The sequence below is a fragment of the Phragmites australis genome, chromosome 23 (assembly GCF_958298935.1).
Source record: "Phragmites australis chromosome 23, lpPhrAust1.1, whole genome shotgun sequence".
Classification (NCBI taxonomy): Eukaryota; Viridiplantae; Streptophyta; class Magnoliopsida; order Poales; family Poaceae; genus Phragmites; species Phragmites australis.
In genome coordinates, this window is record NC_084943.1 from 6668334 (window position 1) to 6740422 (window position 72089).

The 72089-nt window shown below is 43.3% G+C and overlaps 1 protein-coding gene across 1 annotated transcript; it reads left to right on the forward strand.

Moving 5' to 3' along the window:
* Window positions 1-23192: 23192 nt before the first annotated feature.
* Window positions 23193-26273, forward strand: LOC133905726 (laccase-25-like). Its single transcript, XM_062347489.1, has 5 exons — window positions 23193-23401; window positions 23750-23904; window positions 24153-24535; window positions 24630-25586; window positions 25932-26273. Exons 1-5 carry the CDS (start codon window positions 23309-23311, stop codon window positions 26060-26062), a joined length of 1719 nt encoding a protein of 572 aa, XP_062203473.1. The 5' UTR covers window positions 23193-23308; the 3' UTR covers window positions 26063-26273.
* Window positions 26274-72089: the final 45816 nt, after the last annotated feature.

Here is a 72089-nt window from a genome sequence, read left to right on the forward strand (position 1 = left end):
GAGTAGCTTCTCTCAGTGATGAGCTTTCTTGGTTCAAGAAGGAAGCTATCTCGGTTTTCTCTCTTTACATCTGTATATATCTGAGGCAACAGTCTTTGGACTAATTTCTCAAAGAGGCAGTAATTAAGAACTATGCTTGTTGTGTTCTTACTACTATATTACCTTGATTTGTTTTTAGTAAAATGTGTTTCTCTAATAGTATATGTATTACTTACTATTTATACTTAATTCTATCTGTTGCATTCTTTATCCTCAAGGTTATATTGTCAAATTTGCTATTTACACTGAATATTTTGATAAAGATCAGATCAATGGAAATATTATCTGCATTTTTTTTATCTCAAACCATGCAATTTTCCAATAATTGGACTAGCTTTGTATATATAGTTTTGTCATTGATTCGAATATGTGCCTTTCATTTGTATATATAGCTTTGAATATAGCTTTGTATATATAGCATTGTCATAAATTGGTATGTCATATGTGTTTTCCTATCCGTTTTGGATGGTTGTAGAACAATGACTAATGGTTGGGCGTGGACCATCGAAAAGATCGATGATATAGTTGTAGACCTAAGGAAGATGGCTAACAATCCCTGTTCGTGCAAGTGCTCTATGGTTGCGAACCGGCTTGTACTCCAACTTGAGGAGGTAGTGAGCAGGCTTCAGAAGTTGTCCATTCAATCGACCGAGGTGCTGGACCGTCAAGATGTTGGCCACCTTGAGGGCAATGATGTGGATTCTAGCGTGCACCCGAACGACGTGGTTCCTTATGACTACGTTGAGGGCGATGATGTTGGCCACATTGAGGGCGATGAGTACTGGTGGTTGCCGAGTGATGATAGCGACGAGTAGTTTGAATGTATAATGCTTGTGTAGACCTGATTATTATGTGTTCTATACTCTGGCTATGAACACTTGCATAACTAAAACTGATGTATGTTGTACTTATGGATCTGATCAATATGTTGTACTTTTGCATTTCTGTGTGCCTTATGCTCTTGCATTTTACGTCCCTTTCTCCTCATTTCTTCTATGTTCCAGTATAGCATTCGGTTTTAGATTATCTCTAAATCAAGTGCTTCTTGTGTCTAAAATGTTAATGTAGGAATGACACGTACGAAATCCAACCGCCGTGCACGGCCCTGTCCCGTCCCCCCTCCTATACAAGTCCCTCAAGTCCAGCTCCAGCCTCAGTACATGATGAGCCTGCAAACATGGAGCCGGGCCAGACATGGGGCGGTAGCCCGAGGTTGTACTTCAACATGGAACAGTTTGAGTTGGAGATAGCCGCTGAGGCTGCGCAGGGCACGGCCGAAGGTGATGCACCGGGGGGGTCAGATCGACCCTGATGCTGATGCTCCGGGTGGTGACGAGATGACTGGAGAAGAGAGGAGTGGACGAGGTCCCAGCAGGATGCCTGAGGGACGTTTCATCATCGCGGAGGTCAATGCAGTCGGGGAGCCCACGAGACCAAAAGTTATTCTGGGCCCGTACAAGACAACAATCGGGTGTCTGGTGAGGGACCATGTCGTAGTCACATACAGAACTTGGAGAGGTAGACGGGATGACGTGTGGGTGGTTCTCAAAAAAATCAAGGATCTAATGTGGGGCAAGTTGTTGGCAAAGTTTGAGTTCCCTGAAGGATGCAGCATGGCCAAAGCGAAGAGTCGTGCCCTATCAACAATGTCCATCGTGTTCAAGAATTTCAAGGGTAAGCTGTGGAGAAATTATGGCTTGGTGGGCTGGACACCAAAATGAGACCATTATTCGACGGTTCAACTATTCTGGAATGATTTCATAGAGCACAAGCGTTCAGAGGAAGCACAACTACTAAGTGAGATCAACAAAGCCAACTCCCAGAAGAACATGTACCCCCACAGAACTGGCTCGCATGGGTACGTGAGGAAATACGATGAGTGGGATGAAATGGAAGAACAGGTAACCCGCAGTGGTGCCACACCTCAGACGGCCCCCCTGGATTGAACGAGCGAAGCACTATCTGTATGCGAGAGGGGTGACCTTGGCGGCAGATGGCAGTATGAACTTCAAAAGCGACAGAGAACAGGAAGTGATGCAGAGAATTGCAGATGCCCACACCCAGTCTTCGCAAGGCTCTTTCAGGCCGGATAGGGAGAATGACCAGCTAACCTTGGCACTGGGAACCAAGAAGCACCCAGGTCGCACCAGAGGCAAGGGTGTGGTGCCCTGGAAAGAGGGATTCCCAGAATCCGCCGAAAGTTATAGGAGTCTGAAGAGAAGGAGAGAAGAGCTGGAAGACCTGCTGGATGTAGTGCGACAAGAACTTGTGCAAGAGCGTCAGATGACAGATACCAAAATCAGAGAAATTGAAGAATCATTTAAGCAAGGAATTAGGCAACACCAAGGCAAAGAAAATGTTGTGAGCCCTGGTGGTCATCGGAGCAGCTGCGCGTCCGTGGGGTTTGGAGAAGAAGAATTAGCCCGTTTCCCCATGGACGACATCACAGAAAGCAAGGTGTGCAAGCTTGTCGTGCCCACTATGAACATTACCATCACGGTGGCTATGGGGCAGGTCGACCAATGCGTCGAAGGGGCTCTCTTGAATGATCTCCCGATACCACGGGGATACGCTAAGGTCCACGTGGACTCCATGCAAAAGCCGTATCGTAAGGTTGACATGGATTACCCCGGAGAGACGAGTTCCAAGAGGCTCGGATCAAACGTGGGTGGCTTCGTTTTGTGGCACAAGCGCTACATATTGTTTGAAGATGAGACAGATGAGTCGTCTAATGCGGAGTCGGACCCAGCACACAGAAGAGATCCAACTCCTCCACGATCGGCGCCAGTGCCACCATCACCAGGAAGAGATCCAACTCTTACACTGTCGCCGCCACTGCCACCGTCACCGAGAACAGAGCCGACTCCTCCCCCACGCAAGTCGCCAACAAGAGAGTCAACTCTTCCCCCTCCAAAGTCAGTAACAGTGCCACCAAGGGAGCCAACACCTCCCCCTTCGAAGTCAGCACCAGTGCCTCCAAGAGAGACGACTCCTCCGAAGTCAGCAACAGTGCCACCAAAATTGCCAACTCCTCCAAAGTTGACAACACGCTCTCAGTCTAAGAAGGTGGCAGCACCTGAGAAGTTGCCTTATGAAAGAATTACAGAGGAAAACAGAGAGATAGTGAATGCCGAAGTCGAGAAATTTTTTAAAAAGCGAGAGCCTAAAAAGAAAAAACCACTCACTGCAGAAATGAAAAAGTTTCTCTTGACGCTGAGCAAACCTGCTGTGGCTAAGCGTCAATCAGACTATGAGCGTATCAAAGGAAAGAAATCCTTGAGGCAGGCTTCTATCGACCAGGTACGGGAAGAACAACAACTAGAAAGATTCCTTAAGGATGCCAATATGGCAAGAGAGCAATTTTTTAACGAGTCCGTGGCACCCAAAGCAGCCGAGAGATGGCAATTTAAGCTGGGCGAACTATTGGTCGCGCTGGACGAGTGGGCCAAACTGACATATCAACTTCGGAAATTTCATGCGTGGTACATGAATCAGACGAAGGAGGGTAGGGAAAGTTTCGAGGCCAGAGTCAAGGAACAAGATCTCCTCCACGAGGATGGCAGTATTTTTATATTCTTTGAGGAAATATATCGATTGTACCAGCATAATACCCTCGACGTGTCTATCTTGAGTTGTTGGACTCTGTAAGTGTCGTATACGTATAATTCACAATATACATTTCTGTACCATTATATTGAATCTCTTAACTTATTCCTTCTGTAGAATAGAGGTACAAAGATGCAGGAAGGAGTGCATCATGCATGTGGGATTCATCGACCCATATCTTGTCAACCTGACAATGATGATATCTACCGACCTAAAGAAAACCGAGGACTATGTATTGAAGTGTCTTCTGGAGCTACAATTGAAGAAATACATACTTTTACCCTACCACTGGGGGTACGTGTTTCTACTCTTTTTGAGCAATACATCATTAGAAATTAGGACCAACTAACCTATAGTGACCTATGTACAGTTTTCACTGGATCCTTCTTGTCATCCAGTCAGATATTAGCAAGATCTTTATTTTCGACTCACAAAATAATCCGAAAGAAACCTACCAACTCGTCATTGACTTGCTACAAAGGTAAAAACCGACCATTTCGTTACTGCTCTTGTAATATTTGATTTGATTGAATCTAAGTCTACTTACGGTAATAATCACACACATACCAAGTGTACCCGCGATACACCAAGAAGAGCGTTAGATACAGGCCATACACGAAAGAATGGACAGTTCGACATGGCTTTCCTTGTAGGAAGCAGGGTCCGGGCAATAATTTATGTGGTTTTTATGTAATGGAATTCATGCACAGCTTCAACATAGAGGATTCGATCCTGCCGGAAGATCCTGAGCTAGGCGGTATACACATTGATTACTAATTTTCAGGCTCGATACGCCAAAATCATATGTATTGATTTATTCAATTCTTGAAATTGCAGATCCTCGAGCTGTCCAAAGAATGTCTCATGCCTCATGAAATCAACGCACTTCAAGAACAACTTGTCGAGTTTATCAATGACGAAATCATCAATCCACCTGCGAGTTCCATGAAATTGGATCGTCTTTCTTGTTACCTTCAACCCATAAAAAAGGGCAGAGTTCAGACCCATCGGCTCACAAGAAATCTTAAACTCTATAAGATTATTGTAATGAAACTTGATAAGTATGCGGTGTATATATATTGTGACGAGACTTGATGTTTTATAAATAAAATTTATATGTGCTTGTGTATATATGCTGTGATGAAACTTGATATGTATGCGTGTCTATTTCCGGCAACGTCCAAAATTTGAAAATGGCACTATACTGGTGGCAACCGCCACGTTTTAAAAAAAAAGGCGGGAAACACCTATCAGTGCCGGTTGGTAACAAACAACCGGCACTGATAGCACTCATAGGTGACTATCAGTGCCGGTTCTCATCTAGAACCGGCACTGATAGTGATTTTCAGTGCCGGTTCCATACCCGGCACTGATAGTCACTGAATATCAGTGCTGATTAATCAGTGCCGGTTCATAAACCGACACTGATCACGTTTTTGAATTGGCACTGATCACCTGTTCTGCAGTAGTGTTAGTTTATTCTTCCTCTTCTCCAGCGCTCAAGATTAACACCATTGAGGAAGGCATCAGTCTTATCTTTCTCTCTCTCTCTTGATCTCTCGATTTTGATCACGGGGAGGGTCAAATTCATCGAGGAAGGCATCAGTTTTATTGGTCGTCCGCTTGAGCAGACATTCGAGTAGATCTTGGTGGCGATGGACAGCGTCGGGGACTATGAGCAGATTTGTCTGGCACGCAGGCTATTTGGTCTATTGCGTGCTAAGTAGTGTGTTATTACATTTATGTAAATTGGAACAATGCCGATGTGGTTATGACAAAATAGATTGAACTGGAACGATGTGGTTCTATTGTGTGCTAAGGTACTGATTGAACTACTATAAACAGATTGACTTGGAACGAGCGATGCGGTTATATCGATGCGAACTTTTTTTTTGCTATGTAATATGTATCAGTGCCGGTCGGGAATAAGAACTAATACTGATAGTGCTGGGATTAGTGCTGGTTTACTGTTAGGAACCGGCACTAATAGTGCTAGTATCAATGCCGGTTCTATCTTAGGTTATTATTTTGTGCATTGCATGCTAAGTTTTGTTAGAAGCCAGGTAAATGCATTAGAGTTCTTTTTCCTTTTCTTTCTCTTTGGTGTTTTGAGTAAAAAAGATTTTGAAAAGGTCTTACAAAACTCAGTAGTGAATAAGTTAAGGATCTTAATGGTTGGAATTCAAAGTCTTTGAATTCATCATCTATTCAATCCTTGTTCATACTTGATCCTTCTCTAGTTCAATTCAAATCTTATCCAAATCCTTGTTTAAAGATAATCTCTCCTCTTTCTCAAAATTCTACCCAAATCCAAATTCAAATTCCTTATCTATTCCTATTCTTCTTCAACCTCATTTTTTGTTTCTTTTAAATTCACTTCGAACTCAATTCAAATTCAAACCCTATTCAAATTTCTCTGCAAAAGTTTCTTTTCTAAACCCTAGATATACCTAAAGTATCTTTAGGCTTAATCTTGCTCAAATCCAAATCCTTAGCCAAGTCATCTAGAAGGGCCAACAAAAAGGATCCATGAAATCTGCAAATTTTTGCGGAGTCCGGGACAGCCTCATCTTTCCATGAAGTTTCGGAGTTCAAAACCGCCTCAAATGCAAATCTTAAAAATACCAAAGTTGTAGTTCTCATTGAAAGCTTCGATTTGAACCTATGGAAGTCCTTTTTTGGATAATGGAGCTTGGAGTTATAGCCCCCGAAAACAGTACTACACAGATAAGTCCGAGTTCAAAGAGTTTATCTTGTGGTGCAATTTTGGACATTACGATGGAGTTTTCAGAAGTTCCAATGACTATCAAAGTTGTAGATATTTTCGAGTACTACAATTTAGAATCAAGAAACGTCTAATTTGGAGTCCGGACAATAGAGATATCATCCTCGGAATAGAGAGCTGCGAAAAAGTAAAACGTAACCGACTCAAACTCGAACCCAATTCGTGTTCGGCTTGGACTCCACCTCAACCAGCCGCCGCTAGCCTTATAAATATGATTTGAACTCCCTCTCCTACCCCTATTCCATGCTACCAAACCCTAGAAGTCACTGCTGCCCTGTCCGTGCGCCTCCGTTCGCCGGAGCTGTCGTCGCCACCGCCTGTGATGCGCTACCTCATCATCTTCTACGCGAATCCTCCTTCCTCGACCATCAAAGCAAGGTGAGGACCCCTTCTTCTCCTCACTTACTATTGTTTTAGCACCATAGTAAGTCCCTAGCCAAGTTCTAGCATCGGCCAAAGCCTGATCTACGCCGCCACGGTCATTGCAGTCGCGGACAGCCACGCTGTAGCCGATTGGCATCGACGTTCCCGCCAACTAGTGCACTGTTTTCCATGCCCTCACCAGCACATGTTCCATGATGTTTCCCACGCCCTCACCAACCAGGTTGGCCAGTAGAGCAGCCAAACCACCATAATCAAGGTCGACATACCTGTTGTCCGGTTTCTGGACGTGTTCTACGCGCGCACCGGATTTGTATTCGCGTTCCCCGTCAATCCGAAAGCCATATCGATGCACCAACTATGTCATGATGTGTCCCATGGAGTCTTCTACGTTACCCTAGGAGCCCATCCACGTTTGTGCAGTGACACGACCAGGACGCCATTGCTAATCATAGCACGTCGCAGCCATCACCCGTCTCATCTCTCTTGATCGTTCTTCCTCTCAATGGATGATCTACCCAAAACTATGCCATAGCATTGTGTTCTAGGGATATATGAACATCTTTGTTCAAACGTTTTCTCAAATTTCATAGCCAATCTCTGGGAACGGGAGCGTCTTCGTTTCTGCATCTGTTCGCGATCACCACCAAACCTAGCAGCAGTCATCGTTGTTTTGCCGCTATCTTGGATGACCCCTTAGAAAACCAACCATACCACTGAGTTAGTATTTCCATGTTCTACGCCATGCTTCCCTCGTTTCACTGAAACACCACCGAAGCCTGACATCGATGTCAGTGACCACGTGCCCGATCGCCATCTCCGACGAAACTTGAACCAGCACCGCTACATAGAGTCACCAGTAGTATCCTTAACCTAGAAGCACAACCTTCAGCCTTTTTGATCCATCCTAGGTGGTCGATACTGGATCTCCGCGTATCCCTTCTTTAATCCAAGATGGTACTTGCATAGCATGCCAAGTCAGTTCCACATCATTCTTCTTAGCATTATGATGTTGTCAAGCCTGACACAGTGATTGTGCAATAAAACCTTTCCCATAGGAAGATAGTTCCAAAAAATCGGCATTTCCTTTTCAGTCTAATCCATCTCTCAAAAGCTTTCTCTTTTCATCTTAACTCCAATTTAAGCGATTCTTGCATCTAAATATTTCTAAAATCATCCCTATCCAACCATATTGTTTTTAAAGTATTTTAATGATGTTTGGTATGTTGTTCTTAGTGTTTTCCTTTGTGTTGTTTGTTGGTAGTTCTCGCGATTAGTCGATAACGTTCCGGAACAGTTCGAGGGACTTCAAGACCAAGATTTCGACAACACTGAGCAGAATTGGGAAAAGGCAAGTGTCCTTAATCTTCTTGAACCTATGTTTTTAAATGTTTTATTTTACAAAATTGCATGCAGTGTCTGTCAATATGATGGGTAGTCACCTATGTTAGGGTTTTTACCTAGATATCCCCTTATCATTCTTTGAAACCTAAGTGGTTTATGGTTATGTGTCTTTCATGGGTAGAATTGCTTAGCCATGCTGACATAATGTTGGGAAGTGTCATATACATGATTAATGGAGTTATGTAATGGTGATGATGAACTTGGTATAGTAACATGGAACCCTAAGACTTGGGCAAAGAATGGGTTTGGTGATGATGATTCAGGTGGTGGGCTTGTGGATACATTCCAGGCAAAGATGTTATGTTGGTTATTTCCCAGTTGGATGTTGGTTCTTGTGGTGGGCTTGTGGATACGTTGGATAGTTGGAAAGTCTTTGCCCAAGTATCACATATAAGGACCGGTTCGTGGAGCGACAATCTAAGAATTACCGTACCAACCATGAGGCAGATATGGGTAAGGCTTAGCATATTGATTAGACACTTGGCTGGCATTTGTTGGAGTACCAAGACCTAATCAATGGACAATGCTTCATAGTGATCTCCTGGTGGCACACCATTGACGTGTGTTAAGTGTCTTGCAAATACGGCAACACGGAAATCACAACTCGTGGGAAAAGCTGGATAACCTCTGCAGAGTGTAAAATCTGATATATCAGTGGTGCTCGAGATCATGAGAGACTTGAATCCTCACATGATTAGTTAGTTTTGGTTATGGCTCTGGTTATGGTTATGGTGTACAAGGTGGGTAGCCTTGTGTGTGGGATAAAGGTTGGATTAATTGGGTTAAATTCACTTAATAATTGTTCAATGCTTTTAAAATTCAATTATTTTCTTTACTCGCATTTATGCAAATAAACCCTTGTGTTAGCCTATTCTTGATATAAGCCTGCATATCATTATCTTTCCCACACTTGCTGAGTGCATCATGTGCTCACACTTGCTATTTTTCCTATACCATGCGACATGTGTGCTGCTACTCAGGGAGTAAAGATGTTGAAGACTATTAAGATGAGGTTGTAACGTTCTAGGCGCATGTCTCCCGGTCGGTTGCCTACGGTGTTGTTGGGCACTAGTGCTTCTGTTCCACTGCAGATATCTTCATAGAAGATAATATATGTCAATTTCTATAAGATTTTAACATTTATTTAATAAAAGTATTGTTTTTGTTACTTCACTTGTGACGTCCTTATGTGTGTTGAACATCCTGGACACACATAAGCCGCATCTAGTTTTGGCCATTAAAACCGAGTGTGACAAGTTGTTATCTCAAATGGTGTACCTACAGGATCCTTAGACCCGAGATCATCATTGATTCCAAGAATGTGTAGTTGCATACTTTGAGACTATCAAATGCTATTTCGTAACTGGGTATTCATAAAGATAGTTTTCGGGTTTGTCTTGAAACATGTCATGGGGTATGAGCGATCAAGATGGAATTTGCTCCTCCTTGATAATGGGAGAGATATCTCTAGGTCCCTCAAAGTAGTTGGATTGAGAAAGTGCATGCCCATGCCAATATGATTAAAAAGTTAATCATGATGAACTTGATCGAGTGTATCATCGAGCTATCACAAGGGTGGCACATATCATGCGTTGAGCTTGACTGGTATCGTGAGGCGAAGGAATCGGTGCATGTGTATATCAAGATTCAGCCGATATTATATTTTATGTATACTCGGGAGTCAACATGTCCTACTAGGGACCGCTATTGATTTTGGTTTGGAAAGGGTTTCTGAGTTGTAGCCATCTGTAGATGAACCTAACAGGTCACACACTTAATGGGTTGGAACAAAATATACGAATTGGATTCGTATATGGGTTTTGATTGGATTGTGATCCATGAGAAGTTAGAGTCCTAAAAGGCTTCCAACGTGGGAGCCCATTGGCGAGCTCTATATAAGGAGAGGCATAGGTAGGGCATGCACAGGTTGAGCCACTCTGAAACCCTAGCCGCAGCCTTCCACACGATCTCCCAAAAACTCGAGCCGCGCATGCGATGCTAGCACATCGGTGCTCGACGTTTCTACCGAGTACATGTGGATACCGTAGAGGCGGTGCTTCTATTGCGGCGCCAATCTTCTCGGTGAGTTGAACATGACATGTTCAGGTTGGTCGAGTAGTATGACCACCTGCTCGAAGTTGGTCAAGGAGCATGACCACCTGCTCGGAGTTGGTCGAGGAGCACGACCACCTATTCGGAGTTGGTCAAGGAGCACGACCACCTGCTCAGAGTTGGTCGAGGAGCGTGATCACCTGCGTGGGGCTGGTTGCGGATCTGATCGAGAAGCTGCTCAAGGAGTTTGACACGCACGATGTTGGATCATCTACTCCAACTCTTCTTCCACTACACTGTGCATCGAGCAGTAACAATCTATGATCTACTACTAGCATAATTTCCTGGGTGAATGAGGTAGAAAAGTTTTGTTTTAGGCTAGCGTAGCCTTCCCGTTCCCCAACAATAATGGTATGTGGATGCCTCCTCCTCCTGCATAATTAAATTATTTTCATCTAAAATGGACAACACCACGTAAGCTGGTATTTGGTAGAACATCACGTCCTGTCCATGACCAATCATGGCAATCTAGTGATGTTTGACATGATGGAAATGTGAATTAATGAAAGTGGTTGTTGAAGAGCTTGGTAAAGGACCGATTGTTATTAGCAATAAATCGATCAAATCTGAAAGTATACCTACTGTTGTTCATGCTGTTACAAAGGATGATAATCATGAGGCAAGAAACAGTGAGCCATCTTCTAATTATCTACAGCCGAGGTGGTGTCCCTCCAGTTTATCTCACACAAGAAAGAGAAGATTGCAGCGGCAACACAAGCAGGAATTAATGGAGCAGCAAGCTGAAAAATTATGGAGTGACACTTTCAATAAAGTTAGGCCTATGCAACCCGTGAAGCAAGTGTGGAGACCAAAATTAGATGCAACAATAGCTCCTGCGGCAGCTCCTTCAACAATAGCAACACCAGTGCATATTCAGGGCGATAAGGAAGATGAGGAATTAATTGATTATGGTGGTTCACCGGTGAATACTAATGATGCTTCGCCAACCGAAGGTATGGATGTCAATATGGTTTTCATGTTACCTTCGTAGTTTCATGATATGGATGAAGGTGAAGTGGCTCAATTGAATTTGGGGCCAAAAGAAGCTATTTTTGAGAAGCCAAGAGAGACAGATCGGCATTTGAAGCCCTTGTATGTGAAGGGTCATACTAATGGGAAGTCAATTTTTAGGATGCTCGTTGATGGTGGAGCTGCTGTAAATTTGATGCCATACTCAATTTTCTGGTAGAGATGACAGCGAGTTAATGAAAACTAATTTGGTACTCAATGGATTTGCGGGTGATTTTAATGAGGCCAAAGGGGTTATCTCTATGGAGCTCATTATTGGAAGCGAGACATTATCCACCGCCTTCTTCGTCGTCGAGGTGCAAGGTAACTATAGTGTTATTCTTGGGCGTGATTGGATTCATGCAAATAGTTGTGTGCCTTCCACCTTGCATCATTTTTTTAATTCAATGGGTAGATGATGAGGTAGAGATAATTCATGCCGATACTTCAGCCTATGTTGCTTTGGCCGATGCTTTAGCTAATTGGAGATATGGCAATGCTGAGTACTTGTCGGGTCATGATTTTTCAGATTATGATTTTCTTAGTGTCTTCAAGGATGGATTTGTACTCGTGGTTGTAAAGCTGACTTGTGATAATCGGCTCAATGGCATGATGTATCAATGAGTAGAGATAGAAATTTAGAATGATTGCACAAGCGTATGGAGCAATATCGGTAAGATAAGAACGATATTTGTGAGGCCATTGATGATTTGGATGAGTTAGATAAGTTAGGTCAAGGTTTTTCATTGGCCAATCCATTAGAAGAAGGTGATATAGGTGATGGTAGTATTCCAAGGCTAACGTTTGTAAACAAGAATATGAAAGCCAATTACAAGGCTAATATAATCGAGTTGCTTAAAGACTATATCGACTGTTTTTCTTGGAAATATCATGAGATGCCAGGACTTGACCGAGAGTTACTAGAACATCGGTTGCCTATCAAAGCAGAATTTAGGCCTTATAAACAGCCCCTTAGAAGGTTTAATCCTAATATGTATGATCGGATCAAGAAAGAAATAAACCGGTTATTGAAAGCGGGATTTATTAGGCCATGCAGATATGCTGATTGGATTTTAAACATCGTCCCGGTGGAGAAGAAGAGTAGCGGTAAGTTATGAGTTTACGTTGATTTTAGAGATTTGAATAAAACTACTCTAAAAATAAATATCATATGATTATAGCCAACATGTTAATCAATGATGCTTCAGGACATAGAATAATTAGTTTTCTTAATAGTAATGCTAGTTATAATCAAATTTTATGGCCGAGGAAGGTATGTCTAAAACGGTTTTTCGTTGTCTTGGTTTTGTTGGTTTATTTTAGTGGGTGGTTATGATATTTGGGTTGAAAAACTCCGGTGGTACTTATCAAAGGGCTATGAAATTAATTGTTCATGATTTGCTTGCTATCATATTAGAAGTATATATTGATGACATAGTTGTTAAATCGGATGGTAATAATTCTCATTTAGCCGATTTACATTTGGCATTTGAAAGGATGTGTCGGTATGGTCTGAAAATGAATCCACTCAAATGTGTTTTTTGTGTGTCGGCTGGGAAGTTTTTAGGCGTTATTATACATGAGAAGTGTATAGAGATATATCCTAATAAAATAGAAGCTATGCAAAAGGTTCAGGCGCCTACATGTAAAAGGGATATGCCAAAATTTCTAGGCAAGGTGAATTACCTGAGAAGATTTATATCAAACTTGTCCGAGAAAATCAGTGCTTTTTCACCTATACTTCAGTTGAAAAATGAGACCGAATTTACTTGGAGGTGTAGAGCAGCAGCGTGCATTTGATGAGATTAAGAAATATTTGTCTACTCCTCCAGTGCTTCGAGCGCCTAAAGCTGGATTACCTTTTCGGCTATATATTGCTGCGGGAGATAATGAAACGGTACTGTTTTGGTATAAGAAGTTGATGGCAAAGAGCAAGCAATGGCTTATTTGATCCGACATCTTTTAGAAGCGGAGACAAGGTATGTCTTTATTGAAAAATTATGCATATTGCTATATTATGCTTGCACAAAGTTAATGCATTATTTATTATCCAATACTTGTGTAGTAGCATGCCAAGCCGACGTGATTAAGTTTATGTTGCAAAAGCCAATTTTGAGTGGTAGAATTGGTAAATGGGCTTATGCGCTTATAGAATATGATTTGGCTTATGAATATTTGAAATCTATGAAAGGTCAAATTGTAGCTAATTTTATTGTTGACTATCGGAATAATGATAAGCATGATTTAGGTGTCGGTTTTATTTTTGTCAAACCATGGAAGCTTTATTTTGATGGTTCAGCTTGTGGGGTTGGACAAGGTGTTGGTATTGTTTTTGTGTCATCTAGAGGTGCTGTTTTTGAAAAATCTTATCGTCTATAATATCAAGCCGAATATGAAGCTCTTTTGTTAGGATTAGAAATTTTGAGCTCCATGGGTGTGAAGAACATAGAGGCTTTTGGTGGTTCGTTGCTAGTTGTGCAGCAAGTTTCCGGTAATTATCAATGTTTTGACAGATCACTAAATAGTTTTCTTGATAAGAATCTAGACATTATTGCTGTCTTGGATGATTTTACTATCAATCATGTGTCTAGACATAATAATTTTAAAGCTAATGATTTAGCATAATAAGCATCCAGTTATCAAGTTGGTAGAGGTAAATTCTTTGTGATTGAAAAACCGATGCTTAAAAGTGTTGATCTTTGTATAGCTAAACATGAATTTTCTTCATGTATTAAAAACAATATGGCTGTATCTTAATTGGGAGAGAATGTTGAAGTTGCTGAAATTGAAGATTGGAGAAAGTATCTCATTGATTACTTGAAAGATCCAAGCAAGAGTGTTGATAGAAAGACTCGTCGGTAAGTTTTCAAATATACATTGTTGACTGATGATTCATATCGCCGAACTATGGATGGTGTTCTTCTCAAATGCTTGAATTTTGATGAAGCTAGAATTGCTATGGGAAAAGTGCATGAAGGCATATGTGGTACGCATCAATCAGCGCGCAAGATGAAGTGGTTATTGAAGAGAGCTGATTTTTATTGGTCTACTATGCTTAATGATTTCTTCATGTATTATAAAGGATGCGAGGTATGTCAAAAGTTTGATGATATCCAATTAGTTCCTGCTACTATGATGCATCCTATTATCAAACCATGGCCGTTCCAAGGTTGGGGTTTAGATTTCATCGGCCAAATACATCCTCCGTCATCTAAAGGTCATCGCTTTATTTTGGTGGCTACTGATTATTTTACTAAGTGAACCGAAGCTATTCCTCTCAAGAATATGACACATAAGGGGGTAATTGACTTTATTTTGGAGCATATTGTTCATAGATTCGGCATTCCGCAGACTTTAACTATGGATCAAGGTACTTCATTCATGTCGCACCAGGTACGTGAATTTGCCAAATCATTGAAAATTAAGCTTTTTAATTCATCTCCTTATTATGTTGAGGCCAATGGTCCGGTCAAGTCTAGTAATAAAATTTTGATTAAGCTTATCAAGAAGAAAATAGAGGAACATCTCAGGAGATGGCATGAAGTTCTATCGGAGGTTTGTGGGCACATCGTATATCTAGACGTGGTGCCACTAAACTAACAACGTATGAACTTGTTTATGGACAAGAAGCCATTTTAACTGTTGAAGTGAATCTTAATGCTTTGAGATTAGCTGAGAAGAATAACATGTCGGTTGTATATTATTATGATCTAATGATGGACAGGATTGATGAAGTGACAGATGAAAGGTTGAAGGCTTTGAGAGAGATCGAGAAAGATAAGTTGAGGGTAGCCAAAGCCTGCAACAGGAAGGTAAAAGCAAAGTCATTTTAGATTAGTGATCTTGTGTGGAAGACTACTTTACCTGGAGGATCGAAGGATAACAAATTTGGCAAATGGTCTCCAAGTTGGGAAGATCCATATAGAATTGTAAGTATCATCCCTAGAAATTCTTATCTGCTAAAAAGTTTGCAAGAAGGGAAACTGCCTAAAATTATTAATAGATCATACTTGATGAAAATTTATCCTTGTGTATGGCAAGATGGTTAGGAGAAATATAGTCGATGTATTGGTTACCATCGTCCTAAGAGGTATTCATGGCCGATGTCTTGATCATCATCCTAAGAAAGTTAGAAGGGAGATGATATGTTTTTCAGTGAGCAAGCTTCACACAAAAACACGGGGGCATATATTAATAACAAGATTTGACATTTATAATGGTCATTTCAGCGATGATTGGCTCAATGGGCGATCAGATAAATAGTACCACGACCAGATAAATAGTACTGCAATCAATGAACAGTAACATAACCAGATAAACAGTAAGCAACCAGACAAATAGTGCTCGACCAGATAAACAGTAACTTCTGCCCAGTAACTTAGCTTGGCATTAGCTATTGTTAGCACAAAGTGGAGCAAAATTTGAGCATTCCGATTCCTGAAATCATATCGATGCATCAATTGTTTTCGACAAAAGTTTATAGAAAAAATAGCTTCATTTTTTTTAGATACAGAACTATAGAAAGTGTACGGAAGCATTTTAGAATGGCATGGCGACGCAAAGAAAAATCTATGGACGGCCATAGGATTTCGGCCTACTGTGAAACAGCTGCATGTTTTTTCTCTAATATAATCATGAAAAGTCCAACAGCTGCAAGATGTTTTCTCCTATATCTCCAGTATTCCATTGACTAGTCAGCAGCGGTAAAAGCTTTACTGTCAAATTTTCTTGATGTCACTTCTTAATTAAATTGTCACTACTGTATGGATACAATTAAGAATCATTACTTTGTAGGAAATGATATGTTTGGACCGGTCATAGTTTGCAATAATAAACACATTGTATTATAGGAACACAATTATTAAAGTATAAAGAGTCAAGAAAATCCATTAACGTGTATTGACAGATTTAAACATCAAGGATGAAATTGCGACGAAACAAAGCATTGGTGATGTAGCATCTCTTTGATATCTTTGATATAATCACCAAGAAAATCCATTAACGTTGGTTTTCGGACCTAGCAGTGGAAACCAGTCTGGAGTTGCTGTTTTCTATGCTAACACTTTATCTGGTGGTTTTGCTTTGTCTTTCTTGGTCTTTATCACATAGGAGCAGGTGGATATGCTTGATGATAAGCATCTTGCACTGATCGTGAAGAACTTCACTCGTTTCTACAACAACCATCGACACTGGAGGAGGGGCAATTCCTATGCCTACTTTGAGTGTGGTGACACAACCCACTTTAAGGCATACTACCCCAAGGTCAAGAAAAAGGAAGACTGTGACCACAACTACAACAAGAATAAGAAGCCATTCTTTAAGAAGAACCGCGACAAGATGGCCAAGAAGGCGACAACTTTTAGGGCATTCGTTGCGGCTCTCAGCGACATCAACACCTCTTCAAGCGAGGAGGAGAGCTCAGAGGAGGATGAACCGCAAGTGAAGAGCAAAAAGAAGGTCAAGAACCTTACCGACCTCTACTTCATGGTGGACGACAATAATGCAGCGACCCCGAGGTTGATTCCTTTGAGATATTACCTTCCTACGACCAGTTTTCCATCCAAGTCGATACCTTGAATGATGCTCTCGTTAGTCAGGATAGGTTACTTAAGAAAGTTGTACATGAGTTGAAGGAGGTTAGGCCTAAGTATGAGTCTGTTTCTACTAAGCTTGCAATGCTTAGGTCTAGGCGTGATGATGAGGAGTGTGAGAGTTGTTTGGTGGTTATGACAAAACTTACCGAGCTTCATGCTTTGTATGCTCAAGTTGTCAGTCAACTTAAGACTGCTGAGAAGAAACTCTTTGAGGAGGAGTCTAGATCCACTCTCTTTAGCGCATGCATGAATTGCCATTTGCTTGCAAAGGATGTTGAACTGAAAGCAGTGTGCATCAAGGAGTTGAAATCTAGATTGGAGAGTGCTGGGAGTTCAAGGATGTATAGCCGAATTGTCCCACCTGCATCATCTTTCAGGACAAACTCAGCTAGGTTAGAGGGCAAGTTGAGAAGCTTGTATCTGAGAATGAGTATCTCTTTTCTCTAGTGGACAAATACTCAGAAGGCAAGGAAAAAATGAATTTGATCTTGGACAAGACCAAGATGTGTGCCGATAAGACGGGTTTGGCTCTTGGGTTGGTTTTTGAGAGGGTGGCTTACAATAGCGAGAGTAAGACTATTTTTACCACACCTACTACCCTAGAAGTTGAAGAAGAAGAAAGCCACACCACAGCCTACCAAGAAGAAGCCCGCACCACAACCCAAGAGAGCTTCACAGTCCCATATGAGAGCCCCTGTGAGAGAGCCTAGAGTGACTGGCAGTCAAGTTCTCGAGAGATGCTACTAGTGCACCTACTTCTAGAGACAGGGTCACTTGGTTAGGTTTTACTTTCATCGTAGGAGGGATGAGCGGCGTGAGTGGGAGTGGAGTACCCGAGATATATACCACCCCGCTGTTGGTGTACATGAGCCTTTTCCTCACTCCTACCCACGAGGCTCTAGCACTTTTCAGTCTCTTCCTAGAGGTGGTGCCCAGCATGGATTTTACCATGACTCATATGGTTTTGATCCACGTGTAAGAGGCTTTGAGTTACAGTGCTTTGGTGGAACACATTTTTCTCTTCGTGGTTCTCGCCCCCAGCGTACTAGTGTTGATTTGCATGTAGCTGCTTTTACTGCTTCAGGGCGGATGACCCAGTACTCGATATTTCAAAGAAAGTTATGACTAACCCCAGTATTGAGCCATCCACCTACTACTCTTCTCGCATGTAGGTGGAAGGTTGAGGTCTAGAGAATAAATGGCTCATCAACTTTGATTGATCGTGCCATATAACTAGAGATGCATCATGGTTCTCCAGCCTCACCCCGATGAAGCGAAACTAGTACATCACTTTCGGAGATGATCGGAAAGGAAGGGTAAAGGCCAAAGGTATGGTAAGGGTGAATGAGAGTGATACAATCTTCTCTCTGTATCTTAGTTGCTAGATGAGGACTTAGAAGTGCATTTCAAACACGATACTTCTCGAGTTCATGATTCTTCTAGCGTTTTGATTTACCAGATTTCCAGAGTTGGGAGAGTTTTTGGAGCTAATTTTTCTGAGTCCCTTGGTTATTCTCATTGTTTAATTGATCAACCTTCTTTTGAGCTTTGGATGTGGCATAGGAGACTAAGGCATATGAGCTTTGACTTGTTTACTCAGTTGAGTTCCTTAGGCTTAATCTAAGGATTTCCCAAGCTCAAGTTTAAGAATAACCTTGTTTGTGCTCCTTGTCAGCATGGCAAGATGGTTGTTGCATCTCACCCACCAATCAATCTGGTGATGACTGAATGACCAGGAGAACTTCTCCATATAGATACTATTGGTCCTTTCCGAGTTTGTTCGGAAGGTGGGAAGTGGTATGTACTTGTCATTATTGATGTTTTATCTCGCTACTCTTGGGTTTTCTTTCTTGTGATCAAGGATGAAGTGTTTTCACACTTTTGGAGCTTGGCTGTGAGATTGTTAAAAGAACTCTCTGGTGCATTAAAAGTAATTCACAATTATAATAGCACCGAGTTCAAAAACTATCTTTTTGATGCTTTCTATCTTGAGCATAGCATTGAGTATCAATTTTCTGCCCCCACAAGTTCCTTAGTAGAATGGCGTGGTTGAGAGGAAGAATCGCACTTTGGTGGAGGTGACTAGGATGATGCTCGATGAGCATAGGACTCCTAGGAAGTTTTGGGCTGAGGCCATTAGCACGGTGTACTACATCTCCAATCGAATTTTCTTACACTCGATCTTGAATTTGACTTTTTATGAGTTGTGTTTTGGGAGGAAGCCGAAGATTTCGCATTTTTTGGGTTCGGTGCTTCATACTAAAGCATGGCAATCTTGACAAGTTCGAGCTGCGTTCTTCCGATGGTCTTTTCTTGGGGTGTTCTCTTCATGGTCATTCTTACAGGGTCTTAATCTTGACACTAACACTATCATGGAGTCCTATGATGTGACCTTTGATGAATCAATCCCTTGTGCTAGCCCTATCTTTGAGTGTGTAGGTGATCAGGAGAAAAGCGAAAGCATTTTTGTAGATGGCGACCTTCCAGCTTTTAGGGATGACAAGGATGATCCACTACTACCTGCTACTACACTCACTCCCAAGCTTAGAAAGTCTTGGTATGGGTTTAAGTAGATACCTAGAGCTTGATATGATAGGCTTAGGTCTTTCTTGATAGAGCATAGGTATGTGATGGGGTTAGCTGATAAAACTTTGTTCACTTCCAGGCATGACAATGATTTCTTATTTGTTCAGATTTACGTGGATGATATCATTTTTGGTGGATCTTCTCATTCACTTGTGGTCAAGTTTGCAGAAACTATGAGCAGGGAGTTCGAGATGTGATGATGGACGAGCTAAACTTCTTTCTTAGACTGCAAATCAAGGAATGCAAGCAAGGTACATTCGTCCATCAGTGAAGTACACTAAGGATTTGCTGAAGCAGTTCGACATGAGTGATGCGAAACCCTTAGCGACACCGATGGCTACCTCAATTGTGCTTGATCCTGATGAAGATGGTGAGGAGGTGGACCAACGGGAGTTTAGGAGCATAATCGACTCCCTCTTGTACCAAACGGCGATAAGTCCCGACATCCACTTCGTCGTCTACTTCTATGCTCGCTTCCAGGCTTCACCGAGGACGTCTCACCGCCAAGTGGTGAAACACATTATGAGGTATCTCAAGCACACTCTCGAGTATGGGCTTTGGTTTTTTGTTCCCTTGTCACTTTCTTTTCGAGATTTTCGTATGCAAATTTTACTTGTTGTAGAATTGACAGAAAGAGTACATTCGGTACTTGTCATTTCTTGGTTACTTCTTTTGTATGTTGCTCTTCTCGCAAACAGTCTAGTATTACGTAGTCTACTGCTAAACCTAAATATGTAGCTGTTGCTCATAGTATTTATAGATGGTTGCTACCTTGAGGGATTTTGGGTTGGATTTCAGGAGTGTGCCACTTTTGTTTGACAACACTAGTGTTATCAACATAGCCAACAACCCACTTCAACATTCTAGAACCAAACATCTAGATATGAGATTTCACTTTCTAAGAGACCACACTGAGAAAGGAGACATTGAGTTGAGCTATATTGATATCTAACATCAGCTAGTCGACATATTCATCAAGCCTCTAGATGCTACCAAATTTTCCTATTTGAGGGGAGTGCTTGGTGTGTGCCACCCCTATGGCCTTGTGTGAGAGGGAGCCATTCTTGTACATACTTTATCTTATTTTTTTATTTGCATTTCATAGTATTTTTATGAGATAATCATGTTAGAAAGCTTCACTTTTAGATTCTTTGCATTTTTTTACTAGTTGTGAATTTGTGCTAAGTGTAGTTGATGTATAACAATTTGTACAAGCTTATGCTCTTATTGAAACATTGCATAAAATCTGTTGAGCAAGTTTGTCTTTTCTAAGAATGAATTTGGAATGTGAACATAATCTCTAGTCACCCTTGAGTATTGCTTCAGTTCAGCGAATTGGGGGTCTTTGACATTTGTCTATGAAAATGTTTAGCCCATGATTAACCCTTGGGAGAGCATATGCTCTTTTGTGTCGTAAAGGCACAACTTATTTTGGCTTTATGAAAAATACGTATCTTGAATCCTATGTTGAGTTAATAAAATGAATGATCAAGTTTTAATCTAAAATTGAATCTAATATGGTGGCTTAAGGCTTATGTGGTTCGACAAAGAAGTGAACCCATGATTGCTTAAAGCTCACTTGAGATAGTTAAATGATCAAATGAGAAAGTTAACTTGTGATTTTTAATGTGCTAAGAATGTTCTTTTTCATATTGTTAAACTAAGGCTTGGATTGATATGAAGGTGTTTGCATAGCCCGTCGGGTTGAACTTGGTTGCCTAGTTTGAGCTTGATATAGCACTAATTTCTCTAATCTTTGCACTGACCATGAAACCATGGATGATTTTGTGGTTGAATCTTTTAGATAATTGAACAACATGATCAAAACTTGCTTCACTCCTGGTGCTTGTGACATGAACTCACTTCGAGACTTTGTATGCCTTTAAGTTATATTGTTTACTCCTCATAGTGTTTTGACATCTTTAGTCCTTGTAAGTGCTTTGTGATCTATATGTGAAGTTTTGTAGGCTTGCACATCTTTTGCATAGTCTTGTATCCTTGATGTTTGCATTGCCAAAGGGAAAAAAATATACCTAAAGATATTATGCACAAATATTCAACAAAGGAGGAGAAAATTGCATTTATCTAGAAATGAAAGGGGAAAAATGGAAAATGTGCAATCATCAAGATGGAGCCTGTGTTTTGGGGTTTTTGAGTTTTTCTTGCTCTTTTGAGTTTTTTTGCTCGTCTTTGCCTCTCTTAGGGTTTTTGCAATCTTTCTTATAACAAGTGACATATTTTGCTCTTTCTAGAGTTTTTGGTTAGTTGGATGAGCTTATCTAGTTTTAATTTTTTCAAACTAAAATCTTTGTGCTTTGAGAGTTGTTAGTGCACTCATCAATGGGGAGATTGAGAAACTAAGTTGAAATGTACATTGGTTTACTTGTGATGAGTTTCCTACAAGAGAAGGATATTTTGTGAAAAAACAAGAAAACTTAGAGGACAAGTTTCCTAAGCCTATAAATAGAGAAGTAAGGTTATGGGAGGAGATGAACAAACCACTTGAGCCCTCTTGTGCCACCCATTTAAGAGCTTAGGGCTAGGGTTTTAGAGTAGAGAAATATGAGTGCTTAGTTTATATAATATGTGAGAGTTTCGCGAGATAAATTTTTATAATCCACCTAAAATAGGGCTGATCTCTTTAAGTAGTGAAGTTTATATTTTTTTTCATATACTTGAATTCCCCTCCTTCTAGCTTCCCTCTATTGGTACTGTTGCAAGTTTGCAAGTTTTTTGTTTTCGGTTTTGATTTTCATTTTAGTTTTTGGGCTGAAATTTCAGAACCTTATGAGATCATTCTTTTTATTATTAGAGGCTTAAAATTCGTATACACACGCTTATGTGATAGGGCCTTGAATTCCCTTGCCTCTAGATAATTAACTTGGAGAGTTTCGTTGCTCGGTGTTTATCTTTTCTTGTTTCTTTGTAAGTTGTGATCTTTCGAATGTTAAGACACATGAATTGATTTTAAATGTAATCTATGATTCATATATTATCTGTGGAGTCATATTACCTCAATTTTCTCTTGTTAAAATTTTTATTTATTTTCACTTCTACTTGAGTGTTGAGGTGTATTGGGTCATCCAAATAGAAAAAGGCTATCGATGTCACTAGAAATTTGTTGAGACGTATATTCAACTCCATGTGGTCGCTAATCTTGTTCGTACATATACAATTAAAATAACAATCATATGTCTGTAATTTCTAGGAAATGATATGTTTGGACCGGTCGAAGTTTGTGAAAATAAACACACTGTATTGTGGAAACACAATGTTTAAAGTACAAAGAGTCGAGAAAATACATTAACGTGTATTGACAGATTAAAACATCAAGGAAGAAATTGCGACGAAACAAAGCATTGGTGATATAGTATCTCTTTGATATAATCACCAATAATATGATATTGCAGTGTTCATTATTTATCAACATTATCCCACGAAAAATAGTCCATGCAAGGCAAATCTGTTTCTGCTTTCGGATAACTTGATGTTCCTAGTCTTAGTATGAACGCGACCATTAAAATTAGACTAAAACGCACGTGTCTACTCGAAGGCTGCGTACCTTACGTGTTCCAACTGAATGCATGACGAATGTATTTCTTGTCAGCTTGAACATCTCTCGATCCTTAGCTATATATAGAACTCCTTGCTACTTAACTCTCTCATCCTGTCATGCATATGCCTTCCAATCACTTGTAAAACAGTTTTCCTCTGACATATCAATCTGGTCGTCTTTGTTGCTATATATCACTGGCTATAGTCTCTGTGTTCTTGGTAACACATCCACAAGCCCATGGCTACGACTTGGTTACTGCTTCTGCGTTTCGGTCTCATCGCCTTGTTTGCCTCTGTTGCTCAAGCTGCTGTCGTGGAGCACACTTTCAATGTAATTGAGTCATAAGCGTATGCATGGATGCATGCAGTTCTTTCATCTACTTGGCATTAGTTGGTTCAACATCACATATTCTATCTGCTTGACAGCGTGTTTTCAATGACCATGCATGTATCTAAGTTGATCATATGTAGGCGCATGCATCATATATAATAGATATCACTCTGACGATCTTTTCATGCACTTTTCAATTCTTACCGGGCAAATGATATATACCTCATATATATTAGAGTATATAAGTCATAAGAGCGGCTGCATGCATGGTCAAAATGACACTCAGTCCGCTATGCTCAGGTCATCCAACTTGCTAATTGCACTTTTGCACGTTGTGTTTATCGTTAGCTCGGGAACCTGTCGATAAGCCAGCTGTGCAAGCCGGCGACGATCATCACGGCGGTGAATGGCCGGCTCCCCGGCCCGACGATCGAGGCCCGGGAGGGCGACACGGTGGTTGTTCACCTCGTCAACGGCTCACCATACAACATGACCATCCACTGGTAACTTATCGCTATCTACTTTTCTTGCGACAACTTTTTACACGGTCGATCTCTTTCTGCTGGATACTACCAGGAAGAAAAACCATTTATAAGATCGCAATACAATGCCAAACAGAGCCAACCTTTGCTTACGAGCCATCCGTGCAGAAAATGGCTACTGAATACCAAAAGATCGAGCTTTAATTCGTGAGCTAGGAATCATGTATTATATATCAAGCTCAACAATTTGTTCTTGTGGACTCATACAGGCACGGCATATTCCAGCGTGGCACGCCGTGGGCTGACGGGCCGGCGATGGTCACGCAGTGCCCCGTCAAGCCGGGCGCCAACTACACGTACCGCTTCAACGTGACCGGCCAGGAGGGCACGCTGTGGTGGCACGCCCACTTCTCCTTCCTCCGCGCCACCGTCTACGGCGCGCTCGTCATCCACCCCCGCGGCGGCGCCAAGGCCTACCCCTTCCCCACGCCCCACAGGGAGGAGACCGTTATCCTCGGCGAGTGGTGGAAGGACAACGTCTACGACCTCGAGCGGACGTTTTTCTTGAACCCTGCCATACCGGTGCGCCCCGCGGACGCCTACACCATCAACGGCAAGCCGGGAGACTTCTACAACTGCTCCGGCGCTAACCGTACGCTAATCCTTCTTCCTTCCAGGGAAATTACTAAGCTTTGATTGGCCATGTCTAAGGCTAATGCTACCGATGGATTTATGTTTGCGTGCAGAGACGCACAAGTTTCAGGTGCAGAGCAACGAGACGTACTTGCTCCGGATCATCAACGCGGCGCTGAACACGCCCTTGTTCTTCAAGGTGGCGAACCACAGCTTCACCGTCGTCGGCGCAGACGCGGCCTACACCACTCCGTACGAGACCGACGTGGTGATGATCGCGCCCGGGCAGACCGTGGACGCGCTCATGGTCGCGGGCGCCGCCGTCGGGAGATACTACATGGCGGCGTCACCTTACAACAGCATCATCGGACCGGGCCCGGGCTTCAGCAACACCACTGGAACGGCCCTGGTGGAGTACATGGGCTCCACTGGGGAGGAGACGCCGCAGGTGCCGTCGCGGCCGGAGTCCAACGACACTGAGACTGCGTTCCGGTTCCTCTCCAACCTGACGGCGCTGGTGCTCCCTGGCAAGCCGACCGTGCCGCTCTCCGTGGACACTCGCATGTTCGTCACCGTCGGACTCGGCGTCTCCGACTGCCAGCCGGCGCAGCTGTTATGCAACCGGAGCCGCACCGTCTTCTCGTCCAGCATGAACAACGCCTCCTTCGATTTCCCCACTGCCGTCTCCATGCTCCAGGCTCACTACAATAACTCTTCGGCCGGCGTCTACACCCGCGACTTCCCCGACCGACCGCCGGTCATCTTCGACTACACCGCCGACGCGAGCGACAACGCCACGATGCAGTACACGAACAAGTCGACCAAGGTCAAGACGCTGAGGTACAACGAAACGGTGGAGATGGTGCTGCAGAACACACGGCTGATCGCCAAGGAGAGCCACCCCATGCACCTCCACGGCTTCAACTTCTTCGTACTCGCACAAGGCTTCGGCAATTATGATGCGAAGACGGCAGCGCCACAGTTCAATCTCATCAACCCGCAGGAGCGCAACACCGTCGCCGTCCCCACCGGCGGCTGGGCCGTCATCCGCTTCGTGGCAAACAACCCTGGTACGCAAAATACTGTCATCTGTACTTATTTATGATTACAACTACTTAAATCTATTTACACCCTCTCTTCTTTTTTACAAGTCGTCCTAGAAAACGTGTAGCTAATACTTCTCAAACTTTTAACCATGAATCTGCACAAAAGTATCCGAATTTCACACACAAAACTTATATTCGTCAATATCATTATGTTATTCATAAGTTCTGTTTACATATAAAAAACAACGTCACTAGTGGTAAGAAATGTCTTCGAGGGGTGTCAAGTTGATATTCTAAACGAAAAATTAAAAACAAAGCTTTTATTAATTATTATGTGATTTTATTACCTTATATCGTTCTAATTTTCAGGGATGTGGTTAATGCACTGCCACTTCGACGCCCATCTTGTGTTGGGGCTGGCAATGGTGTTCGAGGTTCAGGACGGGCCGACGGCAGAAACATCGGTGCCCCCACCTCCCGCAGACCTTCCACTGTGCTAGACATCATTGTGCTCTATGGAATTCTCAACATATGAAGTCGTAGAATCTTGGCTAGCTTTTTTAAAGGCGTCGTATTTGGCTTATTTGTCCGTTCAAAGATTGTGATAGTTGCATAGAGCAGATGGATATCATTTTTATTTGTATGTCAAGTCATAGCTATGTTTGTTTGGATTTGGTGCATAAATAAATGGATATATCAACAGGTTAATAAGCTTGGAAAGCTATGTTTAAGGTTGTGACATTTTGACTATTTTTTGTCCGCTCGTATGTTTGATATAGTTGCACGGAGCACATGTATGAATGTTTCTATCTCTGTAAATCATGAAGTCATCTCCTGCTTTTGCTGAATGGCCCGGCCCGGCCCGACCCACTACGAGTACTTACAATAAACTTGATGATTCAAATTGTTGACATGGATGGACGGTCCCTTAAAGGGTTGAAAACTTTATTGGCTTGGCTTGCACAAATAAAGGAAATTGCTCGCGCAACATCAGGGTCGAAGACCTCACTAGCTCAGCTAAGGTCCGGTTTGTTTCCACTTAAGATCATGTTTATTTCAATTTAAGATTATAATAAGTAGCTTATAGATGATGGATTATAATAAGCTGGATTATGATAAACTGTACGTAAATAAATTGTTAGCTGTTTGGCAAGTTGGATTATTAGAGCCTGGATTATTGTTTTTTAATAGCTAAAGTCTGCAATGACCTTAACTATTTTGGGTGACTTGTTTATTCTTTTGTGACACGTTTACCATTCAATCGAACTTGCAGAACATTTGTAAAATATGAAATTAATTTCCCTCTAGCCACGATGTGCAAGCTGGTGGTGTGCACGACATTCGTGGCCGCCACCACGGTGGTGTTGCTTGTACTGCCCTTCTTCAACGATGTGCTCGGGCTGCTCAGCGCCGTCGCGTTCTAGCAGCTCACAGTGTACTTCCCGGTGACCATGTACATCACGCAGGCCAAGGTGGCGCCCGGCATCATGCTTCTGTGCTACTTGATGTACCACTTGGGTATCTTCTACCCAGGAGGAGTCTCCTGGGTAGTTCGGGAGAGGAGCCTGGATGCCATAAACCGCTTACATCGTTTAAGGCTGTCCGTCGGTACAGTTGGCTCTAGCACTTACCGTACTCACCACATGCTGATCTAATGGTAAGGTAAGCCGATTATCTTATGCCGTGCCGACACTTGCGTTGCGGCTCTATGACGCGTAAGAGAAAAAGAAAAGGAGAAGCAAGGTGGCGGGGAGCCGGAGGTGTCCGGGACACGCTCGCGGTAACCCCGGTGCCATAGGGGCATTGCAAGTGGATGGTTCCGGGTATGAGAAAGGTTGACTCGAGTACCCCCTTGTGTGCACTTTCGTGAGTAGCACAAGCCGAATGGTCCTCGAGTCGTGTGGGTAAAGTTGTACCCCCTGCAGGGTGTAAGAACAATCCGAATTGCCACGCTCTCGGTCATGAGTATGCTATCGTTTCATTTGTATCGGTCGTAGAGTTTACGAATGATGGATAAAGTTACGGTGTGATGGTTTGGTTGGTGGTTTGTCGATGAGGTACTATGGTTACTATACATACATGTTCAAGTTGTGGTTTACAGGGTAGAAGTGTAGTTGTTTTTGACTTAAGTATAGATGCTCACACATATGTGTCTAGGTTGCTTACCGCATATGTTTTACTTACCGCATATGTTTCTAGGCTTGGATTCGGTCAAAGAGGTAGAAGAACATGTTCTAACTATTCACAAGTGTCTCCTCATGGCTCAATCATGGCAGAAGAGCTAGCGGGTCGCCACCGATGAGAGCTGGTGTTCGCCATTGGGGATTTCATATATCTCAACGTATCCCCTCTCAAAGGGATGCAATGCTTTCAAGTCAAAGGGGAGTTGGCGCCTTTCAATTTAGGGCCTTTCCAAATCATTGCTCGGTGAGCAGAGGTGGCCTATTAGTTGGACTTGTCTCGATCCCTCTCTATTGTGCATAATGTGTTTTATGTCTCGCAACTGAAGAAATGCCTTCGAGTCCGAATTGCAGTCATTGAAGTTGCAAACCAAGATTTGCAGCTGGATCTCTCTTATTGCAAGCGACCCATACGGATTTTGGATGAAGCGGAATGCAAGACTCGACATCACTCTATCAAGTTTGTTAAGCTGCAATGGAGCAATCACTCGGAGGATGAGGTGACTTGGGAGTGAGTGCGAGGATCAAATCCGCTCCGAGTTTCCTGATCTTTTTGAGAATTTGTGAGTATCATTTCAATTTTGCATATGTTGAGCATCTGACATGTCTATAGTTCATCATCATGTTGGGTGGGAAATTTTGTACGACCGAAGCTATGCAATACCTTCCAGGAAACCTAGGCTTGATGCCATAGTGGTGACCTAGGCATGCTGAGCTCGCGATATATAAGCATGTCGTGCAACGAGGATTCCTTGCGACAACATTCCTCAGAGCACCGCATCCTCACATCAGGGCCATCCCCTGACATGCTTCGTCCACACACTATTGAGGCTACACAATACCTTCCAGGAAACCTAGGCAGTCTTGCCTTCCAGGTGACCTAGGCATGCTACGCTCGCGGTGTGTGGGCTCCACTGCCTACCAGTGCAAAGCCTACCCTCCGGGAAACCTTTTCTGGCGACCTTGGGTTTAGGCAAGCAATGCTTACTGGTGCATGGGCCTATCACACCTCCGAAGAAATCCCTCGGGGGCACCGCAACTACATTACCAAGGAAGTCCCTTGAAAACCGGCATCTACACACTATCGAGGCTACACAATACCTTCCAAGAAACCTAGGCAGTCTTACCTTCCAGGTGACCTAGGAATACTACGCCCGCGGTGTGTACGCATATCGTGCAACGAGGATTCCTTGCGACAGAATTCCTCGGAGCACCACATCTCTGCCACCGAGGACATCCCCCGGGGCGTGGCTTCGACACCCGAGGCTGTGCAATGCCTTCCAGGGCACCCTGGGCATAATTTGCCTTCTAGGTGACCTAGGCATAAGCGGCGCCCGCGGTGTGTGTGCCTCACTGTCTATCGAGACTATGCAATGCCTTCTAGGAAATCTAGACAGTCTTGCCTTCCAGGTGACCTAGGCATGCTACGTCCGCGGTACGTGGGCTTATCGCGCCACCCAAAGATGTCCCACGGGTGGCGCTGCAACACGGTCTATCAAGGAAATCCCTTGATACGTGGCAACTACACTTCTGAGGCCGCACAATGCCTTCCAGGAAACATGGGCAGACCCGCCCCCCAGGCGACCTAGGCATGATGCGTCTGCGGGAGTGTAGGGATTTTTTATGGTTATAATAGCTAAGTTTTGCAGTCTACTGTTGGCAATAAGAAGCTGATTGTAGTATAAAACATAGCTAGGTTATATAAATATTCATGCTAAATGAGGATGTAATTTAAGTTCTACTGCTTCTACCTAGTGGCTATCTGTTGCAAAAGACTTCTAGCAGTAAGGTTGGAGGCCTCCAGCATACTCTAACTTTGCTGTATGAAAGATAGATCACTAGGTAAACTACTGATAGTTAACAATGGGCGTATCTTTGTATAAATAAGGCCTCTATTGTGAGGCTTGGAGGCCTCAAAGATTGTGGCTAGGCCGGAAGAGGTGGTCCTTGACCCCCTCTGCACTTAGCCGTTGCCCGGCTCTGGAGGTAATCTGTCCGGAGCTTGGCGACGGCATGTCCCCAACTCAGTTCTTGTTGCTGGATATAGTACCATTGGTAGTAGGGTTGGTAGTGACGGTGCAGGGTTGAGGGGCTGGGGATTTGCTCGGGAGTTTGCCCCAGGCCTCCGAACCCTACATCGTCCTTCGCTGGCTCCTTCTGTGGCTAGGTATCCTGCTTGCCTTCCAAAGTATTCCTCCCAGAAGGTCATGAGGGTGCGACAGTCGTTGGTGTGGTGGCCACGCCCTGGTCCGTGCAGGATGCACATGTGTGCCTCCAAGGGCACCGGAGCTTGGAGTTGTCGTTGGGGTCGCTGCCGAGGGCGGTGTGTCCCGAAGCCTGTGGTTTCCCCAGGGTCTCCTTCCGCTTTGGGAGACCATCGAGGCTGTCCGGTGAACTGTCTTTTGGAGCTGAAGTGGTTCTGATTATGCCTCCCCGGACGAGGTAGGCTTGGGGTTCCCTGCGCATGGTTGGCGTTGCGAGGGCAGCATCAGAGGCGCTGGAGGGGTTCGCGCACCCCGGAGCCCTGCGTCTCCTTGGAACCTTCTTTCGCATGAGGGGCCCAAGGAGGACACTGGGTGGACAGACTTTCCGAAGATGTTGGTTCGCCCGGGGTATCCCAGGTGTTGTCGAAGGGGATACTTTGGGACCAAGCCTAGGCAAGAACACTCCTGGGTTTAACCGCCCAGAACCACTAGATGGTGGCCTGCTTGGCTATGGCTTCGGCCACATCCTCTCCTGAGGCAGCGAGGTCTTCGTCATGCAGAGGCTGGAAGGCCTCCGCGCCATCTGGAGTTCCTATACCGACCCAAGGTTCTGGGTTGGCCAAGGTCGGAGGAACGCCATCCCATACGGCAGCGGGGCTGGAGCATGCATTCGGTGTGCATGGCTGAGACAGCCATGCATATGGTTGCATGCTTGCAATGGTGGGTATGACAATTTTGGCTAGCTCTTTGGTGGTTTTCCTGGTGGATTCCTAACTCTCTTAGCACTTCTGTGTTTGAATCCCCACGGACGACGCGCTGTTTAAGCAAGAGTTCGTCTTGCCCTAGCAAGTACTGATGAGTACTGTTGGCCTGATCTTTCGATAGGTAGCGATAAGTCGGTGGGTGGAGAACTCGACATTGATGATCCAAAGGCTTCGACCCGAACAGATCATCTCCCTTGCAATCACTACACCACAGCTCCGTTGGTTATCAACCGTGTCGCGCGGTTGACCTCGCCAAAAAGACTCAATCCCTGCAAGCGTATCAAGAACACAAGCAAGAACGTAGAAAATGCAATCTGAAATATTGCGAATTGAATTCAAGCACTCAAAGTCGTGGTTCCACAAACACTTGCGGCGGCCTAGTCGGTCCGGAACAAGAGCGAAAATCTCACAACTGTGTGTAGATCAATATCTAAGCAAAACCATGTGTAGATTCTGGATATCCATTTATTTCGACGATTCCTGTTGACTCAGAAAGGATTTGGACATGGGAATAGATCCGTTGGAAAGCTTATCTCCTTAGCTTTCCAACCATGTGTAGAACATCGAAAACGGAGTCCGTATGCATCCTGGGCGACGATTTTAGTGCATGCTGATCCTGGACTCCGAAACGGACTCGAACTTGATTGGACCTCCACCTTGGCTTGGGCGCCCTTGCTGTTCTTCTCTCGTGTTCCTAAGTAATAATACATCACAATTATTCAGTAGCATCCCATCCTTTTCAAAATATAAAGGAACACTAAGGAACGAGGTCACCTCATGATTTAGTTGACGTGCACGAGCTGGTGTCAATGGACCTATTGTTGGAGGAATACTCGGTGTGTGTGTATCCGAAAGAGTGATGTCCTCATCATCCTCCCCCTCTTGAATTGGAGTCATCCTCGACGCATTGTCATCTTCTTCTCCCAAGTAAGGTTTTAAATCTGAAATGTTAAATGTGGGACTAACCCCATAATCTGCAGGTAACTCAAGCTTATATGCATTATCATTGATCTTTTCCACAATTTTAAAAGGACCATCAGCTCGAGGCAGCAATTTAGACTTTCTCAAATCAGGAAACCTATCTTTGCGCAAATGTAACCACACAAGGTCACCAATTTCAAAAGTAATATGTTTCCGACCTTGGCTACCATAAGTTCTATACTTCTCATTCATCTTTTCAATATTTTTCTTAGTCAACTCATGCATTTTCAAAATCAAATCAGCACGTGTCTTAGCATCAAAATTCCATTTCTCGGATGTTGGTAAAGGAAGTAAATCAATAGGGGCACGGGGGTTACAACCATACACTACCTGAAACGGACTTACCTTGATGGTGGAGTGAACTGATCTGTTGTAAGCGAACTCAATATGGGGTAGACTCTCTTCCCACATTCTCAAATTTTTCTTCAAAATAGCCCGCAACATGGTGGATAATGTGCGGTTTACAACCTCCGTTTGTCTGTCGGATTGAGGGTGACATGTCGTCGAAAACAGCAGCTTTGTCCCAAGTTTATTCCAAAGTGTCCTCCAAAAGTGGCTCAAAAATTTTGCATCACGATCCAAAACAATGGTGTTAGGCACTCCATGTAAGCGAATGATTTCCCTGAAAAACAAATCAGCTATGTTTGTAGCATCATCGCTCTTGTGACAAGGTATAAAATATGCTATTTTTGAAAAATGATCCACAACGACAAATATACTATCCCTCCCCCTCTTGATCCTAGGCAATCCTAAAACAAAATCCATAGAAATATCCTCCCAAAGCACACTAGGAATAGGAAGAGGCATATAAAGTCCATGTCGCTTCAAGCGAGACTTAGCTTTATTGCAAGTAGTGCAGCGTGCCACGTAGCGCTCGACGTCGCGCCTCATCTTAGGCCAAAAGAAGTGAGTAGCCAGTACATCCTCGGTCTTCTTCACTCCAAAATGTCCCATCAAACCACCTCCATGCGCTTCCTGCAAGAACAATAGGCGAATAGAGCTAGCTGGGATGCATAGCCTGTTAGCACGGTATAGCAATCCATCATTCAGCACATATTTATTCCAAGTTCTTCCTTCTTTACAATGTTCAAAAACATATTTAAAGTCCAAATCAGTAGCATATAATCCTTTAATTGTTTCTAAACCAAAAATCTTATGATCGAGTTGGGACAGCATGGTATAACGTCTAGATAATGCATCTGCAATGACATTGTCTTTACCTTTCTTGTGTTTAATGATATAAGGAAATGACTCTATAAATTCAACCCATTTAGCATGACGTTTGTTCAGTTTACCTTGGCTTCTAATATGTTTCAAAGCTTCATGATCAGAATGAATAATAAACTCCTTGGGCCAAAGATAATGTTGCCATGTTTCTAAAACTCGCACTAAAGCATATAACTCCTTATCATAAGTCGAATAATTAAGAGATGGCCCATTCAATTTCTCACTAAAATAAGCAACGGATTTACCTCCTTATAGTAGCACTCCTCCAATTCCAATGCCGCTAGCATCACATTCTAACTCAAAAGTCTTACCAAAGTCCGGAAGTTGGAGTAGAGGTGCATGCGTAAGCTTATCTTTCAGCGTATTAAAAGCTCGTTCTTGTGCTGGCCCCCATTGGAACGGAACGCTCTTCTTTGTCAACTCATTGAGTGGGGCAGCAATGGTGCTGAAATCTCTCACAAAACGTCGATAGAACCCTGCAAGGCCATGAAAGCTTCTCACCTGTGTGATAGTCCCAGGGGTCGGCCAGCTCTTGATGGCTTCAATTTTAGCTTCATCCACTTCAATTCCCTGTGGAGTAACAACATAGCCAAGAAAAGCAACTCTATTCGTGCAAAAGGTGCACTTGTCAAGGTTAGCAAACAAACGTGCCTCTCTCAAAGCAGTAAAAACAGCACGTAGATGATCAATGTGTTCTTCATGTGACTTGCTATAGATCAAAATATCATCAAAGTACACCACCACAAATCTTCCTATGAAAGCACGTAAAACCTCATTCATCAATCTCATGAAAGTGCTAGGTGCATTAGTTAAACCAAAAGGCATCACTAACCACTCATATAGATCGAACTTAGTTTTGAAAGCAGTTTTCCATTCATCTCCCAATTTCATTCTTATTTGGTGATAACCACTACGCAAGTCAATCTTCGTGAAAATAATAGAACCACTCAACTCATCAAGCATGTCGTCTAGCCTAAGAATAGGGTGACGATACCTTATTGTGATATTATTAATGGCTCTACAATCAACACACATGCGCCATGTACCATCTTTCTTAGGAACCAAAAGAACAGGAACAGCACAAGGACTAAGGCTCTCTCGTACGTACCCACGGTTCAAAAGGTCTTGGACTTGTCACTGAATTTCCTTAGTCTCCTCCGTTTTGGTCCTATATGCAGCGCGGTTTGGCAAAGTCGCTCCCGGGATCAAATCTATTTGGTGCTCTATCCCTCTCAATGGTGGCAGTCCCGGGGGTATCTCAGCTGGAAAGACATCCTTATACTCCTGCAAAAGGTTAGTGACAGCAGCAGGCAAAGAGCTAGGTATATCATCAATTGAAAATAAAACCTCTTTGCATACCAAAGCATAGCACAAAGTATCATTATCTTGAATTTCAGCAAGGTCAGATTTAGTAGCAAGCATAACACCACCCTTTAACTTAATGCCTTCGGACCTAGGTGTGTTCTTCTCTTTCTTAGGTGGAAAAACAGATTGAGCTACTTGCTGATTTTCAGATTCCAAAACACGTTCTTTCTTTTCTTTTTCAGCTAGCGCTTTATCACATTGCACAATTTCAGCAGGTGTCAAATGAAGCAAAGAGATTTTCTTTCCCTTGTGCATGAGAGAGTATTTATTACTTCTACCATGGTGTGTAGCATCGGTATCAAATTCCCAAGGACAGCCTAACAAAAGTGAACATGCTTGCATAGGCACTACATCAAAATCAACATAATCATGGTAGGAACCAATAGAAAAATGTACTCTCGTAGATTGTATTACCTTAACCTTACCGCTGTTATTGAACCACTGAATGTAGTATGGATGAGGATGTGCACGTGTTGGCAAGGAAAGATTCTTCACAAGATCGGAGCTCAAGAGGTTGTTGCAACTCCCGCCATCAATTATGGTACGAACACGTGCATCTTTGACAATGAGGAATGTCTGGAACAGATTATGGTGTTGTAGCTGCTCCGCTTGCCCCATTTGAGAACTTAAAACTCGCTTCGCAATGAAGGTGCATGCTGCATAACTCTCCGTGGCAGCGGTACCATTAATCTCCTCCCCCTCACTATCCATGTCATGATCGGCTGCAAGATTAGCTTCAAATGCATATTCTTCCTCGACATCACTATGACTAACATATCCACCATCTTCTGTTGTGGAGTATGCTCGCTGGCTTGGGCAATCCTTCATGACGTGGCCAATACCTTGCAGCGACGGCACACAATACCCGTTGTACGACCCGTGGTAGCTGCACCTAAAGAAGAGCTTGGCATTGGATCCTGCGAAACAGTAGATTTGCTCACCTCACGTGATGGTTGTGGTGCTCCTGCTGTATGCGCCCGAGTGTTGGAGGAGGGGGCAGCAGATCGTGTAGATGTAGAAGGGAATGTTGTTGCTTGTCCCGGTGGTACTCGTGAAGTAGATGTACTCCCAAAATTGTTCCGCAATTTCTGCACCTGTTGTCAACCCTGCAGTTCTTTTTCTGCCAAGATAGCAAAATGGAACAACCTATTGGTAGTATTGTAATCTTTATAATCAACAAGGTCCTGAATTTCACGTCTCAACCCGGAGTAAAAACGAATCATGGTATCCTCATCATCCTCTTGTATACTACAACGAAGCATAGCAATTTGAAGCTCTTGATAGTAATCATGCACAGATTTAGAACCTTGATTTAAGCGATGCAGTTTCTTTTTCAATTCACGTGTATAATCAGGAGGAATAAATCTATTGCGCATGGCACGCTTTAGTCTAGGCCATGATTCAGGTTCTAAGCAACTAGAAACTAAACCATTCCACCAAATAATAGCATAATTTGTGAACTCACAAGTGGCTAGTCTAACTCTATGCATTTCAAGAACCATATGAGAACTATACTTTTGATCAACCGTCATTTCCTAATTCAAATAAGCATCAGCATCATAAGCACCATCAAAAGGAGGCATTGAAAACTTAATCTTAGAATAAGGATCATCGGGACCGGTTCGATTACCATTATTACCTCCATTACCTTGATGACGTTGTTGTTGGTCACAACATAATTGTTCAGCACAAGGACGTTGCTCAGCACGCGCATCTTGCCCAACAAAAACCTCACCATCTTCTTGGTCACCATTATTAGTATCATCATCATGTGAATGTTCATCATCTTGTGGTGGCTGTCGCAACTCAAGGTCGTTGACTCGTGTGACAAGGTTAGCAATGCTTGTTCTAATGTCTGTCAATAGTCTAGTATGATCCTGCAAGGCTTTGTTGAGTTCTTCCTTGGACACACAATCCTTAAAATCCGACGGAGAGCCATCACCTGACATGGTTAGTAGAAAACAAAGGACAACACAATATTATCCCTATCAACTATTAGGAGGTGGAAGGTGGAATCACACACACTCAAGCGTCTTACCACGCTCCTACAAATGTTCTTACCAACGCAGCAAGGAGGAACAACCGGTGACAAGTCTGAAAGCGTGGGATGATTGCAAGAGTGAACCTGTTCGGATCAAAGGAGGTGGAGCTTGGAAAGGCACAATATGTTAGCAAGGATTAGCAATAACTGTAATCAGATGAGCAAAGCTAAATAAGTGTCCAAAGTATGAATCATAGTTGCTGGTCTATCACGTGTCCCTAGTCCTAGCACAACAGCTGAAACAAAGCTAAAAAGGATGATCAGAGAAGGACACAGCAAATAGCACAATGATCTGGGTGTTCTCTATGTGCTCCTCTTTTTTGTCTTTTAGCACTAGTAGGAATCACAAAAAAAATTTCGTATTTTTCTAATATTTGTTTCTGAACTAGGAGCACACAAGAAACAACCACAGAAATTTTCAGCTCAAACGGATGAAACTTTTTCTGTAGATGTCCGTGAAAAAAAAAATTTGCCTGATTCCGAGTCCGTATGAGAAAGTTATGGCCGTTTTACTGAACCTCTGTCGAGTTAGGGTTTTTTCAAAGCACCTCTTGCAGAAATTGATCTCTTTAAGGTATTGCAAGCAATAGGATCGCGAGATGAACAAGGAGGGCAGCGGTGGCAGGGCAATTGATACAAGGTGGCTTGCGACCTATCTAGGGTTGGCGTGGCAGAAAGTAACACAAGGCGGCTCGCGGTGGCAAATCGAGTAATGTGGTGGCTCGACTTGTTGGTGGGGATGGTGGCGATGGGATAGCGGCGTGATCAAAACAGCACGGAGCATTGACTAAAGACCAATAACACGACTCTAAAACTAGCAACAAGACTCGACCATGGACACAAACTCAACAACGCGCAACTGAAAACAAAAATTGCAAAGGCACAAAGGGTTCTAGGGCAGCGGAAATTGACGGAATTTTTTTGGCTTTTTCTGGACTCTAGGTAATGAAAAACAGACTAATCTAAAGGGGAAAACGAAATTACCTAACGGGCAACCTAAAAATCTGATACCAGTTGATGAGTACTGTTGGCCTGATCTTCCGATAGGTAGCGATAAATCGGTGGGTGGAGAACTTGACGTTGATGATCCAAAGGCTTCGACCCGAACAGATCGTCTCCCTTGCAATCACTACACCACAACTCCGTTGGTTATCAACCGTGTCACGCGGTTGACCTCGCCAAGAAGGCTCAATGCCTGCAAGCGTACTGAGAACACAAGTAAGAACGTAGAAGATGCAATCTGAAATATTGCGATCGAATTCAAGCACTCGAAGTCAGGGTTCCACAAACACTTGCGGCGGCCTAGTCGGTTCGGAACAAGAGCAAAAATTTCACAACTGTGTGTAGATCAATATCTAAGCAAAACCCAACCCTAATTAGGGCGGTGGCTACTGTATATAAAAGACTAGGGTCGGCCAAGGACCCCTGGACACGTCTCTAATGGACTCCAACACGTTACACGGCCCAACGGCCCAAAAGATGGTGGCGCAGCACCCTAACAGATTCTAGATGTCCATTTATTTCGACGAGTCCTGTTGACTCAGAAAGAATTTGGACATTGGACCAGTCCCGTTGGAAAGCTTATCTCCTTAGCTTTCCAACCATGTATAGAACGTCAAAAACAGAGTCCGTATGCGTCCTGGGCGACGATTTTAGTGCAGGCTGGTCCTAGACTCCCAAACGGACTCGAACTTGATTGGACCTCCACCTTGGCTTGGGCGCCCTTGCTGTTCTTCTCCCGTGTTCCTAAGTAATAATACATCACAATTATTCAGTAGCATCCCATCCTTTTCAAAATATAAAGGAACACTAAGGAACGAGCTCACCTCATGATTTAGTTGACGTGCATGAGCTCGTGTCAATGGACCTATTGTTGGAGGAATACTCGGTGTGTGTGTATCCGAAAGAGTGATGTCCTCATCAAGTACAGCGAGAGTTTCTTCTAAGGAGGAGACTCAAACTTGGAGACGAAGTTTAAGAGGAAGGAACACCACGAATGTATTGATGGTAGAAAAAATGGATTGATCTGGGGGGAGTATCACAGCGTGACTGGGTGATTTTTCACCTCTGTGTCTTTCTGCTGTCCCGCACCTCCAGCCCAGGCGACCATGGCCCCTATTTATAAGGCCGTGCGTAGCTTGGAATACAAATTATCACAATATACAAATATCTAGGATATGACCAAATTACTAGGCCTTATCCCGGATAACTACTTTCTACCCTACCTGGGAGATAAATATCCACCGTAGTAACTATCGTGGTGCCTGCCCCCTGAAGGCGGCGAGCTGATCACCAATTACGGCCCGGCGCTGTACTATTAGGGGTGTCAGGATAGCCACCATTACGCTGGGGTTTCACAGCGATGTCCACCAGCCTAGGCATTTAATGCCAGTCACTTCCTTGCAGGGAAAGTATGACCGGTGCTCCCCTTCTGGCAGATCCTTCCTGAGGCCTGATAACTCACCCTATAGCCTCCGGGAAGCCAGCCTGAGCAGCTGGAGACGGGGGTCTCGGGAGGCATGGCTCCAGGGGGTGAAGTCTTTGGGAGGTAGGACTCCGGAAGGCCAGGGCTTTGGGAGGCTAAGGCTTCGGGAGACCGAGGTTTCGGGGGGGGGGGGCTTTGGGAGGTTGGGATTCGTGAGGCCAAGCCTTCGGGAGACCGATGTTTTGGGAGGCCAGGCTGGTTAAGCGAAGGGGCCATCGGGGGTCCTTAACAACGACCCCCAACAGTAATCTTCAACCATTATCCTCAGGTTGGTTTATTTTCCCGCAACACCATATTTCCTGTATGTCCTGGTCAAGCATAAATCAAGATGAGTCTGCTTGCTATATCACTTTTTGATATTTTCTTTTTTAATCAAATGCATCTATATGTATTTCTATTACAAATTTGCATAATGAATTGAATGAGTTATTTTCGTACATATTGAAAAAAATGTCTACGATTAGTGGCAGTGAGAGTAGCAGCCAGCGGCAATCTCCATTGTTTCAAGTGTTATATTCAGAATCAGAGTCATTTCCACTGTCAGGATTACAACATGAATTTATGAATGACTTAGAACAAATTGAAATAGAAGATGATGTAGAGGAGATTGAAGTAGAAGAAGAGGAAGAAGATGGTGTGAATTCTTTGCTTGTGAGGAAGATTGGCAAAAGTAAGCTTATGAATGATGGATAAGTGTTACACCTGTGCTGTTGTTCTCTCATATCCTTAATTTGATTGTTAAGGATAGCTTAGAAGAGCTAAAAGATGCAATTGATAATATTTGTGAAAGTGTAGCTTATTGGACAACCACACCAAAAAGAATAGAGAAGTTTGTGGAGATAGCTAAGTATGTCAAAGTTAGTGTCGACATTAAGATAGGCCTTGATTGCAGGACTAATGGAATTCAACTTTCAATATGCTTAGTATTGCATTGCCCTACAAGGTTATTTTTAAGAGAGCAAGTCGTGTAAATAGGCAATATACTTGTTTTCCATGTGAGAAAGAATGGCAATATGTTGTAGAAAGGCTTAGACTGTTTAATGACATAACTGAATTATTTTATGAAAACTGAGTATGTCACTGCTAATATTTACTTCACCAAAATTTCTGATATTAGAACAAAAGTCATGCAAAGGTCAACTTGTGACAATCCATTAGTAAAATTCATGTTAGCTAATATGATAGCCGAATTTGATAAGTATTGGTCTGACATTCAATGACTAATGGGAATCGCACTGTTCTTGATCCTCGATTCAAAACTTTAATGTTGCTTATGTGTTTTGAGTGGTTACTTGTACGACTGGTAAAGTTTATGAGGATAATGTTGCTGCAGTCAAAGACTTGTTAAGTGAATTGATGCTTGAGTACCATGTGGAAGAGAATGAAGATAACACCGAATCATTGACACCTTCACTTGGCAATATGGACTTCTTATCTTCCTTCAGTTCTTGTGTTGTAAGTAAAAGGTCAGTAGACATGTGGTTTAAATCTGAGCTAGACCGCTAGTTTGAGGATGAATTGGTTCCATTAGTAGCAAATAACTTCAAGGCTTTAGATTGGTGGAAGTTGGATAGAACACATTATCCTACTTTAAGGAGGATAGCAAGGGACATTTTTGCAATTCCTTTTACCACAGTAGCTTCAGAATATGCTTTCAGCACTAGTGGGAGAGCTGTTAGTGAGTATCGCAGTAGGCTCACTTCTCAGTTGTTGGAGGCTCTAATGTGCTCACAAAATTGGATTCAAAACAAGTAAAAAGGTATATCTTTTGTGCAATTTATAGTTTATTATGGCTGCAAACTAATTCTTTATTTTTATTTTGTAGTTGATGAGAAAGAAAAGCAACCTGCTAGCTTCTTGTCTTATCTCCAAGATATTCAAGAGGGTCTTCATGTGAGTCATGTGATTGCTCATATGTAGTAACATTCATTTTTTTTGTGCCACATAGTTAACTTGTTTGTCTTGCCACCTAGTTAACTTGTTTGTGGATTCATGTTGTCATGCAGGAACTTCACTTTCAGCCTGCTTGGGATGTAGAATTTTGGTTTTGTGGATTTCAAGTGGCTTTTATGTATACAACAATACAAGTGCAATATCTTTTGTGCAACTGCAAGGAATTATTTGTGCATCTCTTTGGTTGTAATAACTAGTATATGTTGAACTTGTAATACATAGTATCCTTTAAACTTGATAGAATGATGGTCGATGTAATGTGGTATTAAGCTATGTGGTGGTCTACTTGTATGCACTATTATATTACAAGTCTTTAAGTCGTTACAGGTTCAACCATTTAAACACTACTTGCTGAAATTACAAGATGAGAGACATTTAAACAAGTATGGCTCTCAACATAGCATCAACTAACGCTAGAAGAACAAAAGCAATAGGTTCAACTCCTAGCATGTTAGAATTACTACGCAGTGGAATTAACATCTATAAACAGTAAAAGAGGTGGCGCCATTTACCCTAAGGCACCACCCAGTCACCATGAGTAGCCCACCACTACTCTTACCCGTCATTGACATCGGCGGGTATGAAGTAATTGTATACTATTTCATCCTCACCTGCAAAAACTCAACAAAAGCAAGGTGAGTACGAAGGTACTCGCAAGGCTTACTCAATAGTGGGTTCATATAATAACCTGACTCCAAGGATAATGCATTTGGATTGAGTAGCAAGGAATAGGCTACAAGGTTAAATAAGTTTATATGGAAAAACAATTTATTGACTCAAGATTGTGAGCACCTAACATATCTCAATTTAAGCTATCCCATCATGAGAACATAAGTGTAGACATAACCAATATAAGAACATACTCATCTCATCATAGACTTACACAAGTCAACTCTCAATATACCACATACAACCACATTCGCAACTCTATGACTGATGCAGATGGGTATTAGTGTGCTCATCACCGAGTGTGCAGCAATTCGGATTGATTTTACACCCTGCATGGGGTACTTCTTTACCCACACGACATGAGACCATGCAGCTCAAGCAATCGATCAAATTGCAAGAGGAGGTACCAGTGACAACCTTTTCCAATTAAACCCCGAATGTTTGAAACATGCATCTCTCAGTGCGGAGGCCACTTAGGTATATTCCCAGAGCAACCTCAAGTGTCTCTACAAGCCCTCCCACTCACACCGTAGATGTTCAAGCCCAAATGATCACAGCTACAAGAGTTATTCGACATATCTTTACCATATTCGGATATATGAAAAGTACGAACAAGTGCTTAAGCCAACGGCACCAACGATCAGTGCTTAAATGATCTAGGTGGGCCTATAACCTTTAGGACTCCTAAGAAACCAAGTTGAAATGTGCCTTAGTTTATATGTGATGAGTGATGGATAATGTTGTCGATTTGGTTTGATGATTTTCGGGATTGTTTGAGCATGGTTATACTTGTATAGGTTTGAGACTAACCGAATATGTTGGAGTTGGAGCGTTTGTTTCTTTGTCCAGGGAAAATGCATACACCAGATGATCCGGTGTGTGGGTTTTTGACCACACCAGATGGTCCGGTGTCCATATGAAGTGCACACCGGAGGATTTTCTAGGAGAGTTGTTCAGGTGGAGTTCTCCTCACCAGATGGTCCACTGTTGGGGTATTGTGAGCACCGGAGCATTCACCGGATGCTTTTCCAGAGAGGTGTTTCTGATGCCAGGTTGAAAGCTTAACACCGGATGGTTCGGTGAATATCAGCTGTGCACACCGGATGCTTGCCCAGAGAGTTGTTTTTGATGCCAGGCTGAAAGCATAACACCGGATGGTCCAGTGAATATTAGTTGTGTACACCAGATGCTTCACTAGAGAGTTTAACAGAGTAGTGCAGTTTTGGGAAAAATGAGTTTGTACTCACCGGGTAGTCCAGTGTACACACGAAGGCTTCACATGAGCTTTTTCAGAAGGATTTCAGAGGAGACAAGACATGTACACATCGGATGGTCCGGTGTTCAGAGGACTGTACACACTAGAACATCCGGTGTTCACATTTTCTGGGTGATTAGTGTTTAAATAGAGAGTTTTTAGTTGGACTAATCGGAGATGGTTTGGAGATATGTGTTTTCTTGTCTCATGTTGTGCAGGTAATGGATGCAACTTGGCGGTCGACGGCGGGATGATCGAGGCTAAGCGGCGTGCTTGGTGCCGGACGATCGAGGAGACGAGGCGGAGTCAAGGGTGATCCTAGCTGTACACATGGAGGTCAAGCAAGGCAGGAGATGGTGGATGAAGATGGCGTGTTGACGAAGTCAAGCGAAAGGGATGCCGGTGCAAGTGACAAGGCAACCTGAGGGATCGGGAGCGGGAGAGACTTACCACCGGTCGAGATCGCAAAACGGAGTATACTCATCGACATTGGAACACTTGCTTTAGGATCAAGGAAGTGGCGGTGAGTCACGCTTTGAGAAGCGTGCGAGGTGGTTTCGCAGTTTGGCAACAAAACTGTGAGTGGTTGGAGTGCACGTGGTATCATCGCGAACCTTGCGTCAAGGAGAGGCTAAGTCATGAAGGCACCACAACCATTCGATGGACGGAGGAGAAATTAGACCAAAATACCATATTGGTAGGTAGGAGTGCATTGTAAGTGAGGGGTATTTTGTGAACAAGGTTGCTTAAGGATTAAGCAAGCTCCTAAAGACTATAAATAGAGGAGTAGGGCTGTGGGAAAGGGTTGAGCCAGCCACTTGTGTTGTGTGTGGTTGAGTTTGAGAGGAGAGAAAGAGGATAGCTTAGACTTTGTAATAGGTGAGAGCTTATTGCGAGGAAATATTTTATAATCTGCCGAAAATAGGGCTGACATCCACAAGTAATGAAGATCATGTTGTCTCTTATACTTGTGTTCATCTCCTTCTAGTCTCTCTCTCTTGGTACCCTTGCTTTGTTTGCGAGTTTTTCAATTTTTTGGTGCGATTTTTGTTTTGGTTTGTGAGCTGAATTTTTCACCTTGTTGAAGTCATTCTTCTTGTTCCTAGAGGCATAAAATTTGCATTCGAATGTATACAATTGGGTCTTGAATTCGCTTTCCTCTAAGTCATCAACTTGGGGAATTTCTTCACTCAGTGACTATCTCTTTTGGATCGAAGTAATTCAAGTTGTGAGCTTTCTGTGGCGATTACTCTTGGAATGAACTTCAATGGAACCTAGGGTTCACATTTATCCATGAGAGCCATGCTTTTCAGGAGATTATCTTGTTTCTCTCTATTCCTTGCTTCCGTTCATTTGCTTCGAGGTGCGTTGGGTGAAAATAGGAGAAGGCCATCAAAGAAATTTGTTAAGGTGCCTATTCACGCCCCTCTAGTCACTGTCTTGGTCGTACAATTGGTATCAGAGCTGATTTGATCACTTGTGGACCTTAACCGGCTTTGTGATCCATAGACGATATGGAGAGACATGTGAAGATTTTGCTCTTTGAAGGTCATGACTTCTCGTACTGGAAGTTTCTTATGGAGGCTATCTCTTAAGCCTAGAAAGTGCAGTATGGGAGATAGTTGACTCCAACTATGAGATCCCCGCGACTCATACTTCTCAGGCCCAGGTTGAACAATATGAAGCCAACAACAAGGCTAGAAATATACTGTTCACTAGTCTGTGTCTTAATGTGTTCAATAGGGTTCAGCACCTCCGTACTACTCGGGAGATCTGGTCTACTCTGAGTGTCTTTCATGAGAGCACTAATCAGATTATGGCTAGATGCCAAAGCACATACTGTCAAGAATATCCGATGTTTGTGCAATGACCTAGAGAATCTTTGGATGCTATATTTGCTAGATTTGATAGAACTATTAGCAACCTTAGATCCACTGGTGTTTGGCCCTACTCTAGTCATGAGAGGGCGATCAAGGTTCTCTATGCTCTTGACTGTAGTATATAGGAAGTAAAGATCTCGAGCATTGAAGTGTCATCCAGTTATGACAGATTGACTTGTGATGAACTCTTTAGGAAGCTCAAGTCCACCGAGATTGTCAAGGTGGCAAGGATAGGTCTTGGAAACCCCCTGCCTCAGAACATGGCATTGGTTTCAAGACCTAGTGGTGGCAATTACTCAGGAGTTGGCTTTTCTTGTGCTAACACTTCATTTAGTGGTTTTGCTTTGTCTTCCTTGGTTTCTATCACAGAGGAACAAGTGGACGCACTTGATGATGAGGACCTTGCGCTGATTGTGAAGAATTTCACCCGCTTCTACAACAACAGACGAGACCGGACAAGAGGGGGCACCCGTGCTTGTTTGGAGTGTGGTAATACCACTCACTTCAAGGTGGACTGCCCCAAGCTCAAGAAGAAGGAGGACCGCAACTGCAACAAAGACATGCACAAGAAGAACAAGAAGCCCTCCTTCAAGAACCGTGACAAGATGGCCAAGAAGGCATCCAAGACGGCTTCAAGGGTGTTCGTGGCGGTCAGCGACATCGACACTTCCTCAAGTGAGGAGGAGAGGTCGGAGGTGGAGGAGCTGCTCATGAAGAACAATGACTTCAGCGGCATTTACTTCATGGTGGATGACAACGATAGCGACCCCGAGCTTGGTCCCTCTGAGGTATCACCTTCCTACGACCAGCTTTCTGTTCAGGTCGATACCTTGAATGATGCTTTCATTAGTCAGGATAGGTTACTTAAGAAAGGGGTTCGTAAGGTTAAGGAGCTCAAGTCTAGGCTAGAATGTTCATCATCTGAGCTTGAGTTACTTAGGTCTAGGACCAATGTTGAGGATGAGGATTGTGAGAGTTGCTTAGTTATCATGAATGAACTTGCCAAGCTTTAGACTCTGCCTGCTCAAGTTGCCGATCAGCTTGAGACTGCTGACAAGAAGCTCTTTGAAGAGGAGTCTGGGTCCACTCTCTTAGACACTTGGTAGAATTGCCCTTTGCTCGAAAAGGATGTTGAGATGAAAGTTTAGCATATAAAGGAGTTGGAGTCTAGATTGGAGAGTGCTAGGTGTTCCAAGGATGTGCAGCCAAATTATTCTACCTTCATTATCTTTAAGGACAAACAAAATCTAGTTTAGAGGGCAGGTTCAGAAGCTAATGGCTGAAAATGAGTACCTCCATTTACTTGTGGAGAAGTGCTCAGAAGGCAAGGGCAAAATGGATTTAATCTAGGCCAAGACCAAGATGTGTGCCGATAAGATGGGTTTGGCTCTCATGTTAGGTTTTGAGAGGGTGGCTTACAATAGGGTTGGCAAAACTGTTTTCACCTCACCTACTATCCTAGGAGCTGAAAACTCCAAAATCAATGCCACACCACAACCCATCAAGAAGAAACCCACGCCACAACCCACACCACAACCCAAGAGAGCTCCAAAGCCTAAGATGAGAGCCCTTGTGAGGGACTCTAGAGTGACCGCAGTCGAGTTCCCGAGAGATGCTACAACTGCAGCTACTGCCAGAGAGAGGGTCACCTTGTTGGGTTTTGCTTTCGCCGTAGGAGAGATGAGTAGCGTGAGTGGGAGTGGAGTACTCGCGATATGTATCACCCGTCATTTGGTTTACATGAGCCTTTTCCTCACTCTTACTCATGAGTTTCTAGCGCTCTTCAGTTTTCCTCCTAGAGGTGGTACCTGACGTGGATCTTACCATGATTCATATGGTTCTAGTTCACGTGTAAGAGGCTTTGAGTCACAAAGCTTTGGCGGACGACGCTTTCCTCATCGTGGTACTCACCCCAGCATGCTAGTGTTGATTTGCATGCACCTGCTTTCACTGCTTCAGGGCGAATGACCCAGTACTAGATTCCCAAGAGGTTTTTGTCTAATCCCAGTATTGAGCCATCCACCTACTATTATTCTCATATGTAGGTTGCAGGTGGAGGCTTGGAGAAAAGGTGGCTTATCAAATCCGGTTGTTCGCGCCATATGACCGGAGATGCATCATGGTTCTCCAGCCTCACCCCGATGAAGCGACACGAGTACATCACATTCAGGGATGATAGGAAAGGTAAAGTGAAGGCTAAAGGTATGGTAAAAGTAAATGAGAGTTTCACTCTCAAAGATGTCACTTTGGTGGAGCATCTGGGATACAACTTGCTTTCTGTATCTCAGTAGCTTGATGAGGACTTGGAACTGTGCTTCAAGCGCGATACTTCTTGAGTTCTTGATTCTTTAGGTGCTTTGATTTGCCAGATTTCTTGGATTAGGAGAATCTTTGGAGCTAATTTTTTTGAGTCTTTTGGTTCTTCTCGATGCTTGATTGCTCAACTTTCTTCTGAGCTTTGGATATGACATAGGAGGCTAGGGTACATGAGTTTTGATTTGCTCTCTTGTTTGAGTGCTCTAGGCTTGATCCCAGGATTGCCCAAGCTCAAGTTTGAGAAGAACCTTGTTTGCACTCCTTGTCGGCATGGAAAGATGGTTGCCAGTGCTCACCCACCAGTTAATCTGGTGATGACTGAATTACCGGGAGAAGTTCTCCATATAGACACGGCTGGTCCTTCCCGTGTTCGTTCGGCGGGTGGGAAGTGATATGTACTTGTCATTGTTGATGAATTCTCACGATATTCTTGGGTGTTCTTTCTTGAGAGCAAGGATGAAGTGTTCTTGCACTTTTGGAGCATGGCTTTGAGATTGTTCAAGGAACTCTCTAGTGCATTGAAAGCAATTCGCAGTGATAATGGCACCAAGTTTAAGAACTATCTCTTTGATGCTTTCTGTCTTGAGCATGGCATTGAGCATCAATTTTCTACCCCATGTGTTCCTCAGTAGAATGGCGTGGTTGTGAGGAGGAATTGAATTTTGGTTGAAATGGCTAGGATGATGCTCGATGAGCATAGGAATCCTAGGAAGTTTTGGGCAGAGTCCATTAACACAACATTCTATATCTCCAATGGGATTTTCTTGCGCTCAATCTTGAATTTGTCTTCTTATGAGCTGTGTTTTAGGAGGAAGCCGAAGGTTTCTCATTATAGAGTTTTTGGCTATCGGTGCTTCATCCTAAAGTATGGTAATCTTGACAAGTTCGAGTCGTGCTCTTCCGATGGGATTTTTCTTGGGGTATTCTCTTCATGGTCATTCTTACAGGGTTTTCAATCTTGACAATAACACCATCATGGAATCCTGTGATGTGACTTTTGAAGCATCAACCCCGTGTACTAGTGCTTCTTTCGAGTGTGTAGGTGACCAAGAGATTGGTGAAAGCATCTTCTTGGATGGTGACCTTTCAGGTCTCGGTGATAATGAGGATGATCCAGTACTTCCCTCTACCACACCGGCTTCTGAACTAGCTTCTGCCTCTTCGACATAGGCAGAGGGTCTTGTAGCCTGTACTTCCACTTCGGTTGCCTTCGAGTCTGCACCAACAGTGTTTGAGGGGGAGGTATATTCACAACGTGAGGTCCCTCAACACATTATGCGGATACACCCTCCATAGATGATGATTGGTAATCTCAATGAGAGGGTAACGAGGCCTAAATCCGCTTCTCATGCTCATTTCACTGATTCTGTATTTGTTGCTTCATTTGAGCCCCATGATGTTGGACATGCACTTTCTGATTTGAGTTGGGTCAATGCCATGCATGAAGAGCTTGAAAATTTTGAGAGAAACCAAGTTTGGGTCCTAGTAGAGCTACCCCGAAATGTTCACACCATCAGAACTAAATGGGTTTCCAAAAACAAACAGGGGGAGGATGGGTCTGTTGTTAGAAACAAAGCTACACTTGTGGCCCAGGGTTTTACTCAAATAGAGGGGATAGACTTTGGAGAGACCTTTGCACCGGTAGCTAGACTGGAAGCCATTATGATGTTCCTTGCATTTTTGGCATCCCAAGGTTTCAAGTTATATCAAATGGATGCCAAGAGTGCTTTCCTAAATGGTTTCATAAAAGAAGAGGTCTATCAAACAACCCCCAGATTTTGAGCACCTCAAATACCCACATAGAGTATACAAGCTTCAGCAAGCTTTGTATGGGCTTAAACAGGTGTCTAGGGCTTGGTATGATAGCTTAAGTCCTTCTTGCTAGATCATGGGTATGTGATGGGGTTGGTAGATAAAACTTTGTTCACTTTCAAGCATGACAATGATTTTCTACTTGTTTAGATTTGTGTGGATGATATCATTTTTTTGGCTCTTCTCATGCTCTTGTGGCTAAGTTTGTAGAAACTATGAGCCAGGAATTTGAGATATCGATGATGGGCGAGCTCAACTTCTTCCTTAGACTGCAAATCAAGCAATGCAAGCAAGGTACATTCGTTCACCAGACGAAGTACATCAAGGATTTGCTGAAGAAGTTTGACATGTGCGACGTGAAGCCCTTGACGACACTAATGGTACCTCGACCGTGCTTGATCCAGATGAATATGGCGAGGAGGTAGACTAGTGGGAGTACAGGAGCATGATCGGCTCCTTGTACCTGACGGCGACAAGACCTGACATCCACTTCGTTGTTTGCTTTTGCGCCCGCTTCCAAGCATCACCAAGGACATCTCATTGCCAAGTGGTGAAGCGGATTTCGAGGTATCTCAAACACACCCTTGAGTATGGTCTTTGGTTCACTGCTTCCTCATCGCTTTCTCTTCAAGGTTTCTCGGATGCGGATTTTATTGGTTGTAGAATTGATAGAAAGAGTACTTCGGATACTTATCATTTTTTGGTACTTCTCTTGTGTGTTGGTCTTCTCGCAAGCAGTCTAGTGTTGTCCAGTCTACTGCTGAAGCTGAATATGTGACTGCCGCTAGCTGTTGCTCTCAGATCTTGTGGATGTTCGCTACCTTGAGGGATTACGGGTTAGATTTTAAGAGTGTGCCACTTTCGTGTGTCAACACCAGTGACATAAGCTTAGCCAATAACCCAGTTTAGCACTCTAGAACTAAACACATAGATGTGAGATTCCACTTTTTACGAGACCACAATGAGAAGTGAGACATTGATTTGAAATACATAGATACTCAACGCCATCTTGCCGACATCTTCACAAAACCCCTAGATGCCACCAGGTTTGCATTTTTGCGGGGATAACTTGGTGTGTGCCATCCCTATGGCATTATATAAGGGGGAGTTGCAAGTGTACATACTCTATCTTACTTTTGTTGCATTTCCATTTGCATAGCATTATGTAAGATAATGATAGTAGTTCAGCTTTGACATGTATGTCTTTAGCATTTTCTGTTGCTAGTCTTGAATGTGGACTAAGTTGAGTAGGTGTGCGGAGCAAGCTTTTAATCTTAGGCTCCTCTTGATACTTTGACATGTATCACTTCAAGCAAGCTAGCTTTCCTTAAGATGAAATTTGGCAATTTTATGAATTATGTAGACTATGAAATACTATATTCATGATCACCATGTTCGTAATTACTTTGGCTTAGTCAATGCTTGTGTTAAGGCTAGTTTGATAGATATCTTGCTCTAGGTTTCTTGATTCAAGACTATGGATTGGGGAATATTGCACTATGTTTTCTATCTTTGTCAAATGTTTAGCTCATGATAGAACCTTGGGGGAATATGTGTTCTTTATGTCGCAAAGACACTACTTGACTTGATCTTGTGAAAACTTGATACTTTGTGCAATCTGAATAACCTTGAAAAATCAAGTTTCTTGTGCTAAAATGTGATCCAATATAGATGTCTTGAAGCCTCGAGGTGTTTACCGTATCCAGTCACGTGACACTTCGCTTTGATAAGAGGCAACTTGAGGATGAAATGAATTACAAAGAAATGTACCTCAATGATCAATTTTGCGTTAATTGCTTGATCTAACTAAGTCTTGGTTTCATATGTGAGCGTTTGCAAAGCCTACTTTCATGAATGCTTGTTTGCCTAGTTCAATATTGAAGTTTGCTAGTTCTTAATACTTGTATTGCCTCAGCATGAGTGGATGCTTATGTGGTAAGCGCTTTTATAATGATTTCGCTATGTGAACTTAAATGCGCCAACAATTCTTCAGGATTAGCTTGTATAGCTTCATGCACTTGTGTCACTGTCTCTTTTTGAGCCTTTGTGCGATTGTGAGCTCCATCCTGTACGCTCATAGCCCTTTGACGTTTCTAGCACATGCAAATGCTTTGTGGTATACTTGTGAAAGCTCATAAGAATTGCATATTAATGCATTGCATTGTGCTTTGTCCTTGATGTTTGCATTGCCAAAGGGGGAGAAAACATGAAAATATGGACTAAGCCACAAAAATAAATCTTGCATCAAAGGGGAGAAAAATATGAAAATGTGCATTCATCAAGGGGGTGTTTTTGGTGTTTGTCTTCTTGAGAAAAATATGAAAATGTGGATTCATCAAGTGGGAGTTTTTGGTGTTTGGCTTGTCCCTTAGCTTCTCTTCGGGCTTTTGCAATCTCTCTTGTACCAAGTGACATTTTTTACTACTTCTTGAGTTTTTGGTCACTTGGAGGAGCTTATCGTGTTGTGATTTCTTCAAATCAAAATCTTTGTGCTTTGAGGGTTGTCAATGCACTCATCAAGGGGGAGATTGAGAAACCAAGTTGAAATATGCCTTGGTTTATATGTGATGAGTGATTGACAATGTTATCAATTTGGTTTGATGATTTTCGGGATTGTTTGAGCATGGTTATACTTGTATAGGTTTGAGACTAACCGAATATGTTGGAGTTGGAGCGTTTGTTTCTTTGTCCAGGGAAAATGCATACACCAGATGATCCGGTGTGTGGGTTTTTGACCACACCAGATGGTCCGGTGTCCATATGAAGTGCACACCGGAGGATTTTCTAGGAGAGTTGTTCAGGTGGAGTTCTCCTCACCAGATGGTCCACTGTTGGGGTATTGTGAGCACCGGAGCATTCACCAAATGATTGTACAGAGAGGTGTTTCTGATGCCAGGATGAAAGCTTAACACCGAATGGTCCCGTGAATATCAGTTGTGCACACCGGATGCTTGTCTAGAGAGCTATTTCTGATGCCAGGCTGAAAGCTTAACACCGGATGGTCCGGTGAATATTAGTTGTGCACACCGGATGCTTCACCGGAGAGTTTAACAGAGTAGTGCAATTTTGGGAAAAATATGTTTGTACTCACCGGATAGTCCGGTGTACACACCAGAGGCTTGACCGAAGCTTTTTTAGAAGGATTTTAGAGGAGACAAGATATGTACACACCGGATGGTCCGGTGTTCAGAGGATTGTACACACCGAAACATCCAGTGTTCTTGTTTTCTGGGTGATGAGTGTTTCAACAGAGATTTTGAGTTGGACTAATCGGAGATGGTTTGGAGATATGTGTTTTCTTGTCTCATGTAGTGTAGGTGATGGATGCAACTTGGCGGTCGATGGCGGGATGACCAGGGCTAAGCGGGATGCTTGGTGCCAGACGATCGAGAAGGTCGGGCGGAGTTAAGGGTGATCCTAGCTATACATGTGGAGGTCAAGCAAGGCAGGAGATGGTGGATAAAGACGGCATGTTGACGAAGTCAAGCGAAAGGGATGTCGGTGAAAGTGACAAGGTGGCCCGAGGGATCGGGAGTAGGAGAGACTTGCCGGCAGTCGAGATCGCAAGACGGAGTATACGCGTTGACATCGGAACGCTTGCTTAAGGAGTAAGCAAGTGGTAGTGAGTCACGCTTCGAGAAGCGTGTGAGGTAGTTTCACGATTTGGCCACAAAACTATGAGCGGTTGGAGTGCACGTGGCATCATCGTGAAACTTGCGTCGAAGCGAGGCTAAGTCATGAAGGCGTCACGGTCATTCGATGGACGGAGGACAAATTGGACCAAAATGCCTCGATGGCAGGTAGGAGTGCATTGTATGTGAGCGGTATTTTGGGAACAAGGTTGCTTAAGGGTTAAGCAAGCTCCCAAAGCTTATAAATAGAGGGGTAGGGCTGTGGGGGAGGGTTGAGCCAGCCACTTGTTTTGTGTGTGGTTGAGTTTGAGAGGAGAGGAAGAGGAGAGGTTAGCTTTTGTAATAGGTGAGAGCTTTTTGTGAGGAAATATTTTGTAATCTGCCAAAAATAGGGTTGACATCTGCAAGTAATGAAGATCATGTTGTCTCTTATGCTTGTGTTCATCTCCTTCTAGTCTCTCTCTATTGGCTCCATTGCTTTATTTGCGAGTTTTTCAGTTTTTCAATGCGATTTTTGTTTTGGTTTGTGAGCTGAAATTTTCACCTTGTTGAAGTCATTCTCCTTGTTGCTAGAGGCATAAAATTCACATCCGAATGGATACAATTGGGTCTTGAATTCCATTGCTTCTAAGTCATCAACTTGGGGAGTTTCTTCACTCGGTGACTATCTCTTTTGGATCGAAGTAATTCAAGTTGCGAGCTTTCTATGGCGATGACTCTTGTAATGAACTTCAATGGAACCTAGGGTTCACATTCATCCATGAGAGCCATGCTTTTTAGGATATTGTCTTGTTTCTCTCTATTTCTTGCTTTCGTTCGTTTGCTTTGAGGTGCGTTGGGTGAAAATACGAGAAGGCCATCAAAAAAGTTTGTTAAGGCGCATATTCACCTCCTCTAGTCACCTGGTTTGGTCCTACAACTCCATTCCCGAACCATCCCTAAAGCCCATCCAAATCTCGTCTCATCCTAACATATCATCATCCCAGCATATCCATTTTGGTGAAACATTGTTAATCCCTAAAGCTCACAAACGATGGACGAACAACCACTTAACTTCTACCGGTGACCTAAGCTTGCTAAGCTCATCGCGTTCAGTTTAAGGTTGATAATTACGTAATTATACCCAGGTTACAATGATGGGGATCATCAATATTCAAGGTAGGAACAAATACATCAGCATAGGTTCTAGCCACAACCGACATTGACTCGCTAAACATGCACAACATACAAATTAGATGGGTCCGGTCTGACCGATAGGTCTACTTAGTACCATTTCTTCTCTGTCCGACCCTCACGGTCTGACTGCCACCTGAGTCGGTGCTTATGATGCTTATCAAATTAGACACAATAAGATTCAAAGTAAACGTGAAATATGCTTAGATGCTTGCTAGGTGCTTTGGTGCTTCGCTCACGTACACCTCCAGTTCGATATCGGTCTTGACCGCTTGAACCGTTGACATGTCACTCTCTAATCCATGGAAGAATGCATCGAATGAACAAAAGAGCGAACGAAGATGTATGCTCATGATGCATGATTGTGAACGAGATGCAATGTGACAGGTCAGGAAAACATTGTAAAAAGATTGTCTAAGCGATTGGGTTAGAAGAGATTTAAACCTTACATGAGACAACCTAAGGTCACAGGGTACTGAGTGGCTGGTGATCACATCGACTAAGGTGGCAGTCAGACTGTGAGGGTCGGACAGAGAAGAAACGATACTGAGTAGACCTAGCGGTCAGACCGGACCCATGATGGCCAGTCCGCTGGGTCTAGCTATTAGACCGCTAGGTCTAGTTGTCAGACCGGATAAGTGGCAGTCTGACTCCTGACTATGGAGTCTTACTTGAAGTCTAACCGGCCAAGTCCCATCCCGATGGTCAGATGGGCCCTAGTAGCGGTCAGACTGCTGGGTCTGGTCGGTGGAACCTCGGTGAGGTCGCCGACGAAGGCTCCGGTGATGCCTTCGACCAAGAGTGGTAACAAAACACTCTACAAGACTAAGGGAGTGTATTTTGGGTGGTTTGGGCAAAATCCACGGGGCCAAACTCAAGGACCACGTGGATGACGTCCATGGATAGGGTGGAACTCGGGTTTAAACTAATGGGGGATCGGTTGGAGTTCAGGAATGATGGGGAAATGATTAGGGAAGTCTCACCTCGATGTGGGGAAACTTTCTAGAGGGTTGGCCAACTCCAGGGAAGCTTTGATTCGAACATCGGGCTTTGGAGTGGTGGTTGGCCTTGAGGTGGAAGAAGACATGGGGAAGCATCTCCGGCGAGGAAGATGGCTGGGAGAAGCTCGGGGAAGCCTTCTCCGTCGATCTCCAACCGTCGTGGTGGTCGCCCTCTCTCTCTCTCTCAGTTTTGCGTGTAGGAGGAACTGAGTGAGGAAGTGAGAGTGAGAGTTGGTCAATGGGCTTTAAGTGGCACCTCTGAGTCCTAGCGGTCAGACAGCGAGGGATGCTAGTCAAACCGCGAGCTAGGCCCACATGCTGAAAGTCCTCTTTCTTTTTTCCGTTTCTTCCAATTCTTTTCCCTATCTTTCCTAAATGATTTTGAGGCTTCTTAACTATTTCTAACAATTCCGACTCATAATTATTATGGTAGGAACACGTGTTGATCAACAACGTAACGTTTCCAAAATATTTTTAAAAACTTAAAACAAAAGCCAAATACATGAAATAACATGATGTTACGTATGCATTGTCCATGATTAGATTAGGGTTTTTGGGGTGTGAGAGGTATAGGTAAAAATTGTACCTATGTGCGGGTATGGATATTTGAGTGAGCATGTTTGTTTGAGACGGGTATAGATATAGAGTGGTATTACCCGACGAATCTGGACCCATTGCCATCCTTAACTTCATCACTCCTAGCTTATATTAGTTTCTACCATCACATACACTGATTGGTACTGGAACATAATGGAAATGACGACAAACAACTAACTGTATCTTCGTCAATTGTCTATTATTGCTTCTTAGCTTCCCATGCTGCATAAGAGATATCCGTATAGGTTGCGAGTATGATCTATCATCTATGAAAAAGTCCATTAATAACCCTCGTGTGTTGCAAGAAGACCAAGTCTGGGATAATGTCTCATTTTCATGATGACTCGATAATGAAGACTAGTCCTACAAAAGTACAAAAGTACAAGAGCTTGGGCTTGGTAAGGTCGAAAGTCCAGAGTCAACGTTAAGTGACGTAAAGAGGATCAGAGGACAACTTTTTTCCGAGAGGACAATATTGTTTACTGGTTATACATGGAAATTCCTTACGTTTGGGCTTGGTAAGGTCGAAAGTCCAGAGTCAACGTTAAGTGACGTAAAGAGGATCAGACGACAACTTTTTTCCGAGAGGACAATATTGTTTACATAGAATCTATGGAATGCATGCATGGATATATACGATTGGTCATCAGGGACTTACACGTCAATGACAGCCAAGCATTAGCTTCTAGACTGTAGGAATGACAATGTTCGAGATAGAGTAACATAGAATGGCATCTAGACATGTCTATTATTTCTAACCCTTGAAAAGTATGTATTCACAAGAACAAGTAACATGTCGTGTGTAGACCTTGTAGACGGTGGACAACAGACAGGCATGCGTTGTCCCGCAACAGGTTTATACTAAATTCGTTTTCTATTAAGCAAAGATATGCAAATATTCTGCATGTTGTTCACGAGGGATGACAAAGTAAACACACGTATTATAATGCTACAAGTAACCCGACGGATTCCCGCCAGAACATAACATATGGCCTCGAGTAGAGATCTTTGAAAACATCAGCTTGTTCACGTGATCAAATCTTACTTGTAAAACTTACAGTTGTTTTGTATTTAGTAAAATGATTTTTCATCTATACATAGAGTTAGAATTTACTGCACAAAATCCTAAGGAGCGCGCGCTCGAAGGCTCCAAAAGTGCAGACGGGAGTGGAGTTGTGATGTCTGGTTTGAATTTCAAATTCCAGGCGTATTTTTCAATCAACCGTGCTTACGTCCAATATTGAAACCATTTGAACCATAATGTTCTTTTTAAAAATTAATGCAACAAAAAAGGATTAACATTGAATATGTTTTTTATGTCTTGTTAAAGATACACAACAAATCAAATATACTACTTTGTCAACAAATCCCATAATAACGTGGACATCTATTGAATTAGATTTCCCTAATTATTGCACCAAGACTTTTAACACTACGTGAAAAAAGAACATCAGTGACAGGTGATAACCATCATTAGTGACGGGTAACGCACCTATCAACCTGAACGCATCACCGATAAGAGGTTATTAGTGACGGGTTATGACCCGTCACCAATTACCACATTAGTGATGGGTTATAATAGTGACCCGTCAGACGTGCGTCATATGCTGGGCAGAAACACATCAGTGACGAGTTATGGGGTTACACATCACTTATGTTTTCAAATAAGTGATGGGTTATGAGGTTAGCTATCACTTATGTGAACATATAAGTGACGGGCGACTAGGTTACTCATCACTTATGTATAGGTCATAATTGATGGTTAATAGTCTTGACCCATCACTGATGTGTGTCTCCCATGTGCTAAGGGAAACACATCAGTGACGAGTGACTAGGTTACCCATCACTTATGTGTAGGTCATAAGTAACGGGTAATGGTTTTTACCCATCACTATTGACCTCACCCCCCTGAAGGTTTCTCCTGTTTTCTAGCTACATCCTGGAGCATAGCTAGGATTTGGCAGCTATCTTCTCCCTCCAAACAACAACAATGCATCCATATCCATATCGACAAACACACTTATATAAAAACTCACTTCATCACAGAATCGCAAAGGTTACAAAGTTTCAATCAATTCATCATAGAATCACAAGTTATAAAGTTATAATCACTTCATATTACATAATACCTCACGACCTAGGGTTTCTACAGTGGAACTCGTCGTGTGGTTGATGACTTTAGACATTATGCACCGTCCTGCATAACTGGACGTGTAACCAATGTCATGTTATCATGGAATTAAACTAATTACTAAAATTAGTTATGAATAATCTTGTATTAAACTTATATCGGGGGATTTGATATCCTTTGCATGTAGTACGCAACATAGAATCCGCAGGCGTTGCCCGATGGTTGTTGGTAGCACTACAGAAAAGAAAATTAACTATTAGATCAAAAGGAAAAAAATAGCAACATATAGCATTTGGTAATCTGTTTGGTAGCATTTACAGTGAGCCCGATCTTGTGTGTCAATCTGTAGCCATTTTTCGCGTTGTAGTCAGGATTAGCTCGAAGGTACTTGTCAAAAGCCCTACATAAAGAGGGATCGATTAGGGAATATTTGAATGTTAGCAAACTTAAATATGTAAACTAAGCCAGGCAGAATTTACACGTCAAGGAGTCCTTTTACAGCGTTGTAATCACGCTCTCCAGGTTTGCCTTTTGGTCCTACTGGCCTTGATGAGTTGAGGTACAACACCAAGTTTCACTTGAGGCAAATGACCAGTAAGATCCAATAGCCACCGGTGTTGTAGGCGCCCAACAAATAGTCTTTTTTGGAATAGTGTTGCATTGCCCTGGCCACATAGTCCACAACGTAGTTGCCATGCGCTTTGATGACCGAGACTGAAATGGCCTCAGGGTCAAGAAATACGATGGGCTCCTTCTTCTTCGTTTCTTTGATCAAGTTTCTACGACTTGGTTGTATTAATTAATGAATGTCCAATTTCATGTCACTTAAAATGTGAAGATCCGTAATAACGATACGTCCATAGCATCAAGGTTGAAGAGGTCATATAAGTCATTGAAACGCACAAGGAAGTAGCCGTCTTTAGTTAAGAAGTGACGTCATTTGTACTGTATGACCATGGATTGAGCCTTGGTGTCTCTACAAGTCTGCATGTAGTAAGTGTGGAGGCCGACACATGCTTGTGCCACCCTTATTAGGTCATCTACCGTCATCAAGGGCTTCCCATATTGGATTTTCATGTGGGTACTAGTCCACGCTACTCCAATGTCCATGGACTTCTTCACGGGTACCACGGCCTTCGACTTCTTTGGCTGGTGCTTCTTATAGCCTTTCTTCCAGGCTCCCTTTTCCTTCTTTGGGCTCTTTGGGGGAGACAGAATTGGAGTTGGAAGCGAGGCTGTCAGATGCTGAGGAGAAGGTAGTGAAGCCAACTTCTCTGGACGAGGAGAAGACAGTGAAGCTAACTTCTCCGGAAGTGCGGGGCGCGGCGGCGGTGCACTTGAAGCTTGTCCAGACTGAGATTCATTGGAGACCATGATGTCGCCCCTCTTCCACTGGATCCTTTGACGAAGAGCTTCACCCAAAGTTGTGATTTCATCATTAGGGGGGAGCTCCAACACGTGTTGGGTGGTATTGCTATGTACCATGTCTACCATAATCATGACATAGCCAGCACGTATCGGGACTGTATGTAAGACACGGACGTCTAAAAGAACATGGCCCCTTGCAACCTCCATTTGATACCCACTAGGCCTAATTACAAGAATGCATGGCGTGGGCCCTTCTAGTAGGTCTATTGTATCCAGCTCAGTCACGGCAGCTACTTGTTGATCGACCTCCTTGGAGGTGTAGCTACTCTTCCCTACAGTTCCGAGGGTATCTGCCTCTACGATGGAAATCTCTATTCCCCATGCTGCAAGCATTTTTATGATGTTTGCAAAAGTTTTCTGGCTAATGCCCTATGTCAATGCATCCACGTCCACTGCACCCGGCCTCTTCCTCTTCTTGTACATTCTGAGGTCTTCGGGAAAGCCGTATTTCCAGCCCTAGGAACTGGATACACCTCGCACTCGACCAGGGTGCTCCAGGTTTCCAAGCGCTGCTGAGAGAACATTATGTTCCCTAACCCCAGTGAAATAACCTTGGCTAGCTTCGGCTGCCTTTTCTTTTACTTTTTCTACAATTGACTGGGTTTCTCTATTTCTAAATGTGGTTTCTCCACTTTTGGACAGCTCACCCATTGCACAAAAATATGACCGTGATCGTCTCGAGAATTGGAACCAAGATTTCTCGCGGCTTTCTTTGGCTAACTTTTCATCCTCTGCCTACCATTTCGCCCTTTTCCCCACTTACCCAGTTGCACCGGTCCTGTGGTTGTGCTTGTTACTAGCCCAAAGCTGATTCTTCTCCTCACTCTCCTTTTTGAACTGCTCTGAGTTCTTCATCTGCACAAAAGCTTCCCAATCTTCCCCTTTCAAGTACTTATAGCTCTCGAAGGGTGCCACCCCTTTAGCCAAGTACTGATTAACAAGCTTTATCTTAATGCTTCAATGGAGTTTTGTGATCGCTTTCATTGCTGCCTTGACCGCAGCATTCTTTTGACACTCACTCATGTTTTCTAGGTACTCTAGATATTCCTTGACGACAATATCGAACAAGTCCCTCTTAGCTTCATCACTGAGGTCATCGAACTTAGTCATTATTGGCACCCTCTCCTGAGCAATGAGCCCTGCGACCCTATAGAATATATTCAAGGCCTTTTCATCCGTAGGCAGCCCGTCCGCATTGATTCCCATGATGGTAACCTTATCTGTCGACCACTGTGTTTGTGTCCTTCGCTTTCGGGCTCGTGCATCACTACCAGCTATCTAACATAGAGAGTACGCTTCCTCACAGCCATGTGACGGGTCAATGGATGTTGTCGAAGATGCGTTAGCAGTCATCTAAGAAAACAAAGAGAGAGAGAAAAGAGATAAGGATATAGCTAGAATAGGATGCCATGCAAATTAGTAGATAAGGAGTAAATGTTGCCAAGAGTGCAATAGAATAGGAATAATTCAAATTGGAACAAAGTGATAGCACCAAAATGTAAAGAAAGCGTAGAAGATGGGACACGCAATGAAGATGGGACAAAATGTTGCTTGCTCGCATGAGCCAAGCATGCCAACAATGATTGCATTGGCTCATCTCAATACCTCTTCAGTGGGATCATCGTACTTGCCCGACGCCGGCTCTCCCGCTCATACGGAACAGGGCTCGGGCTATGCCACGAGCGCTCGCTTTCACTGCTGTTGGAGGAGGACGACGGGTGCACTCTTGGGCTCCTATCTGACCTCCTGCTTGCATCCGCCCCATCTTGTGCCAGGACGCCCTCTAGTGTGAGCATCCTCTTTGCTTGTGGTTTCTTAGGGGTTGTTGTCATCTTCTGCCACATGGTACTTAATCGACCACTAGATTATTATTGTTGGTAATATGCCCTAGAGGCGATCGAGTTTGCGGATTGGATCTACTAATGGGCTTTAATGTTGATTAAAGGACCATTAGGGTTTAGAGTCATAATGGGCTTTAATGTTGATTAAAGGCCCATTAGCGTGCTCTATATAAGAATAGGCAGGGGCCAAGGCGCATTGAGTTTTTCAGAAACCCTGCCCGCCTCCTATTCCCGAACTCCCTTCGAAACCCTAGCCAGGCGCGCGGTGCTAGCACACCGGCGCACGGCGATTCCATCCTTGTACGTGTGGATACCGGAGAGGCGCTGCTACTATTGCGGTGCTGATCTGCTCGGGAGTACTCAGGACGTACCCGCGAGTACTCGGAAGGTGCTCGGGACGTGCTCGGGACGAGGTTGACGATCGACTACTTGATGCGCACGATATTGGATTGGTCTGCTCCAACTCTTCTTCCGCTGCACTGCTCGTCAAGTGGTAACGATTCATGATCCCCTACTCGCATGGCTTCCTGGTTGAATGTGGTAGAGAAAATTTATTTTGTGCTAGCGTAGCCTACCCGCAACCCTTCAGTGGTATCGAGCCATCCTGCGTAGTTTTCGATCTGGATCAGTCACATATAGAAGATATGTGATAGAAATAGATTAGATCTATTAATTTTGATCAGTTCATATGATGGATTGATCAATGCACGGTTGGTTTGGTGAATTAGAGATCGGATGAGATGCCAGTCGATGAAACCACATAGCCAAAAAGATTAGCTCGATCTCCCACCTGGTTTTGCGTGCGACTTGCCCCTACCGGCTGGAATCACCATCGGGGCTAACTGCGTGCATCGCGACATGGTCGGGAGAACAGCAGATCGAGGTCGTGTGTGCTGTCATCGTTTCTGGAAAAACCTCACGCGATGATCAATGGGATTGATCTAATGGAAATTGAGGCATTATGAATGACTCGGAATTGGCTCGATACGATCGATCCGATGAGATTTTCATAGCGATTTCATAGATGCGATCTATGTATTTTCGCCGCGGGGGGGCGGCTCCCCCCTCGACCCCACGCCCGCTGACCGGCCAGCGGGACCGCCGTCGCGTACACGCATAGATTGTTGTAATAACATGATCCCATCACGACATTAGAATTCGATTCTACGCTTAACTCGTTTTTGCAGAGAATGTTGTGACTGGTATGGCCTTGTGATATGTGATGCATGTGTGTAATTTTTCATGGCCTGCGTGTCATGGTTAATTGCAGCCCAAGGCTGTCATGTTATTGTATAACGGCCTGCGTGTCGACTTGTGATGCTTCTTCTCATGTAATTTATCTAGTGCTGTTAGGTGTAATAGACTAGAACAAGATCATGGAGATTTGAAGCATGATGACCCGGAGGACAGGAACCGTGGCGATGAAGATCACCATGTGAAGGGGCCATACTATGTCACAGTTAATATGATTGCCTGTGATGTTTTTATGTTCCTGTCATACTATTCTTTCATGTTTTATATGTGGTGGATATGATTTTCATGATAGAGTAGTTTCCCTCAGAAAAATCAAGAGTAATTGATGCCATTCCAATAGCTGCACCTACAAAGGTTTTGATCATTGTGTGGTAGGTCTGCCAAAGCAGGGTGCCATCATTTATCTTAACCAGTTAGAGTGGATGTCGGACATCCACACGCATAGTATTGGTTTACTTGATAAAGCTATCAAAACGGTTTTGGGCTTTGGGGCATGGTGTTGGGCGCCGGGGCATTCGATGCCACCCAGCAAACAAGAGTCACATAGGGATGTGATTAGTAAGGCGTTGCTTACCTATGTCACTAAGTTTCTAGCAGTGATGCCAAAGCTCACTAGAACTTAGTTGAATATGGATCTTGATCCTCTATATGTTGTTAGAGGGAAAACACATATAGTGGAGTATCTTTTGTTAAATTGTTTAATAGAAGATTCACATAGGCATAGTGCTGAACCTGCATTTTCTGTTGTAGATTATGGTACTGGCCGCTAGTAACACTTCCAGTTTTAATTTGCGATCGATTCTTGAAAAAGAGAAGCTTTCTGGAACAAACTTTATTGATTGGTATAGAAATCTGAGAATTGTTCTCAAACAAGAGAAAAAGGAATATGTTCTAGAGGTCCCCTATCCTGATGAACCAGCTGATAATGCTCCTGCCGCGGATCGGAGGGCTTATGAGAAGCACACCAATGATTCACTGGATGTTAGCTGCCTCATGCTTGCCTGTATGTCCTCTGAGCTTCAGAAGTAATATGAGAACAGGGATGCCCATGATATGATTGTGGGACTCCGAGGCATGTTTGAGAACCAAGCTCGGGCCGAGAGGTACAACACCTCAAAGTCCTTGTTTGCGTGTAGGTTAACAGAAGGCAGTCCAGTCAGTCCTCATGTGATCAAAATGATTGGTTACATTGAGAGCCTGGAAAAACTTGGTTTTCCCCTTAGCCCTGAGTTGGCTACGGATGTAATTCTCCAGTCGCTCCCTGCGAGCTTCGAGCCGTTCATTTTGAACTTTCATATGAACAGCATGGAGAAAAGCATGGCTGAATTGCATGGGATGCTAAAAACTGCTGAGGAAAGCATTAAGAAGAGCTCTAGTCATGTGATGATGGTTCAAAAGGATAGCAAGAAGAGAAAGCGCAAGGGCAAGGCTAAAACTTCGGATGAGATCTCGAGTTCTAAGCCTAAACCTGTTGGAAAGCCCAAGGCTAGCCCTGCCGCTTCTGACACTTGCCACCACTGCCATAAGACTAGTCATTGGTGGAGGAACTGCAAATTGTACTTGGAAGAACTCAAAAAGAAGAAGGGAAGTAAGACTTCCTCTTCAGGTATAAATGTTATTGAAATTAATCTTGCTACTCGTCCTGATGATTCATGGGTATTTGATACCGGATCAATGATTCATACTTGCAAATCGTTGCAGGGACTGAAAAGGACTAGGAAGTGTGCAAGAGGCGAATTGGATGCTCGCGTCGGTAATGGTGCAAAAGTTGCTGCGTTGGCCATTGGCGTTTACTCCTTATCGCTACCCTCAGGATTAGTTTTGGAATTAAATAATTGTTATTATATTCCTGCCTTGGGCAAAAACATTATCTCTTCTTCATGTTTGGAAGAAGATGGTTATGAATTCATAATAAAGAACAAGTGTTGTTCGATATTTTTGAATGGTATGCTCTATGGTAATTGTCCATTAGTAAATGGATTATATATATTGGATCTTGAGGATATAACTATCTATAACATTGATACAAAGAAGCCTCGGCTTAATGATTTGAATCCCACTTTTGTTTGGCATTGTCGATTAGGTCATATAAATGAGAAGCGTATGCAGAAGCTCCATAAAGATGGTCTTCTACATTCATTTGATTTCGAATCATTTGATACATGCGAGTCTTGTTTACTTGGCAAGATGACTAAGACGCCTTTCACTGGTCGAAGTGAGAGGACAAATGAATTATTGGCCCTAGTACATACAGATGTATGTGGACCGATGAGTTCTACAGCTAGAAGTGGTTTTCAGTATTTCATTACTTTCACCGATGACTTTAGTAGATATGGTTACATCTACCTAATGAGGCACAAGTCTGAATCCTTTGAAAAGTTCAAGGAGTTCCAGAATGAAGTACAAAATCATATAGGCAAGACAATTAAATTTCTGCGATCAGATCGTGGAGGTGAATATTTGAGCCATGAATTTGGTGATCATCTAAGGCAATGTGGAATCGTTCCACAATTGACTCCACCGGGTACGCCACAATGGAATGGGGTGTCCGAGCGGAGGAACCGAACTTTGTTAGACATGGTCCGGTCGATGATGAGCCAATATGATCTTCCATTGTCCTTCTGGGGATACGCTCTAGAAACTGCTGCTTTCACGTTAAACAGGGTTCCATCTAAGGCTGTAGAGAGGACACCATATGAGATATGGACCGGGAAGCGTCCCGGATTGTCATTTCCTTAAGATATGGGGTTGTGAGGCTTATGTAAAACGTTTGTCGTCTGATAAGCTCACTCCCAAATCTGATAAATGCTTCTTTGTGGGGTATCCTAGGGAAACCAAAGGATATTATTTCTATAACCGGGAAGAAGGCAAAGTGTTTGTCGCCCGGAATGGTGTCTTTCTTGAGAAAGAGTTTCTCGCGAAGAGAGTTAGTGGGAGCACGGTGCAACTCGAAGAAATTCGGGAACCACTTGAAAGTGTTTCAGCTCCTATTGAACCACAACTCGGTATGCAAGATGTTGCAGAACCTGTTGTCGAGACACCAGCCCCACATCGGTTGGAAAGGTTCAGTCGTGCACCCGAGCGGTTTATGTTCCTAACCACGGGGCAGCGCGACATATTATTGTTGGACAATGATGAACCTAAGACTTACTCGGAAGCAATGGTGGGACCAGACTCCAAAAAATGGCTTGGAGCCATGAGATCCGAGTTAGAATCCATGCGAGAAAACCAAGTTTGGAACTTGGTCGATCCACCTGATGGTGTGAAAACTATCGAGTGTAAATGGGTTTTTAAGAAAAAGATAGACGTTGATGGAAATGTTCACATCTATAAGGCACGATTGGTGGCGAAAGGTTTCAGGCAAATTCAAGGTGTTGATTATGATGAAACGTTTTCGCCTGTCGCAATGCTAAAGTCTATGCGGATTCTCCTAGCAATTGCTGCATATTTCGACTACGAGATATGGCAAATGGATGTCAAAACGGCTTTCCTTAATGGAAACCTAAGTGAGGATGTGTACATGACACAGCCTGAAGGTTTTGTCAATCCGAAAAATACTGGGAAGATTTGCAAGCTGCAAAAGTCCATCTATGGATTAAAGCAAGCTTCTCGGAGTTGGAATCTTCGTTTTGATGAAGTGATCAAAGGGTTTGGTTTCATCAAGAATGAAGAAGATCCTTGTGTTTACAAAAGGACTAGTGGGAGCGCACTTGTGTTTCTGGTCTTATATGTGGATGACATATTATTGATCGGAAATAATATTCCAATGCTCGATGCTGTCAAATCTTCATTGCAAAAGAGTTTTTCAATGAAAGATTTAGGAGAGGCAGCATACATATTGGGCATAAAGATCTATAGAGATAGGTCGAAAAGACTAATCGGATTAAGCCAGAGCACGTACATTGACAAGGTATTGAATCGGTTCAATATGCAGGATTCCAAGAAAGGTTTCTTGCCAATGTCACATGGCATCACTCTCAGCAAGAATCAATGTCCTAAGACATCTGATGAGCTCGAGAGGATGAGTGCGATCCCGTATGCTTCTGCTATCGGGTCCATCATGTATGCTATGTTTTGTACACGCCCAGATGTCTCCTATGCTCTAAGTGTTACGAGCAGATATCAATCGAACCCTGGTGAATGTCACTGGGCTATAGTAAAGAGTATCCTCAAGTACATGAGAAGAACTAAGGATATGTTCCTAGTCTATGGAGGTGAGGAGGAGCTCGTTGTAAATGGATACACCGATGCTAGCTTCCAAACCGACAAGGACGACTCGAGATCGCAGTCTGGTTTTGTGTTTTGCCTTAATGGAGGTGCGGTGAGTTAGAAGAGTTCCAAGCAAGAAACGGTTGTTGATTCCACGACGGAGGCCGAGTATATCGCAGCTTCGGAAGCTGCAAAAGAGGCTGTTTGGATCAGAAAATTTGTTTCTGAGTTGGGTGTGGTCCCTAGTGCGTCCAGTCCAATGGACCTCTATTGTGACAATAGTGGTGCCATTGCACAAGCCAAGGAGCCTAGGTCGCACCAGAAGTCCAAGCACATACTTCGGCGCTATCACCCATTCGAGAGATTATTGATAGAGGTGATGTAAAAATATGCAAGGTGCACACGGATTCGAATATTGCTGATCCGTTGACGAAGCCTCTCTCACAGCCCAAGCATGAGGCACACTTGAGCTCTATGGGTATTAGATACTTGCGGGATAGACTCTAGTGCATGTGAGAGAATGTGTTCTGTCTATGCTAATGTACTTTTGGATAATTGTTATCTGGTTCCATGAATAATTATCATTTACATTGATCAGCAAGTATGTGACTTGTTTGTGAAACTCTTTGTTTTTATGATGTTATTCTAAATAGTCCCTAATCTCATATCATTGTGTGGGACAATAATGATTTATAGATTAGCACATTTGACTGAATGATGATCATGTTTCACGGATCATAGATATGGAGATATCAAATCAGTAATGTGGACACATGTTAGAGAACATGATGTTGGATAGACCCACCCTGAGATACTGCTGGGATTGTTATTTTTAATGTGCCATCAGTTGTTATCTCAAATGGTGTACCTACAGAATCCTTTGACCTGAGATCATCATTGATTCCAGAATGTGTAGTAACACACTTAGGGGCTTCCAAACGATTTTCCGTAACTGGGTAGTTATAAAGGTTGCTTCGGGTATGTTATGAAACATGTCGTGGGATGTGAGTGATCAAGATGGAATTTACCCCTCCTAAATAACGGGAGAGATATCTCTGAGCCCCTCGAGGTAGTTGGATTGGAAAGTGCATGGCCATGCCAATGTGATTAAAGAGTTGATCATGGTGAATCCACTACTTGATCGAGTGAATGGTCGAGCTATCACAAGGGTGGCACGAATCTCGCCTTGAGCTTGACTGGTATCGTGTGGTAAAGGGATTGGTGCATGAGTATATCAAGGTTCAGCCGATATGATCTTTGTGTGCATTCGGGAGTCAATATGTCCTGCTAGGTACCGCTATTGACTTGCAATTCGGAAAAGGGTTTCCGGATAGCGGCCGTTTACACATGAACCTAACGGGTCACACACTTAAGGGGATGGAATATAAAACTTGTGCTGACTCTAGTGCAAGTGGGAGATTGTTGGTAATATGCCCTAGAGGCGATCGAGTTTGCAGATTGGATCTGCTAATGGGCTTTAATGTTGATTAAAGGACCATTAGGGTTTAGAGTCATAATGGGCTTTAATGTTGATTAAAGGCCCATTAGCATGCTCTATATAAGAATAGGCAGGGGCCAAGGCGCATTGAGTTTTTCAGAAACCCTGGCCGCCTCCTATTCCCGAACTCCCTTCGAAACCCTAGCCGGGCGCGCGGTGCTAGCACACCGGCGCACGACGATTCCATCCTTGTACGTGTGGATACCGTAGAGGCGCTGCTACTATTGCGGTGCTGATCTGCTCGGGAGTACTCAGGACGTACCCGCGAGTACTCGGAAGGTGCTCGGGACGTGCTCGGGACGAGGTTGACGATCGACTACTTGACGCGCATGACATTGGATTGGTCTGCTCCAACTCTTCTTCCGCTGCACTGCTCGTCAAGTGGTAACGATTCATGATCCCCTACTCGCATGGCTTCCTGGTTGAATGCGGTAGAGAAAATTTATTTTGTGCTAGCGTAGCCTACCCGCAACCCTTCAGTTATTTGCCTAGAAAACAGCACAGTGGACGGGTCACTGAAATTATATCTTAGATGCTCACTAAGCCAAGCAAGTTCTGTCAAATCTCATATAACTTCTGTGTATCAGAAAAATGATTTTAGACTATTACAGGTAAATGCCTATATAATCTTTAATATTTGGAACAATACACATTTATAGATTGCAGAATTGAAGGCGGTCCCTTTACAGTTACTATAACCTTAATGTGTGAAAGAGGAATTGGAGAGAAAAGGCAAGGATCATGGGGCTGATCTTGTTGATCTGTCCACCTTTATCAAATTTTCACACGCACTGTTTGTTGTTCATTAACAGATAAAATAATATTGATTTTTATAAAGGGCCACTAGCAAAGGAAAGGTATGTTGACTCTATTTGGAGAAGGTTCGAGAATAGACATAAGTAGGACACAAGGCGCAAAGCATTCAAGCAAGCAGTGCCAGCCATCAAAGCACTGTAACGACACAAATATGTTGCAGGACATCAAATGTACAATGAACACACACTTCCAAGACCTAGCTTGCTAAGAAACTAGGTAAAGGAGATAGACCATAAATTGCTTGGTAGATAAAAAAGATAGCATAGAAAGATACAATCATACTGGACTTAGGAAAATAATTAACCAATACATCATGCAAGCATCTTTGCTAACAAGCTTTGCTGACCAACCAGGCATTGCACACACTTTTTTCTTCAGTAAAATCCAGAAGTAAGCCTTACATGTCATATCAATAAAAATTGTAACGCAATTCTACTACCCAACAGATACACTCTCACCTACACTTCAAAACATGATTTTCTCAACCCTATTAAGGCATGCCCATGTAATCAACCATCCAATTTTTATTCTACCATCAAACTGTGGTAAACACACCAAACCAAAAGGACATCTTGCAATTCCATGTAAAGATATATAATTTCATAATTACATAGAACCAGCTATGTAATTATGAAATTATATATAGCATATTCCTAGAAATTAGAAAATATAGCATACAGGGAGATGCTAAGTATAAAACAGAAAAAAGCACAGCTGGTGCTTCATGCATCTTAACATTTGGCACATATAGCGGGCAGGGATAGAAAGTAACACATAGCGGAAGAAATATTAACTTTAAAACCATATGGAAGTATAATGATACCAAATATCCACCAGTTAATAGTTAACCTTGTCAGACTATAACAGCCATCCAATTTTTCAAATGTGATAACCACTGTGATGACCAAATTGTGAATTGGGCAGGGCAATTAAGTGTGGAACAAAATACAATACTTCCTACCCCCACCCTTGTTAGACATTCATGACAAAATGTAGGAGTTTTGCATTCTAATCTCTATTTTCACATGCCAATGACATTACATGCACTCATAACTCCACTACCCTCACCTACTGTTCTGCTTCCATGTAAATATGTAACATGCCAAATCTACTATCACCGCAACGGTCGTCAATGATGATGCTTACCTTATGCGCTCTGTGGTCGTCAACATTGTAATAAGTGATGGGTGAACATAGTAAAAGGTGACGGGTGAAGAGTATCACCCATCACTTTTGACTTAGGCTGCAAGCTGATTACAAGTAACCACCTGGCTGCAAGGCCTGATACACATGTATCACTTTGACAGAAATCTTCCATACTCACATACATACTTGTTATGTGGAATTTTACACTTAATTCAAATTCAAAACCAGCTAACTTGTTATATGTAAGCAAACATTTAATATATGGAATTTGACACTTAATTAAAATAACTTGAAACCTAAAATTTCTCAAATTCAAATTCATTATTTTTTATATGTAATTTGACACTTAATTCAAATTCAAATTGGACATGGATATTACAAATTTGACATTAATATTACAAATTTGACACTCAAATTCAAATTCGTCGTTTTCATGCTTTCTTGACATGGATCCCTTCATTATGGTCAGAGTGCAGATATGGAGTTTTCTCGGTTGGCAAAAGGTGTGGCACCATTGTAGTAGCAAAAGGGGGGATTTCATCGAATTGATTGACCTCCTCCTCATCAATGACGTTTGCAACTCCGACGATGTGTCTTTTCCCAGCGAGAACCACATGGCATTTCTTCTTTGTTGTGTCAGTCACATAAAAGACTTGGTGAACGTATTTAGTGAGTACGAAGGGTTTAGACTTGTATCCGATATGTTTGAGATCAACGCTAGTGAATCCATACTTGTCATTAGTGACACCCTTTTTCCCCTGTATCCAATGGCATCGAAACAGGCTACCTTGAATTCCAAGTAGTTCAGCTCCCAGATCTCCTCTATTTAATCGTAGTATGTGCCACTCTGCATATCGTTGTCATAAGCATCTATACGAACACAACTGTTCTAGTATATGCTCTTCTCATCTTGAGCAACTGTGTAAAATGTGTATCTGTTCATATCGTACCCTTGATATGTCATAATTGTGTATATAGGGTCCAGTGCCAATTTTTTTATCAGAGCACTTGTAGGAGTACTCAATTGTTTGATTCTATCTCAAAACCAAGTCGTGAACCTTTGCATATATTGCCTCGCAACCCAAGCTTCGGTCTGCCCTGGATTCTCTTCAAGTAGCATCTGCTTGTGCTCATCGACATATGGGCACACTTCGCTCATTTGTTGCAACACGAGGAAATGAGCTTGGTCGTATGCCTTTGGATCAGGAGTTATTGCCATCTTCCCCAGAACCCCAACACCGGCGAGCCTCCCCTCATGGTGAGACTTAGGCACGCCAATTGGGTTATTTGGGTCAATGATCAATAGACCACTCCAATGCCTCCTCCATCGCGTAACAGTAGTTGCAATAGGGTTAGTTTGTTGCATTCATGTTACAGTAGTTGCAATAGGGTTTTACACATGAAAAATGTTTGCGAAAGTTCGCTAGAAGTCACTCGTTTAAATCCTCTTTTGAATTTGGTCCAAAATCTAAAAAAAAGATAGAAAAGAAAAAGCTTTTTAAAATTCTCAAAAGTATCTCGGGCCAAATTCCTCCCCCGGCCCATTTCCTCCTCCCTCCCCCTCTCCCTTCCTCTACCCACGTTGGCCGCCCACTCCCTCCCCTCTGGTGGGCCGCGCCTGAGCCACCCCTCCCTCCTCTATTCGGCTGCCGTGTGGGCCCCATCTGGAGCCGAGCCACTGAGCTGCCCGAGCCGGCTCTACTTCTCCTTCCTCCCGCCAAGGATTCCACACCCAATTTTCCTCGCCGCCCTTTCAAATCCGAGCCGCCCCAGTCCATTTCTTGCCAATTAAGCGTCTCTACTATGATCCCCATCCCGCAATCACTCAACCCAAATAGTTTCCCCCTCGTTTAACCCTCTCAAATGCGAAAAACTGCCGCATTCATTTCCTTTAAGGCTGTCAGCCAATTTTTTTTAATCCGGCCGATTTCTTTCCCCTTCCGCTTATATAAGCCATCCATTGTCTTCCTTGCGATGTTCTGCACATTTCCCACACGTTTTCCCCTTTTCTCCTGCTCGTATTCAACCTCGGCGTCATTGTATTCTTCATGTCAGGTGAGAGCTCCGCCGCCGCCGCAATTCTCCACGTCCGAGCCATCTTTGACCCTTTCTTTTCCCTCTTCGGCTTCGCAAGGACACCGGTGGACTTCCTAGCCACTTATCGGCATAGCCCGACCTCCGGAGCACCGCCGCACCGAGCCCGAACCCCGCCCGCTGCCTTTTGTCATCATCGGCTGCACTAGGCCCCTCTCTGCCGATGGGAAGTCTTGGTAAAGACTCCCCGTGAGCCCCTCTTTCTTTTGCGCCACTTCCCATCACGATCCGTGGCCGGTAGTGCATCTTTGCCCTACTCTGGAGATGCGCCGGCGACCCCACCACCATCGGCCGCCACCTCCCTGTTCAGCGCTGTCGGGTCAAGCCCTTGTTGAATCCCAGCCGTCCGATCTTCATCCGTCGGCCTATATCGCGTACCCCTTCATCACTTCATAACTGGCCCACCGAGGACATGGACCGGCCGTCCAGGCCGTGGTCCAAGGGCCAATAAACCTTTTTCCACCAGTTTTTCAATTGAAAAATAATTCAGTAAATGCTTTATGACGTCATAAATAAGATTTTCAGTATAAAAACAACTCGGTTTATTCTCGGAAAATCAAGTAAAATTTGCAGAT

Coding starts and splice junctions, on each gene's coding strand:
- LOC133905726 (XM_062347489.1), top strand. CDS start 23,309: ATGGCTACGACTTGGTTACTGCTTCTGCGTTTCGGTCTCATCGCCTTG. Junction 23,905..24,152: donor TACAACATGACCATCCACTG/GTAACTTATCGC, acceptor GGACTCATACAG/GCACGGCATATTCCAGCGTG. Junction 24,536..24,629: donor CAACTGCTCCGGCGCTAACC/GTACGCTAATCC, acceptor GTTTGCGTGCAG/AGACGCACAAGTTTCAGGTG.